At 34.0% G+C, this 60,948-nt stretch overlaps 1 protein-coding gene and 2 long non-coding RNA genes across 3 annotated transcripts; 2 read left to right on the top strand and 1 right to left on the bottom strand.

The window, feature by feature from the left end:
- Positions 1 to 18,408: 18,408 nt before the first annotated feature.
- On the bottom strand, positions 18,409 to 22,979 carry LOC135587678 (uncharacterized). The gene is made up of 3 exons (XR_010475951.1): positions 22,523 to 22,979; positions 19,586 to 19,916; positions 18,409 to 19,511 (listed from the first exon to the last, which is right to left on the bottom strand). It is a non-coding gene; the product is annotated as an uncharacterized LOC135587678 (long non-coding RNA).
- Positions 22,980 to 37,908: 14,929 nt separating this feature from the next.
- Positions 37,909 to 42,419, top strand: LOC135678431 (cell division cycle 20.2, cofactor of APC complex-like). Its single transcript, XM_065191253.1, has 2 exons — positions 37,909 to 39,718; positions 40,089 to 42,419. Exon 1 carries the CDS (start codon positions 38,256 to 38,258, stop codon positions 39,540 to 39,542), a length of 1,287 nt encoding a protein of 428 aa, XP_065047325.1. The 5' UTR covers positions 37,909 to 38,255; the 3' UTR covers positions 39,543 to 39,718; positions 40,089 to 42,419.
- A 10,466-nt stretch (positions 42,420 to 52,885) lies between these two features.
- LOC135678435 (uncharacterized) lies at positions 52,886 to 59,902 on the top strand. Its single transcript, XR_010514950.1, has 2 exons — positions 52,886 to 58,911; positions 58,982 to 59,902. It is a non-coding gene; the product is annotated as an uncharacterized LOC135678435 (long non-coding RNA).
- The last annotated feature ends 1,046 nt before the right edge of the window (positions 59,903 to 60,948 follow it).

Consider the following 60,948-nt stretch of genomic DNA (forward strand, 5'->3'; position numbering starts at 1 on the left):
CCATGTATTCTTGCTCAGACAAATCCCTAGCCAGGGTCATTCAGATTGAGAGAGAGTTCTTCGGGAGAATCCGATTAGAGCTAGACTCAAGTAGAAACAATATTGGTCTGAATGCCCGGCATATGGACTTTGGGATATTAAATGAATCAGAGACTATAGGTATATGGTAATTGAGGATAGACAGGTCCAATGGATTGGATTCCCCTGTATCATTTAGGGACTGCGGCGTAATGGCATAGTACATCCGTAGTCGATGAGTCGAGTGAATTATTATCGATATAATAATTCACTAAGTTAGAAATAGTTCTGACATATATAACTCACTACCAGCTCGATATTGGGCCTAGAGGGTCACATACATATGATAGGCTTTGCAATGAGTAAAAGTTCAGATTTGAGATATCCGTCGGAGCCCCTATCTTATTAGATATCCAATAAACCCCTGAATTATTAGATTCTATTGATGAGATCCAATAAGAGTCAATGAGAGATTATTGGATATAGATCCACTAATTTAAGAGGCTTGGGTAGTTAGATTGAGATACAATACCCAATAGGGCAGGATCCATTAGGGTTAAGTTGATAGGGGACCTCTATAATAGGAGGGAACCAATGGATCACTACTATTCTCATTGGGTTGAGTTCATAGGCTAGAACCTCTTTGGGTTGTCATCTCCTATTCTCCTTTCCCCTTCTCCTCCTCAGATAGCAGGCTTAGAGATTTGAGGAGCATCGTTGCAACCTTGTTGTATGGATCACTACTAGAGAGGAGGTTGTTTGATTTCCTTCATCATCTCCTACAGATCTGTTGGAATTCAGGGATATACGATCTCCTTCGGAACACAATTTTTAATATATGCAGTTTTAAGTTTCGCAGATTTTACGCATCAATCTTCGCATGATAACGAACACATATTTGGAAAATTTAGTGATTTTATTTTCTGTTCTTTCATTGCACATGTGATGTCACCCCCTAGATTTCCCCACACTGGTTTGGGAGGACAGAACGCCTTGCCCGTGGGATGTCCCAACATGACCCCTCCAATGCTTAAGTTAGAGGGATGGGGGAGGAGAGAGTTAATAGTATTCATAAAAGTGTAGTGTTCACCTGCTTGCCCCCATTTGGCCTAGGCTTGGTTTTTCTACCTAGGCACCTGATAGCAAGGACAAGGATTGGTGAGGGTGCCCCCTACCATGCTTGTTAGGGGACATTAATGGAGGCGGCTTACCGACGTGTTATCTCGAGGTCGACATTGACATTGGGCGATCGGGTTGGTTTTCACTGTCTATCCTTTTAGTTGCTTTGAGTCAGACAAGGAGTCAACCCTCCCTTAGTTGTTTGAAAGGGAGGTGTCAGGGAGGCGAACCATGCCATCGATCATTAATTTGGGGGCGTGGCCCTTTTTTCAACTGTGGTGTTAGCCAAGAGTGGGTCTTGCAGGATTTCTTTGGGAAGTCGGGACAGATAGGGATCATGGGTTGATCCCTTGTCGACGACTGCAAAGAGTTGATGGGGGCTCCCATACTTTTACTTAAGTTGCCTCCTCAATATGGATGATGGGATGAATTGGTGGTGCTAGTACTTTTACTTAGTATGCTTTTATAATCAATTCAAGTGTATATCACTAGTATCCTCTATATGCTATGGTATTTGAAACTATAAATTTAAATCTTAATCAAATACTAGTATTAATAATCTAATGATCTGATATGATCATATATTGAGTAGTACACAGACCTGTACCACCTAGTATCATCCAAAAGGATCATATATAAATAATATAGACCAATATTAGACCATGTTTGGAACCATGTATTTAGGTAAATGTAGGGTCCCACAAAATAATATATATAAAGATAGGGACTCATAGAAAATAATAAAAAAACAATGCTTTAGCTCAAAATTCGTGTCTTGAACTAACTTATAATATTTGGCTCTTTCAGAAAATCTAACTTGTGAGCCCACTAGCGTGTACTAAAAAGACCAACTTATGTAAGATAATGGAATGAACTAGCGAAAAAACTAATTGGGTCTGAAATCTAAATAAGGCCTTTTCACTAGGTGCTTAAACGAAGTAAATCATATCCATGGGTGGGCAATACCCTGCCTTCATAAAAAAAAAAAATAAGAAAAAAATAATCTATCATAGTACCCAACTTAAAGAATTATCTCTCGAATGGTTTGTAATTTAGGATCACTTTGTTGAATCTCGGATTTTGATGATGAAGTCAATTGTTATTTGGTTATCTAATCCATATGTTGAGATAAGTGTACAAGATAAACTACGATGGCAGTAAGACATGCAGCAGGTGTTGCGTCAGAGTCAAGACCAAGATCATGTTGGGGGTTCGAGAGTTCGATAGAAGTCCGGACGGTCGTCGGAGGTTCTGTGGGAACAAATCCGAGAAGTCCAGGAGCTTGCCAAAGAAGCTCGTTGGAACTCGCCAAGAGTATATAAATGTATATATATATGTATATATATATATATGTATGTATATATATATATGTATGTATATATATATATGTATGTATATATATATATATGTATATATATATATACATATATATACATATATGTATATATATATATATATATACATATATATATACATATATGTATATATATATATGTATATATATATGTATATATATATACATATACATATATACATATACATATATATATATATATATATATATATATATATACATACATATATATATATACATACATATATATATATACATACATATATATATATACATACATACATATATATATATATATACATATATATATCTGTCGAATGAGAATCGGATTGTGATGAGATCACGATAATGAGACTGATTCACTTTTAAACAGAGACCTTAAATAATCCCGGTCATAGGTAACTCGAGAGGGAAATCGAGATAACTAGACAGACTGGTGTTTTTTATACTCGTCCATATGATGAATGTAACTGGTCCCATAGCTGCTCGTGTGGGGACACTAGGGATACATCACAAGTGCTCATTGGAGAAGGAGTCTACTGATTGATCCGCCTATGAAATGTTGGATGGTTGATGATGTATTATAGTCAGATAGTGATTTCGTAGTCCTAGTGGTATATCTGGTCATTAAACTTGAGACATCAAGGATGTCCTATATGAGTACTTTACTCTTTGATACTAGACTTATAGGACTGGAGGTTCCAAATCTTGCATAACCGGTCATCGAGAGTGGTATATGAGGACTATTGAGTGTCGATAGAGGATCATTCAATCTTAGTGTCATGAATGGAATATCCCATGTATTCTTGCTCAGACAAATCCCTAGCCAGGGTCATTCAGATTGAGAGAGAAAGAGTTCTTCGGGAGAATCCGATTAGAACTAGACTCAAGTAGAAACAATATTGGTCTGAATGCCCGGCATATGGACTTTGGGATATTAAATGAATCAGAGACTATAGGTATATGGTAATTGAGGATAGACAGGTCCAATGGATTGGATTCCCCTGTATCATTTAGGGACTGCGGCGTAATGGCATAGTACATCCGTAGTCGATGAGTCGAGTGAATTATTATCGATATAATAATTCACTAAGTTAGAAATAGTTCTGACATATATAACTCACTATCAGCTCGATATTGGGCCTAGAGGGTCACATACATATGATAGGCTTTGCAATGAGTAAAGGTTCAGATTTGAGATATCCGTCGGAGCCCCTATCTTATTAGATATCCAATAAGCCCCTGAATTATTAGATTATATTGATGAGATCCAATAAGAGTCAATGAGAGATTATTGGATAGAGATCCACTAATTTAAGAGGCTTGGGTAGTTAGATTGAGATACAATACCTAATAGGGCAGGATCCATTAGGGTTAAGTTGATAGGGGACCTCTATAATAGGAGGGAACCAATGGATCACTACTATTCTCCTTGGGTTGAGTTCATAGGCTAGAGCCTCTTTGGGATGTCATCTCCTATTCTCCTTTCCCCTTCTCCTCCTCAGATAGCAGGCTTAGAGATTTGAGGAGCATCGTTGCAACCTTGTTGTATGGATCACTACTAGAGAGGAGGTTGTTTGACTTCCTTCATCATCTCCTACAGATCTGTTGGAATTCCGGGATATACGATCTCCTTCGGAACACAATTTTTAATATATGCAGTTTTAAGTTTCGCAGATTTTACGCATCAATCATCGCATGATAACAAACACATATTTGGAAAATTTTGTGATTTTATTTTCTGTTCTTTCATTGCACATGTGATGTCACCCCCTAGATTTCCCCACACTGGTTTGGGAGGACAGAACGCCTTGCCCGTGGGATGTCCCAACATGACCCCTCCAATGCTTAAGTTAGAGGGATGGGGGAGGAGAGAGTTAATAGTATTCATAAAAGTGTAGTGTTCACCTGCTTGCCCCCATTTGGCCTAGGCTTGGTTTTTCTACCTAGGCACCTGATAGCAAGGACAAGGATTGGTGAGGGTGCCCCCTACCATGCTTGTTAGGGGACATTAATGGAGGCGGCTTACCGACGTGTTATCTCGAGGTCGACATTGACATTGGGCGATCGGGTTGGTTTTCACTGTCTATCCTTTTAGTTGCTTTGAGTCAAACAAGGAGTCAACCCTCCCTTAGTTGTTTGAAAGGGAGGTGTCAGGGAGGCGAACCATGCCATCGATCATTAATTTGGGGGCGTGGCCCTTTTTTCAACTGTGGTGTTAGCCAAGAGTGGGTCTTGCAGGATTTCTTTGGGAAGTCGGGACAGATAGGGATCATGGGTTGATCCCTTGTCGACGACTGCAAAGAGTTGATGGGGGCTCCCATACTTTTACTTAAGTTGCCTCCTCAATCTGGATGATGGGATGAATTGGTGGTGCTAGTACTTTTACTTAGTATGCTTTTATAATCAATTCAAGTGTATATCACTAGTATCCTCTATATGCTATGGTATTTGAAACTATAAATTTAAATCTTAATCAAATACTAGTATTAATAATCTAATGATCTGATATGATCATATATTGAGTAGTACACAGACCTGTACCACCTAGTATCATCCAAAAGGATCATATATAAATAATATAGACCAATATTAGACCATGTTTGGAACCATGTATTTAGGTAAATGTAGGGTCCCACAAAATAATATATATAAAGATAGGGACTCATAGAAAATAATAAAAAAACAATGCTTTAGCTCAAAATTCGTGTCTTGAACTAACTTATAATATTTGGCTCTTTCAGAAAATCTAACTTGTGAGCCCACTAGCGTGTACTAAAAAGACCAACTTATGTAAGTTAATGGAATGAACTAGCGAAAAAACTAATTGGGTCTGAAATCTAAATAAGGCCTTTTCACTAGGTGCTTAAACGAAGTAAATCATATCCATGGGTGGGCAATACCCTGCCTTCATAAAAAAAAATAATAAGAAAAAAATAATCTATCATAGTACCCAACTTAAAGAATTATCTCTCGAATGGTTTGTAATTTAGGATCACTTTGTTGAATCTCGGATTTTGATGATGAAGTCAATTGTTATTTGGTTATCTAATCCATATGTTGAGATAAGTGTACAAGATAAACTACGATGGCAGTAAGACATGCAGCAGGTGTTGCGTCAGAGTCAAGACCAAGATCATGTTGGGGGTTCGAGAGTTCGATAGAAGTCCGGACGGTCGTCGGAGGTTCTGTGGGAACAAATCCGAGAAGTCCAGGAGCTTGCCAAAGAAGCTCGTTGGAACTCGCCAAGAGTATATATATGTATATATATATGTATATATATATATATATGTATGTATATATATATATGTATGTATATATATATATATGTATGTATATATATATATATATGTATATATATATATACATATATATATACATATATGTATATATATATATATATATACATATATATACATATATGTATATATATATATATGTATATATATATATATGTATATATATATGTATATATATATACATATACATATATACATATACATATATATATATATATACATATATATATATACATATAAATATATATATATATATATACATACATATATATATATACATACATATATATATATACATACATATATATATATACATACATACATATATATATATATACATATATATATCTATCGAATGAGAATCGGATTGTGATGAGATCACGATAATGAGACTGATTCACTTTTAAACAGAGACCTTAAATAATCCCGGTCATAGGTAACTCGAGAGGGAAATCGAGATAACTAGACAGACTGGTGTTTTTTATACTCGTCCATATGATGAATGTAACTGGTCCCATAGCTGCTCGTGTGGGGACACTAGGGATACATCACAAGTGCTCATTGGAGAAGGAGTCTACTGATTGATCCGCCTATGAAATGTTGGATGGTTGATGATGTATTATAGTCAGATAGTGATTTCGTAGTCCTAGTGGTATATCTGGTCATTAAACTTGAGACATCAAGGATGTCCTATATGAGTACTTTACTCTTTGATACTAGACTTATAGGACTGGAGGTTCCAAATCTTGCATAACCGGTCATCGAGAGTGGTATATGAGGACTATTGAGTGTCGATAGAGGATCATTCAATCTTAGTGTCATGAATGGAATATCCCATGTATTCTTGCTCAGACAAATCCCTAGCCAGGGTCATTCAGATTGAGAGAGAAAGAGTTCTTCGGGAGAATCCGATTAGAACTAGACTCAAGTAGAAACAATATTGGTCTGAATGCCCGGCATATGGACTTTGGGATATTAAATGAATCAGAGACTATAGGTATATGGTAATTGAGGATAGACAGGTCCAATGGATTGGATTCCCCTGTATCATTTAGGGACTGCGGCGTAATGGCATAGTACATCCGTAGTCGATGAGTCGAGTGAATTATTATCGATATAATAATTCACTAAGTTAGAAATAGTTCTGACATATATAACTCACTACCAGCTCGATATTGGGCCTAGAGGGTCACATACATATGATAGGCTTTGCAATGAGTAAAGGTTCAAATTTGAGATATCCGTCGGAGCCCCTATCTTATTAGATATCCAATAAGCCCCTGAATTATTAGATTATATTGATGAGATCCAATAAGAGTCAATGAGAGATTATTGGATAGAGATCCACTAATTTAAGAGGCTTGGGTAGTTAGATTGAGATACAATACCTAATAGGGCAGGATCCATTAGGGTTAAGTTGATAGGGGACCTCTATAATAGGAGGGAACCAATGGATCACTACTATTCTCCTTGGGTTGAGTTCATAGGCTAGAGCCTCTTTGGGATGTCATCTCCTATTCTCCTTTCCCCTTCTCCTCCTCAGATAGCAGGCTTAGAGATTTGAGGAGCATCGTTGCAACCTTGTTGTATGGATCACTACTAGAGAGGAGGTTGTTTGACTTCCTTCATCATCTCCTACAGATCTGTTGGAATTCCGGGATATACGGTCTCCTTCGGAACACAATTTTTAATATATGCAGTTTTAAGTTTCGCAGATTTTACGCATCAATCTTCGCATGATAACAAACACATATTTGGAAAATTTAGTGATTTTATTTTCTGTTCTTTCATTGCACATGTGATGTCACCCCCTAGATTTCCCCACACTGGTTTGGGAGGACAGAACGCCTTGCCCGTGGGATGTCCCAACATGACCCCTCCAATGCTTAAGTTAGAGGGATGGGGGAGGAGAGAGTTAATAGTATTCATAAAAGTGTAGTGTTCACCTGCTTGCCCCCATTTGGCCTAGGCTTGGTTTTTCTACCTAGGCACCTGATAGCAAGGACAAGGATTGGTGAGGGTGCCCCCTACCATGCTTGTTAGGGGACATTAATGGAGGCGGCTTACCGACGTGTTATCTCGAGGTCGACATTGACATTGGGCGATCGGGTTGGTTTTCACTGTCTATCCTTTTAGTTGCTTTGAGTCAGACAAGGAGTCAACCCTCCCTTAGTTGTTTGAAAGGGAGGTGTCAGGGAGGCGAACCATGCCATCGATCATTAATTTGGGGGCGTGGCCCTTTTTTCAACTGTGGTGTTAGCCAAGAGTGGGTCTTGCAGGATTTCTTTGGGAAGTCGGGACAGATAGGGATCATGGGTTGATCCCTTGTCGACGACTGCAAAGAGTTGATGGGGGCTCCCATACTTTTACTTAAGTTGCCTCCTCAATCTGGATGATGGGATGAATTGGTGGTGCTAGTACTTTTACTTAGTATGCTTTTATAATCAATTCAAGTGTATATCACTAGTATCCTCTATATGCTATGGTATTTGAAACTATAAATTTAAATCTTAATCAAATACTAGTATTAATAATCTAATGATCTGATATGATCATATATTGAGTAGTACACAGACCTATACCACCTAGTATCATCCAAAAGGATCATATATAAATAATATAGACCAATATTAGACCATGTTTGGAACCATGTATTTAGGTAAATGTAGGGTCCCACAAAATAATATATATAAAGATAGGGACTCATAGAAAATAATAAAAAAACAATGCTTTAGCTCAAAATTCGTGTCTTGAACTAACTTATCATATTTGGCTCTTTCAGAAAATCTAACTTGTGAGCCCACTAGCGTGTACTAGAAAGACCAACTTATGTAAGATAATGGAATGAACTAGCGAAAAAACTAATTGGGTCTGAAATCTAAATAAGGCCTTTTCACTAGGTGCTTAAACGAAGTAAATCATATCCATGGGTGGGCAATACCCTGCCTTCATAAAAAAAAAAAAATAAGAAAAAAATAATCTATCATAGTACCCAACTTAAAGAATTATCTCTCGAATGGTTTGTAATTTAGGATCACTTTGTTGAATCTCGGATTTTGATGATGAAGTCAATTGTTATTTGGTTATCTAATCCATATGTTGAGATAAGTGTACAAGATAAACTACGATGGCAGTAAGACATGCAGCAGGTGTTGCGTCGGAGTCAAGACCAAGATCACGTTGGGGGTTCGAGAGTTCGACAGAAGTCCAGACGGTCGTCGGAGGTTCTGTGGGAACAAATCCGAGAAGTCCAGGAGCTTGCCAAAGAAGCTCGTTGGAACTCGCCAAGAGGATCGTCGCAAGTCCAGGAGTTTGCCGGAGCATCGCCGAGGGTTTGTCGGATGTTCGCTGGAAGTTCACCGGAAGCTTGCCGGAAGAAGCGATTGACGCACCAGAACATGAGTTGCAGTATTAATGTCTTAAATGTCGTAGTTAGCATGAATATTAAGTTAAGATTCGCAGGTGATCCCATTAACTTAATCTGGGGCCAACTAGGCCCTAAACAGATCCAAATTGGGTCGAATGGATCAACCCATTCAAACCCAGAATTCCTGGCCGGCGGTGGCACCGCCCAAGAGCTCAGTCTCCCAGGAATTCTGGGCGGTTGTACCACCCCTATCAGGTGGTGGTACCGCTTGAGCTCGGTCTCCGAGCTATGTCAGGCGGTTGTACCGCCCTTGTCAAGTAGCTGTACCACTTGAGCTCGGTCTCCGAGCAATGTCAGGTAGTAGTATCACCTAGTTATGGCGGTAGTACCGCCATGACCTCGGAAATTTGGGAGATGACACTTTTGAGCTCCAAATTCAAACTGATTGGGGCCTATATAAACCCCACCCTTTCCGACATGAAAGGGCACCAAAAGCTTACATTTATTCTAAGAATTTAAATGCTTAAAAGTGTTGTAAAAAGCTAATCCTAACAATTGGTATCAGAGCGGGTTCACTCTCAATTAGATTAAAACCCAAGAGAGATGGCATATGCCGGAAACCAAGAGGGTCACTCTATTATACGTTCATCCATGTTCAATAGGATGGACTACACCTATTGGAAGACCCGAATGAGGATCTTCCTTATTTCCATAGATTTTGAACTTTGGAATATTGCTGAAAATAAATTTTCAAAGTCTTCACTTCTAATGATCGATTAGAATGAATTGGAGAAGAAGACTTTCGCTCTTAATGCAATGCCTTATTTTGTGCGCTTGAAAAAAACAAGTTCAATCGTGTTTTGATTTGTGAAACTACATTTGATATTTGGCATACACTCGAAGTGACTCACGAAGGCACGAGTAGAGTGAAAGAGTCAAAAATCAATCTTTTAGTACATTCTTATGAACTTTTTCGAATAAAATCGAGCGAGACCATAGGCGACATGTACACCCGTTTCACAGATGTCGTCAATGGTCTAAAAGGACTTGGTAAAAGTTTTTCAGATTTTAAGCTTGTTAATAAAATTCTAAGATCCCTTCTAAAGAGTTGGGACCCTAAAGTCACTGCTATTCAAAAGGCTAAAGATTTAAACAACTTCCCTCTTGAAGAATTAATCGGGTCATTACTGACCTACGAAATGACTTGCAAAGCTCATGAAGAGCATGAAGACATCCTTCTAAAGAACAAGAAGGATATAGCACTTAAAACTCTAGAAGACCACTTGAGAGAAAACTCAAGTGATGAGGACTTTGACAATGACTTGGCACTTCTAACAAGGAAATTTAAAAAATTTATTAAAAGAAATAAATTTAAAAATGACACTAAAAATAAATTTGAACCCAAAAAGGACAAGTTATTTGCTACGAATGCAAGAAGCCAGGGCACTATAAAAGTGAGTGTCCCCAAGCCAAGAATACCAAAGAAGAAGGCGCTCAAAGCAACATGAGATGACTCAAGCACGTCCGAAGAAGAGGAGTCTAATACCGAATAAGTTGCTCATTATACACTCATGGCCATTGGAGAGGAGGTAACGAATTTAATTGATGCAGATTTATCATTTGATGAATTGTTAAATACTTTCCATGATTTATTTGATGAATGCAAAATAATTAGTAGAAAATATAAATTATTAAAAAAGAGCATGATATTCTTATTAGTAATTTCGATAAATTAAAAATTGAACATAATGATAGTTTAGTTCTATATATGAAATGCCATGATCTAGAAAAACTTCAAAAGGAGAACTTGCTACTCAAGGGCACCTTGAAGAAATTCGAGGTTGCTAGCAAGTCTTTGAATATGATCCTTATAAATAAGGGTCACATTCCTAAACGAAGTGGAATCGGATTTGTGAGAAGTCCTCACCAAAATCCAACCACCCTCACTAAAGGCCCTATCTTGCATGTTTCTCACCAAAACAAATGTAACTTTTGTTACAAACATGGACATAAAATTATCATTGTCTATTCAAGAAAGTTAGTCCGAACAAATTGATTTAGGTTCCTAAAGGAACCATGATAAATTTCATGCAACATGATAAACAATTTAGATCAATTTTTGAGGCACCCAAGATTAAATAGGTACCTAAAAATCATCCTTTCTTATAGAAACATATATTATTACAAGCTAGGAGCAAGAGATGGTACCTTAATAGTGGATGCTCGAGGCATATGACCAGAGATCCATCTCAATTCTCTTAGCTCACTAGCATAGATGAAGGCTATGTCACCTTCGGAGACAACAACAAGGGTAAAATCATTGGCAAAGGAACCATAGGTAACAAATCTAACTTCTTTATTGAAGATATTTTGTTAGTTGATGGTTTAAAACATAACCCCTTGAGCATTAGTCAATTGTGTGATAAAGGATATATTGTCAAATTCGAATCTAATACTTGTATCATTGAAATATCACACAAAAACATATCTATGATTGTATTAAAACAAAATAACGTATACACCATTGACATCAATGATCTTTGTAATGAAATGTGTTTCTCGGTTTTGAATGACGATGCTTGGCTTTGGTATAGGAGATTAGGTCATGCTAGCATGAAACTAATCACCCAAATTTCATCCAAAGAACTTGTAAGAGGAATTCCTCATATCAAGTTCATCAAAGATAATGTGTGATGCTTGTCAATTAGGAAAACAAATAAAGGGTAGCTTCAAATCTAAGAATCAAATAAGCACCTCTAGACCTTTGCAATTGATCCATATGGACTTACTCAGACCAATCTCTAAATCAAGCCTAAGAGGTAGCAAATACGCCTTTGTTATTATTGATTATTATAGTAGATACGCATGGACTTATTTCTTGAAACACAAAAATGAATGCTTTAGATATTTCACCAAGTTCTGTAAACTTATTCAAAATGAAAAGGGTTCTATGATTTCATCAATTAGAAGTGATCACGGTGGTGAATTTCAAAATCGTGATTTCCAAGAATTTTATGAATTTAATGGATACAACCACAACTTCTTTACTCCAAGAAATCCTCAACAAAATGAAGTAGTAGAAAGAAAAAATAGAAATTTACAAGAAATGATAACAACCATGTTGAATGAACATAGCTCACCCAAATATTTTTGGGCCGAAGCCGTAAACACTACATGCTATATTTTGAATAGAGTTCTAGTAAGACGCTTACTCACCAAAACTCCCTATGAGTTGTAGAACAACAAAAAAAACCAATGTTTCATATTTTAAAGTTTTTGAGTGTAAGTGTTTTATCTTGAATGAAAAAGATGCCTTAGAAAAATTTGATGCTAAATCCGATGAAGGAATTTTTCTTAGTTATTCTTCGGTCTCTAAAGCTTTTTGTATATTCAATAAAAAACTTTAATTATAGAAGAGTCCATTCATGTTGTTTTCAATGAAATTTTCACAATCAAGAAAAACAATTTTGATGATGATGTTAATTTTGATTCTTTGAATTTAAATGAAACCTCTTCTCCAACTAGCAACTTGGATGCATCCACTTCGGAAACATCTTTACCCAAGGATTGGAAGTATGTAGATGCTCATCCTAAGGAGCTAATCTTAGGAGACACATCTAAGAGGGTTCAAACACATTCTTCTCTTAAAAATTTTTGTGCCAACGCCACTTTTCTCTCCCAAATTGAACCTAAATGTATTGACAAAGCCATGAAAGATGATTCATGGATTATCGCAATGCAAGATGAGTTAAATCAATTTGAGAGAAATGAGGTGTGGAAGCTTGTTCCTAGGCCAAATGACCATTTAGTTATTGGTACTAAATGGGTCTTTAGAAACAAACATAATGAATATGGTATCATTGTTAGAAACAAGGCTAGATTTGTGGCCAAAGGTTTCAACCAAGAAGAAGGTATCGATTATGAAGAAACCTTCGCTCCTGTGGCTCGATTAGAAGCCATAAGAATGCTCCTTGTCTATGCTAGTAGTAATAATTTTAAGTTGTTTCAAATTGATGTTAAAAGTGCTTTTCTTAATAGCTTTATTTCCGAAGAAGTTTATGTTGAACAACCTCCCAGATTTGAAAATAATAGCCTCCCTAATCATGTGTTTAAATTAACTAAAGCTCTCTATGATTTAAAACAAGCCCCAAGGGCTTGGTATGAGAGACTTAGTTCTTTTCTTATTGAAAATAATTTCTCTAAAGGCAAGGTCGATACTACATTGTTTATCAAAAATTTTGAAAATAATTTTCTCATTGTTCAGATTTATGTTGATGATATTATCTTCGATTCTACAAGCGAATCTCTTTGTGAATCTTTTGCTAAAACTATGAGCCTTGAATTTGAAATGAGTTTGATGAGAGAATTAACCTTATTTTTAGGCTTACAAATTAAACAACTAAGCAATGATATCTTTATTAGTCAAATTAAATATGCTTTAGATTTACTAAAAGGATTTAATATGGATAGCTCAAAAGCTATCAACACTCCTATGAGCACCTCCACTAAGTTAGAAATTGATGAAAGTGGAGAAAGCTTCGATCAAAAACCTTATAGGGGTATGATAAGAAGTTTACTTTACCTCATTGCTACTAGACCAAATATCATGTTCAGTGTAGGACTTTGTGCTAGGTTTCAATCGAATCCTATGATATCTCATCTCAAAGCAGTTAAAAGAATACTTAGATATCTTAAAGGTACCACAAATCTAGGATTATGGTATCCAAAAACTGAGAATTTTGAGTTAATTGCTTATGCTAATACATATTTTGCTGGGTGTAGACTAGATAGAAAAAGCATATCAAGAACAGGTCAATTTTTGGGACATGCCCTTGTTTTCTGGTCATCTAAGAAATAAAACTCGATTGCACTATCAACAACCAAAGTTGAGTATATTGCAGGTAGTGCATGCTGTGCATAAGTTGTGTGGATGAAAAATACCTTAGAAGATTATAAAGTTCATCTTAAAAATATTCTCATTAAATGTGATAACACAAGTGCAATATGTTTAACAAAGAATCTCATTCAACACTTAAGAACGAAACATATTGATATTAGACATCACTTTATATGAGATCATGTCACTACTCATGATGTAATTATAGAGTTCATTGATACTAAACATCAACTAGCTGACATTTTTATAAAGTCTTTAAGTGAAGAACAATTTGATTTCATTAGAAGAGAATTAGGAATGTTGATTTGTCTGAATGCATGAACTTATTAAATTATTTTTTGGACTTTCTTGATTCTATGATCAATCACTTAATGCTATGATATGAATTTTACATGATTACATGCCTTAATAACATGTTGGAAATTATGTGTTTTGGATGCAAAATTTTTTTATGATGATGAGCATGTTTTACCTTCATGATTGTGATTGAAAAGCTATGACAAAACCTTGTCCGAATGCATTAATGTGTTAAATTTTATTTTCAAACTTTCTTGATCCTAGCAATACATGATTTAGTATTTCTTTTCCAGACTTAATGTAGCTTTCATAAGCCTATGTCATATCAAGTTTATTTCATATCAATGATTTTTGACATATGAAATCAATTAACAAATGCATCTCTCATGGATTTACCTTGTGAAAAATATTTTTCGAGAAATGGATTTGATGAAATGATTTCTTCTTATGAATTCCTTCTCAATGAAGGAAGATTTTTTTAAAAAAATAACGCATGATTTAATCTCTTATCATTTTTAACTTCATTCAAGTTAGTTCACAATGACTTTCCACCTTCATGCAAAACGATAATGACAAATAAAAAAGGAAGAAGTAATAAAAGCTATCTATATGTCATGTTTGCTTGAAAAATATGTATAAATGGTATCTTATCACTTATTGTTGAAAAATAACATGAATCTTTTTATGACATGAATCATTACTACACTTATGCTTGAAATATGCTTAAATTGGTCTCCTTTTTGTTGATGACAAAGGGGAAGAAATATGTGGTAAATTGATGATAGAATTGTTATAATTGCTATGATTGTCATATTTGCATTATGTTAAGATATCAAAAGCTTATATCGTAATTTTATAATATTGATATCTTAAAATATGTGATAAGTTAATGCTATGATTGCTATACACTTGAAATATTTGCATTATGTTAAAATATCTAGAGCTTACATTGAAATTTTACAATGTTGATATCTTGCCATGTGATGAAATGCTATGATTGCTATAAACGTGAAATATTTGCATTAATGAAAAGATATCTAGAGCTTAAATTGCAATGTTACATGTTGATATCTTACCATATGATGAATTGCTACAATTGCTATCTTTCATATTTGAAATATAAGACTTGAAAATGGATGTCAAGCTTTGACATCATTTTCAGAGAGATACATCATGATAGGAATCATGATGTGAGTATTGATAAGATTAAATGAACTTAACTTATCAATATATCTCTTGAATTCAAAGGCTTTGAATTCAAAAATGACTTATCTCAAGTATGGCATATAGATAGGGGGAGTTAAAGTTAACTCCGTCATCAATTGATTGTCATCATAAAAAAGGGGGAGATTATTGAATCTCAGATTTTGATGATGAAGTCAATTATCATTTGGTTATCTAATTCATATGTTGAGATAAGTGTGTAGGATTAACTACGATAGTAGTAAGACATGCAGCAGGTGTTGCGTTGGAGTTCAGACCAAAATCACGTTGGGGGTTCGTGAGTTCGACGGAAGTCCAGACGATCGTCGGAGGTTCTACAAGAACAAATCTGAGAAGTCCAGGAGCTTGCCAAAGAAGCTTGTCGGAACTCGCCAAGAGGATCATCGCAAGTCTAGGAGTTTGCCGGAGCATCAACGAGGGTTCATCGGATATTCGTTGGAAGTTCGCTGGAAGCTCGCTAGAAGAAGCGATTGACGTACCGGAACATGAGTTGCAGTATTAATGTCTTAAATGTCATAGTTAGCATGAAGATTAAGTTAAGATTGAGAGATGATCTCATTAACTTAATCTAGGGCCAACCAGGCCCTTGATAGACCCAAATTGGGCCGAATGGATCAGCCCATTCGGACCCAGAATTCCTAGCCGGCGGTGGCACCGCTAGGACCAACGGTGGCACCGCCTAGGAGCTCAGTCTCCCAGGAATTCTAGATGGTTGTATCGCCCCTATTAAGCGATGGTACCGCTTGAGCTCGGTCTCCGAGCTATGTTAGGCGGTTGTACCGCCCTTGTCAATCGGTGGTACCACCTAAGCTTAGTCTCCGAGCAATGTTAGGCGATAGTACCACCCAGTTATGGTGGTAGTACCGCCAGGACCTCGAAAATCCGGGAGATAACACTTTTAAGCTCCAAATTCAAACTGATTGGGGTCTATATAAACCCCACCCTATCCCGTATGAAAGGGCACCGAAAGCTTACATTTATTCTGAGAATTTGAGAGCTTAAAAGTGTTGTAAAAGGCTAGAAGTTCTTCTCCCTCTTTCCTTCTAAGTTTTGATCATTCAAGAGAGGAGTGAAAATCTGTAAGGGTTGTCTCCTAAGCCCGTCAAAAGAAGTAAAGCTATAAAAGAGTGGTTGGTCTTCGCCTATTGAAGGAAAGCCTCTAATGGACGTCGGTGACCTCGTCGGAGGAGGAAGCCAAAAGTGGATGTAGGTTAAGATTGATCAAACCACTCTAAATCTCGGTTTGCATTTACATTCTGCTCTTTATCTTAACTGCAAACTGCCTCCGTTGCTTTACGTCGACTATACTTTCGTTTACTCTTAGGTTGAAGAACTTTTCGAAATAGTTTTCATCGAAAACGATTTCATCGTACGAACGTCGTTTTAACCGACGAAAGTTTTTCGCTGCACTAATTCACCCCCCCCCCCCCCCCCCCCCTCTTAGTGCTCTTGATCCTAACACACTTGGCTTCCCCATAAAGCTAGACGATAGCATTTCTTTCAGAACCTTCTATAGAAAAATAAAAACAAAGAATATATGTAACAAACAGACCATAAAGCCCTAAAAAAATAGATTAAAAATTAAAATAATTTATTTCACATAATAAGATGCCAAAACCAACCATTAAATAGATATGGCAAACATATCAGTTTTGCACCATCAAATTCATTTCTAATTTTACACAATATATGCACAAATTTTTCTCCAGGTCATTAAGCACACCTAAAATAAAAAAAATTAAATAACCTAATGGTTTAAATTTTTTTCATCTAACACAAAAATATAAATTATATAATTGATTGTTTAACATGATATCCTTGAATATGTAATAACAATGATGCTCTTAAGTAGTTACACTATAATATATATTTAGAAACAAACATCAGGAAATATGTAAAGAAATATATGCAAGTACTTATCTATGACATTCCCATAAGCTCCAGGTTCCTTCAAACACTTTCAGGTATCAAAGTAATATCCTCAACAGGAGAATAAAGACATGTACTTGCCAGAATGTGGAATGAAAGTCTTGTTAAATGACTCACTTCCATTGAATTGATAACTTTGCCCATTCCTCGAAGGATGGTATAAGTCACTACAAGGAAGGATTGTAGTTGAGCTCTTTCTATATACAAGACAAAGGCTAGTAACTGCACCAATACATATGTTCGCTGCAGCATTGAAGGGTCAAATGATGCTACTACCATCACTCTATCCCATGTCTTTGTAACTAAAATGGAAGCCATTGATTCAAGAAGAGCCCCTACTAACCAAGAGTAAACCAAATTTTGTTTAACCGTGTCAGATAGTTCATTCACACCATTGTAGTTGCCTAGGTCAACAATTCTCCCAAGATGATGCAATGCAATAGATGACTGTTGTGGATCAAAATGACCCAACATTATGTAGAATAAGTCCACCAATAAAGCCTCATTATCATTTTACCGCTAAGGTTATCAATGTTCCTTTCATATAATGATGATAACCATTTATCAGTCTACAAATACTATGAAATTTTTGATGCACTATAATATAAGATCAAGATTATAGAATATAGAGAAGAAACCATAGGAGAAAGTAATATTCTCAGGCAACTTGAATAGAAAATCAAGCATAGTAGATGCTACTTGCCAACAAAGAGATATCAGCTACCCTGAGCATTTTATTAACCAATGCTTGCTTGTGCTCAACAGTAATCGATTCAAGCATGCAAAAAATAACAGCCTTAGCATTTCTAGCGACATGACATCTCAAAGGAATAACATTTTTTGTAACATGAAGATGGTTCCTTATTGTTTCTTATTGTTTCTAGATAATGACCACAAACAAAGGTCAGCAAACTGCATGAAAGAGAGTTTAGTTGCATACCAACAGCTTCCAAAATTATTTCTCCAAACTTTCCAAACTGTTTTCTTATGTTTGGGAATAAAAATTCTGTGGGAGTGTAAATTGGTACCTGATGGATATGAATATGCAGATTAAAAATTCTATTACTAAATTTTCGGTAAGTGCTAACTCATCCACAAAAACTGATAAAAAACCGATGAAATTTGTGAAAGATCAGAGGCAATAAACAAGTGTTCCTTCAAGTATTGCTTTACATTTCAAGATACTGACATCCATCCTAAAAATCTAGAAAATGAGCATGTGCAACTTGAAAATCTGGATATTTTCTGCATCCACGATAAATGTGGAACTAAAGTTCTGTAGATGAAACCAGCACTTTTGATGCCAATGGGATATATCCGTTCATCATTTCCAGAAGATGTTATTATTAATCTTTCAAGACGTGCCCAACACCTTCGCAGCCCATGTAACTTTTCCATTTCAAGCTGTATTTTGCCTGCTTTCAGTTGGGTGTACAAAGTTGTAAGTTGTCCACTAAGATTTGCAGCTGACTGCAGTATAATGTCATTAACATTCTCTACAGAACAGGATAACTCAGTTGCAGAATGGAGTAGAAAGAGGGGAGACTCTGAAGGAGGATTACAAAGTGACAAAGCAATGGTTGATTCTGCCTAATCAATGTTGCCACATCAGCTGATTCAATGTCGCTTGTGATATTTCCAAAGCCTGCTGATTACCTTCAAAATAATATGTACAAGGTTTCCCAAGAGCCAAAATTCTCCCAGATTCGAGGTCCAGTTTAGCAGAAGCAGAATTTGTAGGACAGTTATATCTCTTTAACTTTCAAGATAAGCTATTGTCTCCAGATTGACATTACATCTCTTAAGGTCTTCATAAAACACCACTAATCCATTTTTATTCTTGAATTTGGATCCAATGATTTTCATCTGATTCATAAGCTCTGAATTGCATCCATATGAAATCGATTATAAAGAATGAGTTGACATAACATTCTGCAGCCAAGAGTATGGCTTCTGTTGCAGCTTCATGGCTTTCTGGGGTTATGTCATGCCGGGAACACAAATCAGCTGCCAAACGTTCAAATTGAGTAATCAGCAAAGAAACCAATATTCTGAAAGTTGTTATTTGAAATCTTATTCACCTCTGAAACACCACAACTGAAATTCAATCTGATCCAGTCCCCAGTAAAATATTTGGAAACACTTGTCAGAACAATTTTTGACAGATCTCTAGGAGCAAACTGTAGGTTAGCATCTTGGAGTACATCTTTTCTTGTGGCAGCTTTAGATGCATCAATCTTTCTCTTTGCTTCATTCGGACTACTGGATGTGCTAGAAGCCCCATGAGAACATATCACAGAGTCAGAAGAAACAGATAAAGACTCTTGATCAGCCACTTTAGGAAATGAACATTTGCAAAGGTCAATATCTGAAGAAAATGACATATGTGGCCCCAAAACAGAAAGGAGTACACTGCAATATAGAAAGACAGTGAAGACAGTATATTGTCAGCTAAATGAAAACCAAGTAATGTAACAACCAACAAGGTGCATTTGATAGGATTCCTTTTGTTGCAGGGAAAAAAAAACAAAAAATAATTTCTTTTTTTTTTTACTCTCATATCTTTTTTAACTGCAATCTTCACCGATCACTTCATTCTCTCTCTTTGCATCTCCAAAAATAAGCATTATAAAGTATAAACTATAAAGATGTTAAAGTTTTTTTTTTCCCTATGATATTATCATATGCTATTACAGTAGACCTTGGTGCAATAGATCCATGTCTCCATTCAGATTTCACAAAAGGAAGAATGGCAGGCCTTCGTAATGCAATACATATAACATTGAATGCAATACAACAGTTCTTCCATTTCTCCAAGTGTATATCATAAGCATTTTCAGAAGTTGTATTCTTTGTTCCAGTAATCACAAGATCAAGGGTTCTAGCATCTCCAAAGGAAATAGAAGCCTATGTTTAAATTCCTACACGGATGGTAAAAGCATCATCTATCTGACTGGAAAGAGTAAGCAAAATTATAGTTGATACTTCAATAGAAGGTCAAACCTTATATTTTGACAGTACATCATCCATATGCCCAGACAAGGCCAACAAGATATATTTCAAAGCAAGGATTGAAACACCGTACCGTATCGGTGTTTCGAGGTTGGCTCGGTATGGTACGGTATGGTGTACCGAGCGGGACGCCTAATTTAGGTGTAATGGAGTTTAAGATAACACAAATATGAGAAAAAAAGAGTTTGAGATAGTTTAAGAGAGTATGAGAATGAAATTGAGTGAAATAAGGGAGAAGAAGGGTTTAAAAATATGAGAAAGAGCTCCAACGGACAATTTGACCATTGGAGCACTATTACTAAGCTGTAACGGTCGAAATCGACCGTTATTGAGCTGTGTCGGGCGGTAACAGTCGAAATTTCGACCGTTACCGCCCGATATAACCCTGTATCGTCCGATACAAGGTGTTTTTAAGCGTTCCGCCCGTTACGTGTTTTTAAGCATTCCGCCCGGTAACGGGCGGTCCGCGTACTGGTAACCTATCGGACCAGTATGTACCACACGTACCGGGCGATACCATTCGAAATTGTATACTTTGCTTCAAAGCAACATAAGCACGACTAGTAGATTATGGAAACATCTGGTAAGGGCATTATGAACAGAGTCAACCAAGCATGAAGCATGAAAATAAGTGCATAATCTATCATACGGAAGTGTATCAAGATTTTTTTTCCTTTTCTTGAATTTTTATTCAAGAGGAAGTGGATAGAATTTGGAAAATAACTGGGGCATTGTGATGAAATTCATAATTTCTTGAGCACACGAAAGATGGATGTCACATAGAGGGTTCATGAACTAAAAAGTACTAAATGACACTAACTAGAACTAAAGGACTTGCATTCATAGGATTTGAAGTGTATATTGGTATTTAAGAAACATGTAAAAAATAATCTGCTACCCATTAAGAAATATATAGCTTTCGAAGCCACAACAGTAGTTATATTGGTCCATAAAAGTCCCATAAGAGTTGAGCACAACACTCTAAAGAACTTTGTATAAGGCTGTGCCATAGTTGTATTATCAGAACACTCAAACAGTAGGTTCTTTATTGGCTCTCTAGAAAAAAAGGAAAACTCCAATCCAACAGACAAAAGTTTCAGTTTCACAATAACTGCTATGATGATCAGGATCAAATTCAAAAGATCAGGGTTTTATTCAAGTGTACAAATGACTGATATTATTGGAATCTTCACAATAAGGTAATAGATGGATCACAAAATAACATCTATGATAGGTCATAGAAAGTATTTTTTTAGTTCATCAGGATGGACATGTCAGTACAATACATGCCGATCAGCACGGTTTAAATATATGGCTAGAACAAGCCTTGTGATTGATTGTGCATTCAGGGACATCCTTGGTATAAAACTAAACTCCATGCTAGTATTATACTAGCATAACATAGTTCGACAATCATCAACCACTGGCATCTGAACAATCATCAAATGGTGAAACTAATTGCCATCTGAACAATCATAATCAAATATTATACCACAGCAGAACAAATTGCCTCTGATCATAGTCTTTGTTATGCTAGGACTATAATGTTCAAATCAAATAACATTTTTCTCAAAATGAGGAGATTATTTCAAGAGAAAATTAGTGATTGATAATTTGACCATCCACAATAAATCACAATGTATTGACCACAAAAAAGGTCAGATCTGCACCAAGAAATGACCAAGTACTCATCAAACATAGATAGTTTTAATTGCTTATGTTAGATAATTCACCAAACATTATTTATATATTTTCATGATGAATAGGTTAATTATGATGAATCATGATTTATATACATCTACCTATTCTAACATTAAACAAATACCAAATTTTGTCACATTAAATAGTGAATATTATACATTGATACATGCTCATATCCATCATATCAATATCTTGCACTTGTATCTATGACTTCATAACCTACCAACCAACCAAACGAGCATTCATTATAATAAAGAATTAAGCCATCATAACAGTACTAAAAACAAGAAGAATGATGGAATTACTTGAATAACACCAAGAGGTCCTCCGGAAGTTCAATTGCAAGATCAACCTGAAAAAGGGTCGATGCAGTTACAAAAATACAAGTTGTTGACTTAATATGTAGACTTATTATGGGAAAAGACGAAACCTTTGCAGCAATTGTATATATCCATGGTGATAATGGTCCAAAGCATAAATCTATCAATACACATGCTGCTTTTGCTTGAAGATAGACAAATAAATGCTTACTTCGAAAGCCAAAAAGTAAGTTATCTATTCATAATTAAACTTGATATGAAACCAACAAACATGAGATGATAAGAATGAAGACAGATAGCCCGCACAAGCATGAAGAAGATAACGATGATATTGTTATTATCTGCAACAACAGATTAATATGAATTATTGAGACTTTTGATAAAAATAAAAATGCATGTAACGTATATCACCCAGATGCATCACTGCTAAACCTGAGAGAGCATGCTGGACAGAAGGATGTTTCCACAAAGAAAAACTATCATCAACTTGATTTAGGAGGCTAATTGGAGGAAGAAGTGCCATCAAATGAAAGGAAATCAAAATCCATCCAAATTAATTAATATATAAACTAGTAAAAGGTGTTAAAAGTTTTAACTTAAAACAGAGACCTTTCACCTGGAAGCAATGCTTGTATAAGTGGTAATAGGGACCAAAATTTTAAATTACTGTCAGCCAATTTGCAGAACAGGAGAGGCTATCTATTCATTATAAAAGAATGTAAGCACTCGACAATTTAGTTTCAGAAGCAGACTCCTGGTGACTAAAAGTTATTCCAATAGGAAAAAAACTGGATAATTAGTTTAAAAAACATTATAGGGCAGGTGATCATTTAGAATATACTTGTGAAGCACATCCAAATAAGACATGAGGACTGCCTTCTTCCGTTGCAGATATATCCAAGACATTCAAATAAGAAGCATCCCAATAATCTTCAGTTCATTTGAATTCTTACCCAAACAAGCTCAAGTAATCAGTAGGTTGCATGTGCCTGATTACTTCAGTTTTAACAATTTCATCAAATATTAAAGATAGACCCAACTATTCAAGTACAAAATTGCCAAATCAAGCTATAAATTGATTTGATAAGAAACCATATCCATTCACATAATATGCATGAAAAAATAATTTAATTAACATATAAACTTATTGTGGAATCCTCTAAACTAAGAAAGCAACACTTTTGAACACGTAGAAAGCCAAAAAGCAAAAGAATTTCTATTAAGTAATATGGAACACATCAACTACAATTATTTCAATGTTTGACACAAAATATTATAGAACAAAATGCAAAGAAGAAACAGAAGAACATCTGTAACTAACAATGTGGAGAATTGTCCTTGTAAATGGCAGTCCAAATCCTTTGAAAAGATGGACCTGTATAGCCATCGTGTCTCTCACAATTCAATTGGAGATTCATATATGTCATTGCAACTACCAATAAAAAGTTTAAAAAAAAAATCAACCACCAAGTTTTAGTTCATAAAGTCAAATATAGTGGAGTAGAACTACATGTAAAACTATATAAACCTAAAAGTAAATCAAAGGAATTGTTTACTAAAATCAGTCTCATCATGTTCCATGGATTGTCAATCTTGATCCAACCTATGGTATGCAATTTCGAATGGTACCGCTCGGTATGGGTGATACGTACCGGTCCGATGACATACCAGTACGCGGACCGCCCGCTACCGGACAGAACATGCTAGAGTGCTACACTGTAACAGTGCTACAGTGCTACAATAAGAGGAAGAAATATTTAAAACCGCTCGGTAATAGTGATACAGTGCTCCAACGGTCAAATTGACCGTTGGAACCCTTTCTCATGGTATTTAAACCATTCTTCTCCTCTATTTCACTCCATTACATTCTCATACTCTCTTAAACTATCTCAAACTCTTTTTTTCTCACATTTGTGCTCTCCTAAACTCTACAAAACAACGATTTGTGAATTGAATCGAGGCTAATTTAGGAAGATTAAGAGGAAGAACTTTCTAATCAAGAGGTATGTTTATATAAGGATAATCCGTAATGAACTGAAATACGAACCTTGCATATGATATTCTTCAAAGCCCGAAAAAGATATGTGATACTATTCTTATCTAATTTACATTGATTTTACTAAACTTATGATATTACTATATTTATTTCTAACTTAAAAACCATATCCTAACTTTTTTTTTTATTTTCAAGTATTTTCGGAGGGTTTTACACCTAAATTAGGTATATTGCTCAGTACACCCTGGCATACCACTCGGTATACGGTATTGTACCATCCTGAGCCAACCTCGAAACACTGATATAGTACGGTATTACATACCTTGATCCAACCTATTAAATTTCACCATTAAGAGCCTTATCCACATGTTGTGGTTTCCCGTCCTAACAATTATCATCCACAGAAAGCATGCTTGTTAGTTTCTTAGATGAGTAACTTGCATTATAGACAATGCTAGTTCATGATATATAAGTTACACAATCCCGATATTTGCATGTTAGTCCATAAAAGAAGTCATTTAAATCAAGGATTGAAATTTTATACCATACCGAAATTTCAAGACTTATTCGATACGGTACGAACCTATATATCGAGCGGTATATTTCGGTATACCGCTCAGTATATATATATATATATATATATATATATATATATATATATATATATATATATATATATATATATATATATATATATATATATATATATATATATATATATATATATATATATATAGGTAAACCGCTCAGTTTACCTCTATGCGAGGCGACGTTGCAGATTAAAAAAAAAATTATGACATCTAAAAAATAAAAATATTACGACGATGCCCAAGGCGACATTTCCCAAGAAGAGAAGAAAAAAAAATCTTTGCCTCTCCGCCCCACGAGCCGATGCCTCTTCTCCCGCGCGCAGATGAGAAGTCGTCGACAGACGAGGAGGAGAGAGGTTATATCTAGGTTCTCCCTTTTTTTCCAATTTCTTTCTTCGTCTTCTCCCTCTTCTTTCTTCTCCCTCGGTTACCGTCGATAATAACACCTCAATCGATGACGACAACGCCTCAATTGATGGTACTACTCGGTAGTGGGCGGTCCGTGTACCGGTCGGCTGTTGATGGACCGGTATGCATTACCCGGTACGAGCAGTATCATTCGATATTGCAGACCTTGATTTAAAGAACTAATAGGCACTTTAAATGTTAGAATTAGGAACAGAAAACTCTATTTCTCATAATAACCGGATAGGTCAATATATGTTGCATCAATTTATTGTGATGGACTAGTCTTACCATGAAACAGTTAGGATCATGCTTATGAGTACTAACATGTTTTTAACACTGGCTTTTTATGGTCTTAAGCAACCCTCCACCTTTTTCATTCGGGCTTGGGACCGACATTGGCGGTGTTAAAAACATTGGTACTCATAACAAGAAATCAAGTAAAGAAACTAATTTTCTTTGAGAAAGATAAAAATTGAAACACCGAGCAAGAATTTAAAAGTGACAATTGTAGATCCGAAAAATAAGTATACTTCTGTCTAATTAGACAACAAAGAGTCCTTTGAATCATGGCACTACTCGCTTTTTTAAACCTAACAATGAGAAACATTTTTTGCCAACACATGAAAACATAAGAAAGTTTGTTTTCTCTATGGCTGTGATTTTGGTGGGGAAAGGGGGAAATTAAGCATAACCATCTCTGAACATATCACTAACCTATGACACAATGACTTTCAATGCAAAAAATCCTAGAGAAAATGAAGTTCTCGATTGAGGCATTCACATCAACATAATAACTCTACTAGATTAAACATGTTTATTTACGTCTAACACATACTTATATAAGATAAATTTGTCCATTTAAATTTGTTTCTCCTAATCTTGCCTCCTGCCTAACGTTCAAGGTGAGAACATTTTTCATTAACCTAGTCTATTGGTACTCCATTTGTGCTAAGGAAACCAACTATATAAATATTTATCCTATTTGTTTCATGAAAGATGCAATCTTTGTTCAACTTTTGTTCAATTTTCAGATCCATATATCAACTGGGTAGCTTGTCCTAATATCTTAATAAGGGAACGCCTTGGAAGATCAAGAGATAGCTCCATTAACAAGTGTACTAAAATAAAAAAAAATCTGAAATTAAAAAAATATGGGGAGACCGGAAGACTCTTTCAGATAATAATTTATATAAAAGAAGACAATTAAATTGATTACACTATTAAGGACTTGAGTTAAAGAGATATATTATAATATAAAAAAAAATGTTTAAATTTTGTCACACTATCGAGGAATTAAGTTATATCCTTTTTCTTATTGTGATCAATTACAACTTTTATTTCAGCATATCCTAATAGTTTTGCAAGAATACGTAGAATTTTTGAAACTTGAATCATATAATGTAAACTATCCGTCCGACCCATTATTTGCTTACTTTTGTCTAGATTAGTTGACATAAACTAATTAGATTACATCTTGTTTCTATAGGATTTCACTCCAATACATACATTTTTAGTTTAGCAACTTAAGATCCAATATACAAAAACTTATAATGAATAACAAATATATGTTCAGAAAAAGGATTATAATGAATAATAAATATATGTGCAGGACAAGGATTGAAATTTCGTACCATATCGAAGTTTTGAGATTCGCTCGGTATGGTATGGTGCTATATACCGAGATGTACATTTCGATATCTATATATATGAATGTATATATATATATGTGTGTATATATATATATATATATATGTATATATGTATATATATATATATATATGTATATATATGTATATATGTATATATATGTATATATGTATATATATGTATATATGTATATATATGTATATATGTATATATATGTATATATGTATATATATGTATATATGTATATATATGTATATATGTATATATATGTATATATGGATATATATATATATATATATGTAAAAAACAAGAAAAGGGGCGATTGCCTCGTCTCCTTTTTTGGTGCGTGGGGAGGGTTTCTTCTCCCACGCAGGCAAAAAAAAAAGCGACGTCCCTTTGTTTTTACTTATATATATATATATAAGTGAAAAAAAAAAGTCCGACTACCTCGTCACCTTTTTTGGCACGTGGGGAGAAGAAACCTCGATTTAATGGTATTGATGTTCTGCCTGAGTTGGTACGGTATATCGACAACAAGGATTGACGTTCTAACAAAGTCAATTTGAAAACACCATTCCGAACATTTGCTAGCATTAATTAATATATTGCACATTCCTAAATATTTCAACTAACAAATTTTGTATTTCTGTATTATATCATTGCATATCATATAAGTTCAATAGGAAAATTTGGTACCAATATTCAATTCATTCTTGGAAAGTATATGAAAAGCAAAAACTACATACAAACATAGCATAGTATATGAGTCCAAGAGGGATGAGCATAGGGGTCAGAACTTAAGTTTTGATACCATATTACATGGAAAATAAAAGAAGAATAACAACATAAACAATTAAAGGGCATGACAATTTACCTAACAAACAATAGAAGATATTCATCAAAACTAAGCTACTAGCTTCCTATTTAGTGATAAAAAAGACTGTAATATGAGCCAAAGGTGTCATGATTCAGTTATGCATCTACTTTTATACCCAAATCCAATGATTCTACGACGGCTCAATCGATGGAGACTAAAAATAAAAGTTTCGAATTACCATATCGAAACGCAATTGATTAAGTGTAACCTTCAAAATGTATGGGTAAGTTCATGTGTTTTAACTTGATCAAGAAGCATATTTTGCTAAAATATCAGTTGAATGCTGCATAAATATGTTCCAATTAACAAGTAGCTTTATACGATACCTTTATAATTTGCTTTGCTAGTCATTTCAATTTGAGTGAGATTTTATTTGCACTTAATATTTCACATTGTGCATTTACCAACATAGAATTATAAATTAATTATTTTAGAGATGTAATACCATGATAAGCAAAGAAGAGCGTAAAAATTATATAAGGATGTTCTTTCAGTCTCTGAGTTATGAGTAAAGTCAAGTTAGCTAAAGCATAAAGCAATATAAAATACCATATTATAAAACCTTATTAACTATAGTAATAATAGCATCATAAATGCATAAGAACTTCTTGCTAACAATATCATAAAAAATTATAGTTCCAACATCAAGGGCACAAATTAGACACTTAACTTAAGAAACATTTCCAGAGCCCATCTAAGTCTCTCAATTTGGATAAGTGAGTCTAAACAAAAACTTGGGATCATTGAGCATAACTAAAATCTTGATCACAAGCACTATAAATTACTACTAGAAGTTGAAACTAGACAACATAAGAGCTAATAACCAAAAGAAAAAACGTTCTACCAAGTGACACTATCCCATAATTCCTTATCCACATATTGTAATTGTTGTCATATGAGAAATGACCAAACTAAAACCATTAGCAATTGAGTCCCAAATTTCATCAAGACAAACACCAATTAACCCCTCAAGGTCAAGGAGAGTCCATAAATCGTTGGATTGTCCGTATTAAAGGGAAACAACCCATATTATGGGAGTGTCATGTGGTCACTAATCCTTATAAATGATAAAATTTATAGCAACATTAACATAACCAAAGAAACAAGAAAGAGAACTAATTACAACAGTAGACTTGTAAATGATAAAATTTCAGAAACCACCATAGATACTTTCTAGTAAAGGTGTAACCAAAAGATTCAACCAAAAATAGAATATTTGAACCTAATTCTCAAATTCCAATAAGTGAAGAATCAATGCTCCAAGTCACTTTGTCCTTGAATGAAAAAATAAGATATGTGCCTCGATCATAACATGAATGAAAGGAAAGCCTCAACATATGACTGAAGCATAACAAATGGCAGTCTATGAGAAAGTTATTGCAGGCTCAACAAATAAATAACATATGACTTCTAAATTTCTTGCAAAATCAGTTCACTTAGTACGCCCACTAAAATGCATTGAAGTAATTCTTGGAATAATTGAACTCTTCAAAACAATTTGTAATATTTCATTAACAAATTTAGAAGGCTTAACAGAGAGAGAGAGGGGGGACCAATTCACTAATTCAAATGAAGGTAAAGTGTGTGTTTAAGCTGAGCTTCTGGTTCGAATGATACATTGCCCCAAGATGTAAACGTTCAGAATCTTGCGAGTTCTTCTTGCATTCTTTCATTTTGTTAGTTCATTTTTGACAAACAATATCTAGCATATCAGCTTTGACATATAAATTTGTCCACTTTTGAGAAAAAAAAGTACACTAGTTGTTCATTCATGTACAAATTCTCTCAAATTTTTATCCAAAGTGGGAGGCTTTAAGTCAAACACTAACAAGCACCTAGTAGATGGATCTTTTCTGGATGGCTCCACGTCAAGCACGAAATATTCAAACCATTTGAAACAGGGGGAAAACAAGAAAATCTTACCAGTATGAATAACTATTATTTTGGATAACAAGGGTGAGCTAAGCATATGTGCATTAATAAAAAAATTACTAGATGATCTCATTGGTAATTGGCAAGACATTTATTCTCTTGTTCTTATATGCATAATTTCACAACATAAAACTGATTTCTAGTTTTACATTTCAAACACCAACAACCACAAATCAAGAGAAAAAGAAGGTTGTATATGCACCATCCCCTTCTTGCAAAGGGTGCACGCACCATTGGCCATGAGCTTCTTGTTTGTCTTGATCAGGCTCTAGAGTTTCCTGAGGATCATCAATCTCCACCGCATTAGCCTTGTCCATAAGGCCAATGATAGTTTACAAGATGTACATGACGGTGGCAAGAGGAACAGAGATAGAGGTGTCGGAAGGGATGGTAACTTTGGTGATGGAAACTTCAAATGCTTACCCAATATTCATTTTGTTTCTCCATTACATCCAATAAGATCATCAATAGATTATTAAAAAAAATGATGACTTAAATAATTCAATCGGAATTATCGTGTCAAATTCAAACTTGGTACCACATGTGATATTACTGGAATCGTAATAAATAATCATAACCGCTGCTGCTACCTTAATCTTAGTAAACAAATAGGGAAGTTGGAAATAAGAAATACCAACTCAAAGGTCGGTGTTATACTTACAAAAGGCAAATTTCAGATATAGTGCTTGGATGTTGAAACTTGTGGTAAATGACCACAATAGCAAAATTGAAAAAATACTGAAATAGTAGTCATGTCATTAATTGGTGAACATTTATATGATTCATAACAAGCTTGTTTATCAAACTCATGAACATTGCTACCACTCTGCTACAGCTACAACTGATTCAGCAAGATAAATCCCATAGACTGAAACAATCACAAATCAGAACCTTCAGATTCAATGAAGATCCTGTTAATCGAAAGGACCTGAACTACTCCACTATCACCATAATGAATCATTTGTGAACTATTGGTTTAGTAAGCTAACTTCCAAATTTTAGTACCTACATTATATCCCATTTGGCACCATTTTTCAAGCCCTATCTTGGGATCAGAAGTGTATCTATGTTGCAGAAGACCTAGTATATTCATGGAAAGACATGTAAATTTGATATTTTTATTCATTTCACAAGAAAAAAACATAATAAACAGAGTTACAATGCCTCACCTTTATCAAGCTCATAGTTAATTTTGCATATGTAAAATAAAACTTCGATCTAGACAATTACTCCTAAGCAATTAATCAAGTTGTCCGGCATGTCATTGGTCCCTCGACGCTTTGTCTGATTCTTCGGCGCATCGTCCTCTCTTATGGCCTATTGCCCAATCGGTCAGTTGACTCCGCAACTCCGATATCCTTGGCGCAATACCTGCTCTTCTTAGCCCGATGCCCGAATCCATGATCCGAAGCCTTTTGTCGATACGTCGACCGATCCACTAGCCCGACGTCCAATCTTCTGACATGTTCTTCCGGCCCAACATGATTTTCCTGCTTTATTGTCTCATCCTGATCGAAGCATCCTGCGTCACTCAAAACACAGATTAAATCATAAACACATATCAAGTGGTTTCATCATCAAAATACGAGATTCAACAATGTGTGTGACCTCTAGGCCCAATATCGATCTCGCCGTAAGTCATACCTGTTAGAACTCCTTCTAACTTAGTGAATTATTATCTCTATAATAATTCACTTGACTCACTACGGACGTACTAAGCCACTACGCCGTAGTCCCCAAACGATACAAGAGAATCTAATCCATTGGACCTATTTGTCCTTAATTACCATATACCTATAGTCCCTCATCCATCTAATATCCCAGAGACCGTATATCGGGCATGGTGCTGTTAGACCTATACGGTTTCTTCTCGAGTCTCGCTCTAATCAGATTCTCCCGGAGAACTCTTTCTCTCTCAATTCGAATGACCCTGGCTAGGGATTTGTTTGAGCAAGAACACTTGAGATATTCCTCTCATAATGCCGAGAGTTGATGATCCTCTATCAATACTCAATAGCCTTCATAAGGTCGACTACCACTCCCAATGACTAGTTATACTAGATTTGGGACATCCAAACCTATAAGTTTGGTATCAAAGAGTAGAGCACTCATATAGGACATCTTTGGTGTCTCAAGTCTAAGGACCAAATATACCACTAAGACTACGGAATCACTGTCTAACAATAAGGCATCATCAACCATCCAGCATTCCAGATCAATCAAGGAACTCATTCTCTAATGAGCATCTTGCTAGAAGTTTGGGCATCTTGCTAGAAGGATCAGATATTATGCTAAAATATCATATATCATAGAAAAGTTGACATGTCGATGGATCAAGCGATATGCCGATGGAAAGGGCGACATGCTAGAGTTTTAGATAAAGTATCGAAAGATTAGACGACTTGCCAAAATAGCATACAATATGTTGAAAGCTTTGTAATTGTGCAGGATATGTTGTTGAAATGTTAAAGTCTTATTTGATGTCTTTTTGGGTCAAACTAAGTTAGGATTAGGCCAAAACCATACCAACTTGTTGATAAAGCCAATGGGCTTTGACCAAGGTTAAATTAGGCCTATTAGAAGGCTAAAACAATGGACTTGAGTTGGCTTGGATAGTGGTACTGCTAGGCCCAAGCGATGGTACCGCTTAAGTCAACCAATAAGCACAAACAATATTTGTCAATGCTACCGGTAGTGGTACCACCTATATTGATGGTGATACTACTTAATATTTAAAAATTATGATAATGGTATTGTCCAAAAGTCTAAAATTGTAATATCAAAAGTTATAACGGTAGTACTACCATGTGTCAACGATAGTACTGCCTATGCCTTAAAATTTCAAGGATTTAAATTTTTTGGCTCTATTTTTTAAGCCTCTTGGGGCCTATAAATAGCCCACTAAGGTTTGGTTAATGGAGCATCAATTTCTGAGTTGGTGAAGAGTTGTAGCTCTCTCTTTGGATATTATTTGAGTCTCTTTCTCTGAGTTTAGAGGTGATTCTGAGTTATAGGAGATGAGAGATATTATAAAAGAGTGAGTGTAGAGGTTCTCTCATAAGCCTATTAAAATGATAAAAGCTATAACAATGATAGTTGATTTTCATCCATTGGAAAGAAGATCAGTAGCGAAAGCCAGTGACCTCGACGAAAGAGAAATCGAGAGTAGATATAGGTCGGAAAGATTGAACCACTATAAATCGATTTGTATTGCTTCTCTTGATTTTGATTTGTTGTTACTTACTAATTTACTTTACTCACAACCCTTACACACATTTTTTGTTAATTTCATTTCCAATATAGATTTATCGATGGACATTTAAAATCGATTGAAATTTACTGTAATACTAATTCACCCTCCCCTCTAAGTGTCATTATGATCCTAACACCTACTAGCCTAGGATAACTTAGACCTATTCCAAGAATCAATCTTACCATTAAGACTTCAACATAATATCAAAAGGCGATTTGAGAATTCTATGAGGGATGATCATAGTACTAAGGTATTTAAAATGGAACTTTCTTACTTTGATATTAAAGGAATGGGCATCATGTCTCTTACCAACTCTCATGCTACAAGAAAAAAAAAATCATATTTACTAAGATTAATGAGTTGATTCATAAGAGTCTCATAAACCTTGATATTATCCTTAATGGTTTCACAAAATCTTTTATTCACCCTAAAGCATGTCAAAATATCATTTGCATATATAATATGAGAGAAACAGATACATTTTTAAATTTAAATAGGGTGAGCAACTTATCTTTAATAGCCTTATGAAATAGGCAAAAAAGGATTTGGGCCACAATGATATATAGATATGGGGATAATAGTCCCCGATACCCCTATTGCTCTTGAAATACCTTGAGCCCTTACAATTAATAAGATATAAATAGAAATATAATTTTTAATCCAAGACACAAATTATATAAAATAATTTAAAAGAGTATAAATGCAAAAAATGACATCCTAAGAAAGACGATCATATTCTTTTTCAAGATCAATTTTAAACATAACTAAAGGACTCTTACCCTTATTTCAAATGTAGAATGAACCACTTCTTAAGCTATTAAAATATTATCATGAATACTTCTACTCGAGAGAAAAGCTGATTACTCAATATGAAACAAATTATTCAAGAGAGATTTAATATGAGAAGCCAAAAGGTTAGACAAAACATTATATACCACATTTCTAGGAATTAAATATTTAGGGATAAAGACAAAGAAGGTTCTAGCCTAATCAACCAACAAAAAGGCATGAAAATATAATTAATTAAAGGCCTCAACAAGATAATCTTTTTTTAGTATCTTAGTGGTATTGATAAAATTTAAAAGTATACCCATCAGTCCCAAGACTTTTACTAAAGTCGAACGACCTAAGAAACTTACAGATTTTATATTTGTTAAAGTATCTAATTAACTCAGAACCTTGATTATTAAGAATACTATTCATATTAGGCTAAAGGGATTTAGAATTAAAATTAAAAATGGGCTTATTCATATCCCCACCACAAAATTGAGAATAAAAGGAGATGAATTTATGAGAGATAAGCTCAGGTTGATAAATATACTATTGGTCACTCTGAATATTATGAATGAAATTCTACTATATCTATCAATAATTAAATTATGATAAAATCTTATATCCCTATCCTCGTTCTGAATCTATTTAAACTTGATCTTAACCCAAGTCTTTAGGTAAACATACATAGTAAGAGTCTGAATGTAATTATAAAGGGATCCCAACTCTATAACATCCTTGTTTAAGATAATAGCAATGACATCTAAAAGCTCTAACTTATTAATATCAACTTTGGCATTAATATCACCCAAAGTATTATAATTCCACTTAGAAAAGACTCCTCTCAAGTAATAAAGGTTATTAATAGAGAAAGCATCTAAATATACCAAATATGATGGTAATTTTGCAATGAGTTACTAATAGAAAATATATTTTTCTAATATATTTTCTTTTGGATATTTTAAGCTATGACTATAAATAAATGGAACAATTATGTTGTTTAACCTTGTCTTTCTTAATATTTTTAAACATCTTATATATGGCCTTAATATTTTTAAATATTTTGTATATGAAAATAAAATATATAAACCTTATATTATATAAGATCATTGGACAAATACAAAATGATGGTGATTGAAGTATCCAATAATATGAGAATCCAATTTGAGAAGCCAAACTTAAAAGAGATCACGTTGAACATAAAAGCATTTATGTAGTTGTTAATATAAGAGAATCCAATAATATGCTTTTGTCCTATATAAATTTGTGTTGGATTGGGAAGAAAAAAGAAGGAAGAAGAGGAAGTAGTGAAGGAGAAAGACAAAAGAAGATGAATCAAAGGAGGGAGGAGGAAGAGGAGACAAAGTAATGAGAAAGGATATGATGAAAGAAGAGAAGATAAGAAGAAAGTATGTACCAAAAAGAGAAATGATGGCTAATGAGTGAGCACCATCCAATGACAACAACATAATGAGAAATATGGTGATTCTAAGGTTTTCATATATAATTTAGATTATATAATTACAACAAAAACAATTCACATACCGATCCACATCTAGACTAGTACGTACAATATATTTTATACCATTTTAGGTGGTATGACGATTTTTGCTACATATGTAATTTTGTTTGATGGATTTTACCTTCAATCATTTTATTTTAGAAAATCAAAATCTTGCCTAAAAAGAAAATCTTACTTGGATAAGCTCTGGTGTTCATATTATGATAAAAATAACATTATTTGTAATATAAAAGAATACCAAGGATCACAAAACTTTTTTTTAAGATATATATTAATGGGAGTAAATGTACTCGTAGAAACTTCCAATCAGCTTTGTACAACAAAAACTTTTACATGCTTATTATATCTTTTCATAAGACATTCTAATTTTAGTGCTTATTATATCACTTTATAAAGTATCCTAGTTTTAATTTAATGATCATTTGTAATAAAGAATTTTGGAAATGATATTTTTTTCTACTTTTATTTAATAATAAGACACTTATATCTATCTCCCCCAAAACCTCTTTCACAAATTATGGATCTTTTAAAGAGTATTCTAAGTGGATAATAATATAATTTTTTTTAAGTGATCCAAAGTCTAAATAGTTCTCTTAACATATCAAGTTAAAATGTGATGAAAAGGTAAAAAAACCAATAAATTTTTATCAAAGTTTTAAATACTGAAACAATCTACAAAATATTTATAAAGGTTTCATGTAAAATGTTTTTTATTTGGAGTTTACCTTAGCTAAATAAAATTATAATAATTTTATAAATTTATGAAGTAGTGGAATCTATTTTAAGAACAATGTATCTCATATATTTTGGTTCTACCTTTTATAAACTCTTTTATACTCTTTATAAATATTTTCTAATCTACTTTATGGATTTCATAACTTATAAATTTAATTTAATTTTTTTGCTCTTTTATCCGTTCTAACACATTTTAATCAAAATTATGTCAAAAATAGCAAAAATTACTTAAGGATAAATTAAATTGATATCTAATAACAACAACCTATATGATTATTTCTTGACAATACTATTATATTTTTAATAATTCATACTATATTTATTAAGATATTAATTAAAAGTATTATTTTATTATTTAATATATCATTATAGTCATATTTGGTTTATTGATATTTTTATATTTTCTTTTGATAAAGGGAGAGAAAAGTATCTCAGTCTTTTACATAATCTAGTGAAGTCATCATTTTCCAAGTAAAAAAAATAAAAATAAAAAGTTTTTTCAATGATCTTATCTTATAAATAAATATAATTTTATTAGTATTATATTTTAAAAATTAAAATTATGTAAAGATAATTTTGATATGCATAAAGGATATTTTAATGAAAGGATGTCTCTTACAACAATATCGGTTATGACATTTAGGATGCTTTTTAGGCTCTATAAATAGAATTGTAAATGACTATAGTTTATTAATTCATATTTCAATACAATTTCTCCTCTTTATTTTTTAAAAATATTATTATTATTATTATTTTGCTACTTGATATGCTAAGAGAGGCTAGTTAACTAACTCTATGATAATATTTATTTATGTTCGCAAAGATAAGATGGATTAAATATTGAGATTAGAATCTCGATCAATCCGATATGTAAGGGTGAGTTTTTCATATTAAGACATTGATTACATGTCTTTAAGTTCTTTCTAAACTTTATCTTTTTATTTTTATTATTTTAATATCTTATTTGTTTCTTCATCAAAATTTGTATATCATTGTTTTGCTCCAACAATTTAAGATGAAATTTCAATGAATTTTGGTTAGAATAATAATAATAAATTAATATAATTAAAAATGATTAATTAACATGTTTTCTTAATAATTTAAGCATTTAACTATTTATCATCTAAATTGAGAATGGTCAGCATTTACTTCTAGTTTTGTCTAATTGTTCATTGTTTGATCTTTGTTGGATTAATTAGATGCATAATTTATGTGAATGAATATTGTACTAAATTTAAAATTAAAAATAAGATATATTATAATTTGAGACTCAAAACCTAGTGTATTAATAAAAATATTATCAGTTTATAGATATTATTTAAAAATTTTCTTTTTTAGTGACAAATAAAAGAATATCAAATCTCATTATATTAATAATAATTTTAGTAGTTTAAAAACATTGCTTCGTACAAAAAAAATACCACGTCTTGTTTCTTTAACATACAAATTCTAAAAGAGTAAGGTACACGAAATTTAACGTAGATGATAGCTGTATATAACGGTGTGATGTCAAACTACCCGCTACGTAGATTGGGTAAATATAACGAAACGATTTTAGAATGTAACGCTTGGGATGGGTGGCATCTATATAACCCGAGGGCCCACTCTGTTGCAATCACAACAACTTCTCTCCCCTCGCGCGCTCTCGTCCTCTCGGCTCTCGGCTCTCGACTCTCGACTCTCGGCGATCTCGTCGTTCTGCGAAGGTCGGAACTGCTCTCCGACGAACACGAACGGGCACAGCTGCGAGGGTCCTTCCCTTCGATTTTTATTGCGGTGATCTCATTCCTTTCTTTTTTCTCTTGTTTCGTTTCGCTTGGTTCTTCATCCGTCGAAATTTTGATTAGGGTTCAGAATTTTTGTTGGTCTTGGGGTTCTTTTAATCGATTCTTGGTTGTCGACTTTCTTGTGGGAAGATCGATCTTTCTGGTTTTCTCGATCGTTTTTCGTCACCTAGCCAGTCTCGTTCTGGTTTCGATTGGAAAATATGTCTTCTTCGCGTTCGAGGCGTGTGGAGTACGACCGCTTCATCCCGTTCCGGTCGGCGATGGACATGGACTACGCACGCTTTGCCCTAACCGGGCCTTCGAGACCGCAGCGTGATGGTTCGAGGGAATCCCCATCGAGCGTGGCGTACCAAAAGCTTCTTGACGAGTGCATTTTGAAGAACAGGTCTCGTATCCTCGCTTTCAAGACTGCACCTGAAGCGTCGGCCAGCAAGCTGCCCGAGTTTGACGAGCCCATTCGGCCGCAGAAGAAGCAGCAGAGGCGAATCCCTAAAGAACCAGAGAGGGTTTTGGTAATCCACGGCTTGTTGGATGATAATGTTTTGAATCTCCTCGACTGGGGAAGCAATAATGTGTTGGCGATTGGCCTTGAGGACGCAGTGTATCTCTGGGACGCTGCAAACGAGTCGACTAAGCTTCTACAACCCGAAGAAGACAGAGGACCTATCACTTGCATCCGCTGGTCGCCAGACTGTGCAGTTCTTGCTGTCGCATTTGGCAATTCAGATTTATCCCTGATTGATCCAGCAACAGGACATGTCGTGGATGGGATGGAAGATGAGAACCAGGCCCCTGTGTTGTCACTTGCGTGGAGAAGTAATTCAATCTTGACAGTCGGAAGATTTGATGGCACTGTTGTTGATTATGACTTTAGAAAGGAAGACATGTTCATCTGTTTCTATAATGGGCATCGGCGTGGAGTTTGTAGTCTTAAATGGTCCGTGTTGTCAGGGCGGTATTTGGCGAGTGGAGGGCAGGACAAACTAGTGCACATATGGGATGCCTGCATGCCTGTCTCACGTGACCATCCACGTCAACGTCAATGGCTTCACAGGATCAGCAGCCACACTTCCATTGTGAAGGCCGTTGACTGGTGCCCAACTCGGAGCAACTTGCTGGCTTCTGGTGGAGGTTGCAATGATCATTGTGTTAAGTTTTGGAACACCATTAATGGTGCTTGCTTGAACTCGATTGATGCTGGCTCTGAAGTTTGTGCATTGCTATGGGACAAAAACAAATCTGAATTACTGACCTCCCATGGTTCGCCGAACAATCAACTCACCTTATGGAATTACCCATCCATGACGAGAGTGGCTGAGGTTTCCGATCATTCATCCCGGGTTCTTTCCTTGGCTGGGAGTCCACTGGGAGGTGTAGTAGCTTCTGCAGCAGCAGATGAGACAGTCAGGTTTTGGAATATCTTTGAGACTCCCAAAATAACAAAACCTGAACTGCCCTTTGCCCAATTTAATGTTCTCATAAGATGAAAAGGCGGATAGGTGGAAATGATTAAGATTCCAAATGGAAGACTTCTCTAGTGCTTGACATGAAGATCTGTTGTTGGTAACATTGCAATGGGAAGTTTCGTGGTGTCAAAGAGGCAGCACATTTTCATACAAGCGCATGGATTCGAGATCTTCAAATATGAGCGCAACCGCCTAAGGTAAGTTAGAAGCCTTACAGCCTTTTACAGCATTTTAGTAGGCTTATTTACAACATGACTATCATTGCAGCTACGAGTTTGATTTTTGTTTCCTATTTATTGTTTATCATTTCATAGTTATCGATATGATTATTGCCCAATTGATGAAACATGTGGTCTATAATTTTTGCCCAATTGTTATAATCTAATTATGTGGTTTAAAGTGATTTCAATTTGCTTCTCTTGTGTTTCTTTTTTGTAAGTTACTATCTTTGTCTCATTTTTGTTTGAGAATTTTTGTGCAGACTATATATTTTGTTGTGTATGCTAATCATGCATAATTAGATCAAACTGATAGATGCTTATTGTTTTTTTTCTTTTTTGAGTTCAGATTTCTTATGATATTCAATATGGCTTTGGTATCACATGAAGACATCACATTGCACACCTAGAAGAGTGTTTGACAGTTGAGAGATCTATGCATTATAAGAGGTAATTGCCTATGGCCTTATGTTTCTATTTTTTGTTTCCGACTATAAGTTTCCTATGATATAAGTTAAACTTAAGAATTTTATATTCTTTTAGGACTATAAAGAAACTTTGGACTATAAAGAAACTTTTAGGACTATAAGTTTCCGACTATAAGTTTCTGACTATAAGATTGAACTATATAGCTCTATTGCCAGAACAAAGCACTTGTAATATGGCCTTAAGTATCACATGAAGATATCACATTGCCATAACAAACTTTGAAGATTGAACCGTATAACAAACTTCAGATTTTCTTTTCCATTTTTTTTTTGAGTTGAGATTTCTTATAACATTCAATATGGCCTAGTTATCACATGAAGACATCACATTGCATATCTAGAAGTGTGTTTGACAATCGTGAGATCTATGCATTATAAGAGGTAATTGCCTATGACCCTATGCTTCTTTTTTCTTTTCTAACTATAGGTTTCCTATGATATAAGTTGAACTTCAGAATTTTATATTCTTTTAGGACCATTAAGAAACTTTGAAGATTGAACTGTGTAGCTCTATTGCCAGATCAAAGTACTTTCACATGATGAATTTAAAATCTTGCTATGGTGTCTTTGCTAAATCTTTATTCACAGATACAAAGGTATTAAAGCATCTTTGGATTTGCTTAAAGGGTGAAAATATGGAAACTTATGGTGTTGCACAACTATAATCATATTCAACAACTAAGAGATCTATGCATAATTTTGATCTAAGATGTAACTTCTTATGTCTTTATTTTTTGGGTGACTAAAGGTTCCCTAAAATATCCATTAGCCTTCAGATTTTTTATGTTCTTTTAGGACCATTCTAGAACCCGTGAAAACTTTTATTTGGTGTAGATCTTATTTCACTACGGAGTACTTCATTTCACTTGAAATAGTGTTTTTTTTAATGTTTATTTGCATATACAAAGATACTAAAGCATCTCAGGATTTTGTTTAGAGGGTGAAATAATTTAGAAAATTGTGGAGTTGCAAAACTAGAATTGTGTTTGACAATCAAAAGACTGTTGATCAACCACTCAGATATTGTTTAAAAAACTGTTCATGAAATGAATAACTTTCAATTTGAAATTTTTCGAAAATAAAGATAAGTTCAAGAGTGAAATCCAAGCCTAAAATTTTCTGTTTTTAGTAAGATGTGTCATAATTTCTGTAGAAAGCAGTTACTCAACCTACGAGAACTGCAAACCATAGTATATACCATAATAGTAAAGAGATACCAAACAAATAAATCTATGAGCTTGATAAAGGTGAGGCATTGTAATTCTGTTTATTATGTTTTTCCCTGTGAAATGAACAAAAATATCAAATTTATATGTCTTTCCATGAATAGATTATGTCTTCTGCAACATAGATACACTTCTGATCCTAAGATAGGGCTTGAAAAATGGTGTCAAATGGGATATAATGCAGTTCTAAAGTTTGGAAGTTAGCTTACTAGACCAACAGTTCATAAATGCTTCATTATAGTGATAGTGGAGTAGTTCGGGTCCTTCCGATTAACAGGATCTTCATTAAAGGTTTCGATTTGGATTTATCTTGCTGAATCAGCTGTAGTTGTAGCAGAGTGGTAGCAATGTTCATGAGCTTGATAGACAAGCTTGCTATGTTTCATATAAATGTTCACCAATTAATGACATGGCTACTATTTCAGTATTTTTTCAATTATGCTATTGTGGTCATTTACCACAAGTTTCAGCATCCAAGTACTATATCTGAAATTTGCCTTTGTAAGTATAACACCGACCTTTGAGTTGGTATTTCTTGTTTCCAACTTCCCTATTTGTTTACTGAGATTAAGGTAGCAGCAGCGGGTGTGATTATTTATTGCGATTCCAGTAATATCACATGTGGTACCAAGTTTGAATTTGACATGATAATTCTGATTGATTTATTTAAGTCATCATTTTTTTTAATAATCTATTCATGATCTTGTTGGTTGTAATGGAGAGACAAATTGAATATTGGGTCAGCATTTGAAGTTTCCATCACCAAAGTTACCATCCCTTCCAACACCTCTACCTCTGTGCCCCTTGCCATCATCATATATATCTTGTAAACTATCATTGGCCTTATGGATAAGGCTAATGCGGTGGAGATTGATGATCCTCAGAAAGCTCCAGAGCTTGATCGAGACAAACAAGAAGCTGCAGTGAAGCTCATGGCCAACGGTGCGTGCACCCTTTGCAACACGGGGAAGGTGCATATACAACCTTCTTTTTCTCTTGATTAATGGTTGTTGGTGTTTGAATTATAAAACTAGAAATCAGTTTTATGTTGTGAAATTATGCATTTTTTTATTGATGCGCATATGGTTAGCTCACCCTTATTATCCAGAATAATAATTATTCATACTGGTTAGATTTTGTTATTCTCCCCTCTATTTCAAATGGTCTGAATATTTCGTACCTGATGTGGAGTCATTCATAAAAGATCCTTCTACTAGGTGCTTGTTAGTGTTTGACTTGAAGCCTCACACTTTGAATATAAATTTGAGAGAATTTGTAACATGAATGAACAACTAGTTTACTTTTTTTTTCCAAAAGTGGACGACTTTATATAAAATCTCCAAGCTGATATGCTAGACATTGTTTGTCATAAATGAACTAACAAAATGAAAGAAAGCCGGAAGAACTCGCAAGACTGAATGTTACATCTTTGGACAATGTATCATTCGAACTAGAATCTCAACTTAAACACACACTTTTCCTTCATTTGAATTAATGAATTGGTCCTCCCCTCTTTTTCTATGCTTTCTGAACTTCTTAATGAAATATTTCAAATTGTTTTGAAGAGTTTAATTATTCCAAGAATTACTTCAATGCATTTTAGTGATATACCAAGTGAACTGGTTTTGTAAAAAATTTAGAAGTCATCTGTTATTTTTTTGTTGAGCCTGCATATGGATTTTAAGAAGGAATATGGACACCATTTTTAAGTTCCATTATATTTTTTCCTCTTTTTCTCCTTTTCCTCTATAAATTTACGGTAAGGGTCTTTCCATAATTGTCAATATTATAACAAATGTCTACTATTAGTCATAACCGTCAATATTTTCAGCTTCATACAATGAGATTTTGCCTAACGTCACTGATTATAGATTAAGTTGTTTGCAAATTGTTTCATGCTTAAAGATATTTCACCTCTAACAATTTTCTCATAGATTGCCATTTGTGATGCTTCAGTCATATGTTGAGGCTTACCTTTCATTCATGTTATGATCAAGGCACATTGCTTTTTTTTTTCATTCAGGGACAAAGAGACTTAGAGCATTGATGTTTCATTTACTGGAATTTGAGAATCAGGTTCAAGTATCCTTTCTTTGTTGAATATTTTGGTTACTCCTTTACTAGAAAGTATCTATGGTGGTTTCTCAAATTTTATCATTGAAAAGTCTACTGCTCTAATTAATTCTCTTTCTTGTCTAACTTCTGGCCTGCCTCTTAACATTCTGTAATCTTTTTATCAAATTAGTTATAATTACTAACAAAGAATTGTGACTTCTATTAGTCTTTCTGTTATGTAAGAAAAGAGATCTTATCAAATTCTGGATTGCATTCTAGATATTGCTCTTCTATTACAGATCATTCATCAATAATATTTTTAGACATGTTTTGATTCCTTTAGACTTTGTTTTTTCTCCTTTTGTTATATTATTCATCAATAATAACATTCCATAATCTTTCGAACAAATTAGTTGTCATTACTCATTACTAACAAAGAATTGTGACTTCTATTAGTCTCTCTGTTCCGTAAGAAAGCAAAAAAAAGACCTATCAAATTCTGGAATTGCATTTTAGATACTGCTCTTTATTATATATCATTCATTGATAATATTTTTAGACACATTTTGATTCCTTTAGACTTTGTTTTTTCTCCTTTATTTGTGTGCTTTCCACTTTGCACTATTCTGACTATATATTCTGTAGCTGATATTTAACTAATCGTTTTATCATTTTAAAACTGACAATTTATCATATTAATAATATAGGTTTTCCTACCTTGTTGGATTTGCATGTAAAGGTACTGAACATAATACCTTCGCTGTTGATGAGTCACTTAAAGACTTCGCACAATTAGTTGTTGGACTTTCAGTTGTTGGCTCCACTTTTCAAAATTGTTTTTTTTCCCACATTTGAACATGAGGCAGCAAATAGTTTCCTCATTGTTCTAAGTATGCATTTCTAGATGTCTAGAATTTAGGAGTATATTATTGCTTTGGTTGTCATGAACAATGTTCGCAATATCGTACCGTACCGGTGTTTCGACCTGGGCTCGGTACGGTATGGTACGGTGTACCGAGCGATACCCCCAGGTGCACCGAGCGGTACACCTGATTTCAGTCCGTTAAACTCTCCGAAAATACCTGAAAATAAAAAAAAAGTTAGGATAGGGTTTTCAAGATATAAATAAATATAGTAATAGTATAAGTTTAGCAAAATCAATGTAAATTAGGTAAGAATAGTATCACATATCTTTTTCGGGCTTTGAGGTAGTTTTGTTCGAGGTTCGTATTTCAGCCCGTTATAGATTGAAATATCTACAGAAAAATCATTTGAATTGTTAGACTATTTTATTACAATATAAACTCTAAAATTTAAATTAATTAAATAATTACATATATAGATATACCTGATTGTTGATTTTACCACCAAAACGAACGACGGGCCTCCACCCAATCTAACATTGGCTCTGAATCTTCGTTGTAGAATTGGAGGTCAATTGGATCAATATGATTCAAATATGTAATTTTAATCCAATATGATTTAAATTATGATAAAATCATTATTTATCTACACTAATTATACGATTAACATAGTTAATTTTTCACTAATTACTTCTCTTTCAACACTATAAACATGACAAATACCCTAATAGGTATTAAAGACATTTAATTGATATAAAATCGAATAAATTTCGATTAAATCATCATTAAAATGACTAATCACAGCATTAAATAACTTTAATAAAACTTAATAAAACTTATTTTACTATCATAAATATTATTCAATATTTAATATGCATGAAACATACTAATCATAATGTTAAAGATCTTAATTACTCTCTAATTAAAGAAAGCGAATACATACCTCTTGATTAGAAAGCTCTTTCTCTTAATCTTCCCAAATTAGCCTCGATTGAATTCACAAATCGTTGTTTTGTAGAGTTTAGGAGAGAAAAAAAAGTTTGAGAGAGAGTTTAAGAGAGTATAATGAAATAGGGGAGAAGAATAGCTTAAATAGAATGAGAAAGGGCTCCAACGGTCAAATTGACCGTTGGAGCACTGTAGCACTGCTACAGTGCGGTAACGATCGAAATCGACCGTTACCGATTTGTGCCGGGCGATAACGGTTGAAATTTCGACCGTTACCGCTCGATATTATATCGTATCGTTCGATACGAGGTTTTTTTGAATGTACCGCCCGATAGCGGGCGGTCTGCGTACCGGTATGTACTGTTCGTACCGGGCGGTACAATTCGGTATTGCAGACCTTGGTCATGAATATAGAAATTCAGAAAATAAATCTATCTGAGATATTTTTTTTCTGCTGTTATGTAGTCCATTCTCTAATCTTATATAGGAAATATTTTATTGATGTCAGTTATCTAGTTTTACGTGACATGCCATATTTAGTAATTTGTGCATCTCTGTGTATTTGCCTCGTTCAAGATTCAGATTGTTCATTGTACCAACAACAATAAGAAGTGAAGATATCATGGGTAGCTACTATCATTTTCTAAAATGCTGTATGATTGGTTATAACCATTGGGTGTCATACAATTTCAACAATGGTGATTTAGATTTATTTACTCTCAAGTGTTGGTGCTATCAGTTTTTTTGGTTATGTTAATGGTGCTCTGAGCTAGGAACTAGGTCAGAAATTTTTTTAAAAAAATTGAAGAGAATCTCAAGAAGTAAGAAATCATGAAGACAAATGTCCATCTTTAAATATTTTTGTGATTTTAAATGGAATATTAAATGCAAAGCTTCCTTTCTTGTGATCTTAGAGTTCTCTCTTGGTGATTGTTATTTGTCATAGCTTGATAAGGATTAGTAACCAGATGACACTCACTTAATATGGGTTGTTTCTCTTTTATTTTCAAAATTTGCTATCAAGTAGATGTTAATACAGACAAATTCCAACGATTTATGACCTCTCCTCGACCTTTAGGTGTTAATGTTAGTGTGTTTGTCTTGATGAAATTTGGGACTCAATTGCTGATGGTTTCAGTTTGGTCATTTCTCAGATGATGGCGATTGCAATATGTGGATATGGAATTATGGGATAGTGTCACTTGGTAGAATGTCTTTTCTTTGATTATTAGCTCTTATGTTGTCTAGATTCAACTTCCAATAGCATTTTGTAGTGCTTGTGATCAAGATTTTAGTTATGCTCACTGATCCGAAGTTTTTGTTTATGTTCACTTATCCAAATTGAGAGAATTACATGGGCTCTTGAAATGTTGCTGAAGTCAAGTCTGCAATTTTGTGCCCTTGACATTGGAACTATAAATTTTTATGATGTGTTGTTAGCAAGAAGTTCTTATGCATTTATGATGCAATCATTACTATAGTTAATAAGGTTTTATAATGTGGCATTTTATATTGTTTGCTATGCTTTAGCTAAATTGACTTTACTCAACTTGATACTCAAAGAACATCCTTGTGTAATTTTTATGGTCCTTTTTGCTTATCATGTTATTACTTCTAAAATAATTAATTTGTAATTCTATGATGGTAAATGTACAATGTGAAATATTAAGTGTAAATAAAATCTCACTCAAATTGAAATGACTAGCAAAGCAAATTATAAAGGTATCATACAAAGCTAGTTGTTAATTAGAACATATTTGTGCAGCATTCAACTGATATCTCAATAAAAGATGCTTCTTAATCAGGTTAAAACACATGTACTTATCCATACATTTTGAAGGTACACTCAATCAGTTACGTTTTGATATGGTAATTTGAAATTTTTATTTTTAGTCTCCATAGGTTAGGCTTTGTAGAATCACTAGATTTGGGTATAAAAGTAGATGCATAACTGAATCATGACACCTTTGGCTCATATCATATTCTTTTTTATCACTAAATAGGAAGCTAGCTACTTAGTTTTGATGAACATCTTCTATTGTTTATAAAGCAAATTGTCATGCCCTGCAATTCTTTATGTTGTTTTTCTTCTTTCATTTTTTCATGTAATATGGTATCAAAACTTAATCGTTGACCCGTATGCTTGTCCCTCTTGGATTTGTATGCTATGTTTGTATGTAGTTGTTTTTGCTTTTCATGTACTTTCCAACTTCCATGAATGAATTGAATATTGGTACCAATTCTAACGCAATATAATGTGATATAACACAAAAATACAAAAATTGTTAGTTGAAATCTTTAGGAATGTACAATATATTAATTAATGCTAGCAAATGATCGGATTGATGTTGTCAAATTGACTCTGTTAGAACGTCAATCCTTGTTGTCAATATATCATACCAACTCAGGCAGAACATCAATAACATCAATCCTTATTGTCAATATACCTTGGTTACTTTAATTATGGCTATCTAAAATCGAAACATGAAAAAATTTTTGAGGAAAATAATTTGGAGTACATAAATTATTTTTTATGACTTTTAAACATAATACAGTTGTTTGTGGTAAAATTCCAAATTATTTTGTTATGTTTAATGAAATTTGTCACCAAATTGGGAGTATAACTAAATTTCCTTTGTCATGAGAAAAAATAATAGATAATTTTAGAAAGAAATATTGATAACAATTAAGAAGAAGTTGACAAAGACATATACCGCAAACAAAACATATAAAATATTTAAAATAATTAGGAAAATATGATTTAATTGAAAGCAGTCTGAAAAATGTTTAAATAATATTTAACACAATAAAAACATGGAAAATTAAAAATCTACTTATGTTGATAAAGATGTTAGAGAAATGTTTACAAATTTATGAAAATTAAAAATTTCACAAAAGTTGTCTTAGTCTAAGAATATATTTTCCTCAAATCTTAAAAATCCATAATAGTTTATCACAGAATCAAAATCTTCAAAGGCATTCTTATAGACTACACCTATTCGATCCAAAACATAGTTATCTAATAAGGGACATGACGAGTGCCTACTGGGCCTCTACTTGAACTTCATTAACTCAAACAAACATAGTTCACTCGATCAAGGATCTCTGCTAATTTCCTTGCCCTCAAACACCTATTGCATCAATGATAACATATTTTATAATTTAAAAGAAACAGTCAACAAAGAAAAAATACTCTTAACATGCCTCCTTAGTTTTGATGTAATGCATTACTTAGCTTTTAAGGAATGAACATTTTGATTTTTTAAAAAATAGATGTAATTGAAATAAAGTTTACAAAAGGTAGAATATGGTGATTAGGAATACTTGTTAATTGGCTAAAATATGTTAATTGTTGCCATTTTGTGTGTCTTCATTAAGAATTAATTATAAAAAATACAGTTATCATTTAATAAATATAAGGCATTGTTAGAGATTACATTTTAGAGGAAGGGAGATGCATACTTGAAAAGGTCATTTTATAAATATAAAGCAGTATTAGAGCTCAAATTTTAGCGGAAGAGAAGCATAGTTGAAATTTGAAAAGATCTACCAAGTTTTTTTTTTAGTCTAAAATATCACATTCTAAATAAATACCTTGATGATATCTATAATCTATTGTTTGGACTCTGGATTATAGTATCTCTTTCTCTTTCATTCAAATTTGTTAATGATAAAAAATGACTAACAACTTGTTTGTATACCAGGCGGAACATGTTGGTATACTATCTTATATACCAGTACCATACTACTCTGATATATTATTGAAACCGATAACGGACTGAGATTGAAAATATTATTTTTTGGTGTGTATTTTGTTTATTTCAATTTGTTTACAAGAGTAGTTCTAATTCATTTTTATGGGTATTAACTTTATTTATGGTAACATGTGGAATTTTACTGCAAGACAACTACGTAGTTTGTCAACATGGCAACCAATTTTAGTGACTAAGACTTTTAGTTAAAAGCAAGGGCTTTTCAATTTTAGTTATTTTGGGTTACATGAATGAACAAACAGTGTACTTTTTTTTCCCAAAAGTGGACAAATTTAAACATGCAAGATGATATGCTAAACATTGTTTGTAAAAAATGAACTAACAAAATGAAAGAATGCAGGAAGAACTCGCAAGACTCTAAATGTTTACATCTTTGGGCAATGTATCATTCAAATCAGAAGCTCAGCTTAAACACATACTTTACCTTCATTTGAATTAGTGAATTGGTCCCCCCTCTCTCTTTTTGTTAAGCCTTCTGAATTTTTTAATGAAATATTACAAACTTGTTTGAAGAGTTCAATTATTCCAAGAATTACTTCAATGCATTTCTGATTTTAGTAAGATGCGTCATAATTTCTGTAGAAAGCAGTTATTTCAACCTAAGAGAATTGTAAACCACAGTATATTTCATAATAGTAAAGAGATACCAAACAAATAAATCTATGAGCTTGATAAAGGTGAGGCATTGTAATTCTGTTTATTATGTTTTTCCCTGTGAAATGAATAAAAATATCAAATTTACATATCTTTCCATGAATAGACTAGGTCTTCTGCAACATAGATACACTTCTGATCCTAAGATAGGGCTAGAAAAATGGTGCCAAATGGGATATAATGCAACATAGATACACTTCATTATGGTGATAGTGGAGTAGTTCGGGTCCTTCCGATTAACAGGATCTTCATTGAATCTGAAGGTTCTGATTTGTGATTGTTTCAGTCTATGGGATTTATCTTGCTGAATCAGTTGTAGCTGTAGAAGAGTAGTAGCAATGTTCATGAGCTTGATAGACAAGCTTGTTATGTTTCATATAAATGTTCACCAATTAATGACATGGCTACTATTTCAATATTTTTTCAATTCTGCTGTTGTGGTCATTTACCACAAGTTTCAGCATCCAAGCACTATATCTGAAATTTTCCTTTTGTAAGTATAACACCGACCTTTGAGTTGGTATTTCTTGTTTCCAACTTCCTTATTTGTTTACTGAGATTAAGGTAGCAGCAGCGGTTGTGATTATTTATTGCGATTCCAGTAATATCACATGTGGTACCAAGTTTGAATTTGACATGATAATTCCGATTGAATTATTTAAGTCATCATTTTTTTAATAATAGATTGATGATCTTGTTGGATGTAATGGAGAAACAAAATGAATATTGGGTAAGCATTTGAAGTCTCCATCACCAAAGTTACCATCCCTTCCAACACCTCTACCTCTGTGCCTCTTGCCATCGTCATGTACATCTTGTAAACTATCATTGGCCTTATGGACAAGGCTAATGCGGTGGACATTGATGATCCTCAGGAAACTCCATAGCCTGATCAAGACAAACAAGAAGCTCGTGGCCAACGGTGCGTGTACCCTTTGCAAGAAGGGGATGGTGTATATACAACCTTCTTTTTCTCTTGATTAGTGGTTGTTGGTGTTTGAATTGTAAAACTAGAAATCTATTTTATGTTATGAAATTACGCATCGAAGAACAAGAGAATGAATGTCTTATCAATTACCAATGAGATCATCTAGTATTTTTTTTATTAATGCACATATGCTTAGCTCACCCTTGTTATCCAGAATAATAGTTATTCATATTGGTCAGATTTTTTTTGTTACCCTCGTGTTTCAAATGGTTTGAATATTTCGTGCTTGACGTGGAGCCATCCAGAAAAGATCCATCTACTAGGTGCTTGTTAGTGTTTGACTTGAAGCCTCCCACTTTGGATAAAAATTTGAGAGAATTTGTATATGAATGAACAACCAGTGTACTTTTTTTTTCCCAAAAGTGGACAAATTTATATATCCAAGCTGATATGCTAGATATTGTTTGTCAAAAATGAACTAACAAAATGAAAGAATGCAGGAAGAACTCGTAAGATTCTGAACGTTTACATCTTGGGGCAATGTATCATTCGAACCAGAAGCTTAGCTTAAACACACACTTTACCTTCATTTGAATTAGTGAATTGGTCCCCCATCTCTCTCTCTCTGTTAAGCCTTCTGAATTTGTTAATGAAATATTGCAAATCGTTTTGAAGAGTTCAATTATTTCAAGAATTACTTCAATGCATTTTATTGGTATACTAAGTGAACTGATTTTGCAAAAAATTTAGAAGTCATATGTTAATTTATAAGTAAAACAAAGGGACGTCGCTTGTTTTTTTGCTCGCGTGGGAGAAGAAACCCTCCCCACGCACCAAAAAGGGTGACGAGGCAATCGCCCCTTTTTATGTTATATATATATATATCGAATGTACCTCTCGGTATACAGTAAGTACCATATCATACCGAGCGAATCTCAAAACTCCGATATTGTATGAAATTTCAATCCTTGTCCTGAACATACATTTATTATTCATTATAATCCTTGTCCTGAACATATATTTGTTATTCATTATAAGTTTTTGGTTTTTGTATATTGGATCTTAAGTTGCTAAACTAAAAATGTATGTATTGGAATGAAATCCTACAGAAACAAGATGTCTAATTAGTTTATGTCAACTAATCTAGACAAAAGTAAGCAAATAATGGGTTGGACGGATAGTTTACATTATATGATTCAAGTTTCAAAAATTCTATATATTCTTGCAAAACTCTTAGGATATGCCGAAATAAAAGTTGCAATTGATCACAACAAGAAAAATGATATAACTTAATTCCTCGATGGTGTGACAAAATTTGAACATTTTTTTTGTATTACAATGTCTCTTTAACTCAAGTCCATGATAGTGTAATCAATTTAATTGTGTTCTTTTATATAAATTATTATCTGAAAGAGTCTTCCCATATTTTCTTAATTTCTGATTTTTTTTATTTTAGTACACTTGTTAATGGAGCTATCTCTTGATCTTCCAAGGCATTCTCTCATTAAGATATTAGGACAAGCTACCTAGTTGATATATGGATCTGAAAATTGAATAAAAGTCACATAAAGATTGCATCTTTCATGAAACAAATAGGATAAATATTTATATAGTTGGGTTTCCTTAGCACAAATGGAGTACCAATAGACTAGGTTAATTAAAAATGTTCTCACCTTGAACGTTAGGCAGGAGGCAAGGTTAGGAGGAACAAATTTAAATGGACAAATTTATCTTATATAAGTATGTGTTAGGCATAAATAAATTTTTGCTTAGTTGTAAACAAGATGAAACATGTTCAATCTAGTAGAGTTATTATGTTGATGTGAATGCCTCAATCGAGAACTTCATTTTCTCCAGGATTTTCTGCATTGGAAGTCATTGTATCATAGGTTAGTGATATGTTCAGAGATGGCTATGCTTAATTTCCCCCTTCACCAAAATCACAGCCATAGAGAAAACAAACTTTCTTATGTTTTTATGTATTGGCAAAAAATGTTTCTCATTGTTAGGTTTAAAAAAGCGAGTAGTGCCATGATTCAAAGAACTCTTTGTTGTCTAATTAGACAGAAGTATACTTATTTTTTGGATCTACAATTGTCACTTTTAAATTCTTGCTCGGTGTTTCAATTTTTATCTTTCTCAAAGAAAATTAGTTTCTTTACTTGATTTCTTGTTATGAGTACTAATGTTTCTAACACCGCCAATGTCGGTCCCAAGCCCGAATGAAAAAGGTGGAGGGTTGCTTAAGGCCATAAAAAGCCAGTGTTGAAAACATGTTAGTACTCATAAGCATGATCCTAACTGTTTCATGGTAAGACTAGTCCGTCACAATAAATTAATGCAACATATATTGACCTCTCCAGTTATTATGAGAAATAGAGTTTTCTGTTCCTAATTCTAACATTTAAAGTGCCCATTAGTTCTTTAAATCAAGGTCTGCAATACCGAATGATACTGCTCGTACCGGGCGGTACATACCGGTCCGTCAATAGACCAGTACACGGACAGCCCACTACCGAGCGGTACCATCAATTAAGGCATTATCGTTATCGATTGAGGTGTTATTATCGACGGTGATCGAGGGAGAAGAAAGAAGAGGGAGAAGACGAAGAAAGAAATAGGAAAAAAAGGTAAAACCTGGATGTCACCTCTCTCCTCCTCGTCTGTCGACGACTTCTCATCTGTGCACGGGAGAAGAGGCATCGGCTTGTGGGGCGGAGAGAAGCGAAGATTTTTTTTTTTCTTCTCTTCTTGGGCAATGTCGCCTCGGGCATCATCGCAATATTTTTGTTTTTTAGATGTCATAAGTTTTTTTTTATCTGCACGTCACCCCGCATAGAGGTAAACTGTGCAGTTTACCTATATATATATATATATACATATATATATATATACATACATATATATACACACACACACAGCGGTATACCAAAATATACCACTCGGTATATAGTATCATACCGTATCGAATAAGTCTTGAAATTTTGGTATAGTACAAAATTTCAATCCTTGATTTAAGTGACTTCTTTTATGGACTAACATGCAAATATCGGGACTGTGTAACTTATATATCATGAACTAGCATTGTCCATAATGTAAGTTACTTATATAAGAAACCAACAAGTATGCTTTCTGTGGATGATAATTGTTAGGACGGGAAACCACAGCATGTGGATAAGGCTCTTAATGGTGAAATTTTATAGGTTAGATCAAGGTATGCAATACCGTACCGTATTAGTATTTCGAGGTTGGCTCGGTATGGTACAGTACCGTATACCGAGCGGTACGTCAGGGTGTACCGAGCGGTACACCTAATTTAGGTGTAAGACCCTCCGAAAATACCTAAAAATAAAAAAAAAGTTAGGATAGGATTTTTACGTTAGAAATAAATATAGTAATAGCATAAGTTTAGTAAAATCAATATAAATTAGGTAAGAATAGTATCATATATCTTTTTCAGGCTTTGAAGAATATCTTATGCAAGGTTCGTATTTCAGTTTAGTACGGATTATCCTTATGTAAACATACCTCTTGATTAGAAAGTTCTTCCTCTTAATCTTCCTAAATTAGCCTCGATTCAATTCACAAATCGTTGTTTTGTAGAGTTTAGGAGAGAACAAATGTGAGAAAAAAAGAGTTTGAGATAGTTTAAGAGTATGAGAATGTAATGGAGTGAAATAAAGGAGAAGAAGGGTTTTTAAATACCATAAGAAAGGGTTCCAACGGTCAATTTGACCATTGGAGCACTGTATCACTGTTACCGAGCAGTTTTAAATATTTCTTCCTCTTACTGTAGCATTGTAGCACTCTAGCATGTTCTGTCCGGTAGCGGGTGGTCCGCAAACTGGTATGTCGTCGGACCGGTACGTATCGCCCGTACCGGGTGGTATCATTCTAAATTGGTTGGATCAAGATTGACAATCCTTTGAACATGATGAGGTAAACTACTCCACTCTATTTGACTTTGTGAACTAAAACTTGATGGTTAATTTTTTTTTTAACTTTTTATTGGCAGCTGTAATGACATATATGAATCTCCAATTGAATTGTGAGAGACACGATGGCTATGCAGGTCCATCTTCTCAAAGGATTTGGACTGCCATTTAAATGAACAAGTCTCCACATTGTTAGTTACAGATGTTCTTCTGTTTCTTCTTTGCATTTTGTTCTATAATATTTTGTGTCAAACATTGAAATAATTATAGATGATGTGTTCCATATTACTTAATAGAAATTCTTTTGCTTTTTGGCTTTCCACGTGTTTAAAAGTGTTCTTTCTTAGTTTAGAGGATTCCACAATAAGTTTATGAAGAAACTAATGTTAATTAAATTATTTTTTCATGCATATTATGTGAATGGATATGGTTTCTTATCAAATCAATTTACAACCTGATTTGGCAATTTTGTACTTGAATAGTTGGGTCTGTCTTCAATATTTGATGAAATTGTTAAAACTGAAGTAACCAGGCACATGCAACCTACTGATTACTTGAGCTTGTTTGGGGAAGAATTCAAATGAACTGAAGATTATTGGGATGCTTCTTATTTGAATGTCTTGGATATATCTGTAGCGGAAGAAGGCAGTCCTCATGTCTTATTTGGATGTGCTTCACAAGTATGTTCTAAATGATCACCTACCCTATAATGTTTTTTAAACTAAGTATCATGTTTTTTTCCTATTGGAATAACTTTTAGCCACCAGGAGTTTGCTTCTGTAACTAAATTGTCGAGTGTTTACGTTCTTTTATAATGAATAGATAGCCTCTCCTGTTCTGCAAATTGGCTAATAGTAATTTAAAATTTTGGTCCCTATTACCACTTATACAAGCACTGCTTCCAGGTGAAAGGTCTCTGTTTTAAGTTAAAACTTTTAACACCTTTTACTAGTTTATATATTAATTAATTTGGATGGATTCTGATTTCCTTTCATTTGATGGCACGTCTTCCTCCAATTAGCCTCCTAAATCAAGTTGATGATAGTTTTTCTTTGTGGAAACATCCTTCTGTCCAGCATGCTCTCTCTCAGGTTCAGCAGTGATGCATCTGGGTGATATACGTTACATGCATTTGTATTCTTATCAAAAGTCTCAACAATTCATATTAATCTGTTGTTGCAGATAATAATAATGTCATCGTCATCTTCTTAATGCTTGTGCGGGCTATCTGTCTTCATTCTTATCATCTCGTGTTTGTTGGTTTCATACCAAGTTTAATTATGAATAGACAACTTACTTTTTGGCTTTCTAAGTAAGCATTTATTTTTCAATCTTCAGGCAAAAGCAGCATGTGTATTGATTGATTTATGCTTTGGACCATTATCACCATGGATATATACAATTACTGCAAAGGTTTCATCTTTTTCCATAATAAGTCTACATATTAAGTCAACAACTTGTATTTTTGTAACTGCATTGACCCTTTTTCATGTTGATCTTGCAATTGAACTTCCGGAGGATCTCTTGGTGTTATTCAAGTAATTTCATCATTCTTCTTGTTTTTATTACTGTTATGAAGGCTTAATTCTTTATTATAATGAATGCTCGTTTGGTTGGTTGGTTGGTTATGAAGTCATGGATACAAGTGTAAGATATTGATATGATGGATATGGGTATGTATCAATGTATAATGTTCACTATTTAATGTGACAAAATTTGGTATTTATTTAATGTTAGAATAGGTAGATGTATATAAATCATGATTCATCATAATTAACCTATTCATCATGAAAATATATAAACAATGTTTGGTGAATTATCTAACATAAGCAATTAAAACTATCTATGTTTGATGAGTACTTGGTCATTTCTTGGTGCAGATCTGACCTTTTTTGTGGTCAATACATTGTGATTTATTGTGGATGGTCAAATTATCAATCACTAATTTTCTCTTGAAATAATCTCCTCATTTTGAGAAAAATGTTATTTGATTTGAACATCATAGTCCTAGCATAACAAAGACTATGAAGTTCAGAGGCAATTTGTTCTGCTGTGGTATAATATTTGATGATGATTGTTCAGATGACAATTAGTTTCACCATTTGATGATTGTTCAGATGGCAGTGGTTGATGATTGTCGAACTATGTTATGCTAGTATAATACTAGCATGGAGTTTTGTTTTATACCAAGGATGTCCCTGAACACACAATCAAGCACAAGGCTTGTTCCAGCCATATGTTTAAACCGTGCTGATCGGCATGTATTGTACTGACATGTCCATCCTGATGAACTAAAAAAATACTTTCTATGACCTATCATAGATGTTATTTTGTGATCCATCTATTACCTTATTATGAAGATTCCAACAATATCAGTCATTTGTACACTTGAATAAAACCCTGATCTCTTGAATTTGATCCTGATCATCATAGCAGTTATTGTGAAACTGAAACTTTTGTCTGTTGGATTGGAGTTTTCCTTTTTTTCTAGAGAGCCAATAAAGAACCTACTGTTTCAGTGTTCTGATGATACAACTATGACGCAGCCTTGTACAGAGTTCTTTGGAGTGTTGTGCTAAACTCTTATGGGACTTTTATGGACCAATATAACTACTGTTGTGGCTTGGAAAGCTATATATTTCTTAATGGGTAGCAGATTATTTTTTACATGTTTCTAAGATACCAATATACACTTAAAATATACACTTCAAATCCTGTGAATGCAAGTCCTTTCGTTCTAGTTACTGTCATTTAGTACTTTTTAGTTCATGAACCCTGTATGTGACATCCATCTTTCATCTGTGTGCTCAAGAAACTGTGAATTTCATCACAATGCCCTCGTTATTATCCAAATTCTATCCACTTCCTCCTGAATAAAAAATCAAGAAAAGGAAAAAATTTCGTATGATAGATTATGCACTTATTTTCATGCTTCATGTTTGGTTGACTCTGTTCATAATGCCCCTACCGGGTGTTTCCATAATCTACTAGTCGTGCTTATGCTGCTTTGAAGCAAGGTATACAATTTTGAATGGTACCACCCGGTACAGGCGGTACGTACCGATCCGATAGGTTACCGGTATGCGGACCACCCATTACCAGGAGGAACGCTTAAACTATCTCAAACCCTTCTCATGTTTTTAAACCATTCTTCTCCCCTATTTCACTCCATTTCATTCTCATACTCTGTTAAACTATCTCAAACTCTTTTTTTCTCATATTTGTGTTATCTTAAACTCCATTACACCTAAATTAGGCGTACCGTACCATATCAAGCCAACCTCGAAATGTCGGTACGGTACGATGTTTCAATCCTTGCTTTGAAATATATCTTGCTGGCCTTGTCTGAGCATATGGATGATGTACTGTCAAAATATAAGGTTTGACCTTCTATTAAAGTATCAAGCATAATTTTGCTTACTCTTTCCAATCAGATAGATGATGCTTTTACCATCCGTGTAGGAATTTAAACATAGGCTTCTATTTCTTTTAGAGATGCTAGAACCCTTCCGTGATCCTGTGATTACTGGAACAAAGAATACAACTTCTGAAGATGCTAATGATATACACTTGGAGAAATAGAAGAACTGTTGTATTGCATTCAATGTTATATGTACTGCATTACGAAGGCCTGCCATTCTTCCTTTTGTGGAATCTGAATGGAGACGTGAATCTATTGCACCAAGGTCTATTGTAACAGCATATGCTAATATCATAGAGAAATTAAAAAAACTTTAACATCTTTATAGTTTATACTTTATAATGCTTATTTTTGGAGATGCAAAGAGAGAGATGAAGTGATCGGTGAAGACTACAGTTTAAAAAGATGTGAGAGTCAAAAAAGAAGAAATTATTTTTTGTTTTTTTTTTTCCCTGCAACAAAAAGAATCTTATCAAATGCACCTTGTCGGTTGTTACATTACTTGGTTTTTAGCTGACAATATACTGTCTTCATTGTCTTTCTATATTGCAGTGTACTCCTTTTTGTTTTGGGGCCACATATGCCATTTCTTCAGATATTGACCTTTGCAAATGTTCATTTCCTAAGGTGGCTGATCAAGAGTCTTTAGCTGTTTCTTCTAACTTTGTGATATGTTCTCATGGGGCTTCTAGCACATCCAGTAATCCGGATGAAGCAAAGAGAAAGATTGATGCATCTAAAGCTGCCACAAGAAAGATGTACTCCAAGATGCTAATCTGTAGTTTGCTCCTAGAGATCTGTCAAAAATTGTTCTGACAAGTGTTTCAAATTATTTTACTGGGGACTGGATCAGATTGAATTTCAGTTGTGGTGTTTCAGAGGTGAATAAGATTTCAAATAACAACTTTCAGAATATTGGTTTCTTTGCTGATTACTTGTATTCACAAGCAGATTATCTACAACTTGTAAACTATCAAGATTCGGTATATAGGGCTTCCCAATTTGAACATTTGGCAGCTGATTTGTGTTCCCAGCATGACAACCCCAGAAAGCCATGAAGCTGCAATAGAATCCATACTCTTGGCTGCAGAATGTTATGCCAACTCATTCTTTATAATCGATTTCATATGGATGCAATTCAGAGCTTATGAATCAGATGAAAATCATTGGATCCAAATTCATGAATAAAAATGGATTAGTGGTGTTTTATGAAGACCTTAAGAGATGTAATGTCAATCTGGAGACAATAGCTTATCTTGAAAGTAAAAGAGATATAACTGTTCTACAAATTCTGCTTCCGCTAAACTGGACCTCGAATCTGAGAGAATTTTGGCTCTTTGGAAACCTTGTACATATTATTTTGAAGATAATCAGTAGGCTTTAGAAATATCACAAGTCGACATTGAATCTGATGTGGCAACTTTGATTAGGCAGAATCAACCATTGCTTTGCCACTTTGTAATCCTCCTACAGAGTCTCCCCTCTTTCTACTGCATTCTGCAACTGAGTTATCCTGTTCTGCAGAGAATGTTAATGACATTATACTGCAGTCAGCTGCAAATCTTAGTGGACAACTTACAATTTTGTACACCCAACTGAAAGCAGGCAACATACAACTTGAAATGGTAAAGTTACATGGGCTGCCAAGGTGCTGGGCACTTCTTGAAAGATTAATCTGGAAATGATGAACGGACATATCCCATTGGTATCAAAAGTGCTGGTTTCATCTACAGAACTTTAGTTCCACATTTATCATGGATGCAGAAAATATCTAGATTTTCAAGTTGCACATGTTCATTTTCTAGATTTTTAGGATGGATGTCAGTATCTTGAAATACAAAGCAATACTTGAAGGAACACTTGTTTATTGCCTCTGGTCTTTCACAAATTTCATCGTTTTTTCAGTTTTTGAGGATGAGTTAGCACTTACCGATAATTTAGTAATAGAATTTTTAATCTGCATATTCATATCCATCAGGTACCAAAACACACTCCCACAGAATTTGAGTCTTCTGATCAGTCAGATGTTAAACTATCATTTCAGGTACTTTTTCCTCACATGCATATGTTATTCCCAAACATAAGAAAACAGTTTGGTGAGTTTGGAGAAATAATTTTGGAAGCTATTGGTATGCAACTAAACTCTCTTCCATGCAGTTTGCGGACCTTTGTTGGTGGTCATTATCTAGAAACAATAAGGAACCATCTTCATGTTACAAAAAATACTATTCCTTTGGGATGTCATGTTGCTAGAAATGCCAAGGCTATTATTTTTTACGTGTTTGAATCGATTACTGTTGAGCACATGCAAGCATTGGATAATAAAATGCCCGGGATAGCTCACATCTTAATATCTCTTTGTTGGCAAGTAGCATCTGCTATGCTTGATTTTCTATTTAAGTTGCCTGAGAACATTACTCTCTCCTACGGTTTCTTCTCTATGTTTTATAATCTTGATCTTCTATTGTAATGCATCAAAAATTTCATAGTATTTGTAGACTGATAAATGGTTATCATCATTATGTGAAATGAGCATTGATAACCTTAACGGTAAACTAATAATGAAACGAGGCTTTATTGGTGGGCTTATTCTACATAATGTTGGTCATTCAGAACCAGAATAGTCATCTATTGCATTGCATCATCTTGGAAGAATTATTGACTACAATGGTGTGAATGAACTATTTGACATGGTTAAACAAAATTTGGTTTTCTCTTGGTCAGTAAGGGCTCTTCCTAAATCAGTAGCTTCCATTTTAGTTACAAAGACATGGGATAGAGTGATGGTAGTAGCATCATCTGACCCTTCAATGCTATAGTAAACATATGCATTGGTGTTGTTACTAGCCTTTGTCCTGTATATAGAAAGAGCTCAACTACAATCCTTCCTTGTAGCCACTTATACCATCCTTCGAGAA

The sequence above is a fragment of the Musa acuminata genome, chromosome BXJ1-1 (genome assembly GCF_036884655.1).
Source record: "Musa acuminata AAA Group cultivar baxijiao chromosome BXJ1-1, Cavendish_Baxijiao_AAA, whole genome shotgun sequence".
NCBI lineage: Eukaryota > Viridiplantae > Streptophyta > Magnoliopsida > Zingiberales > Musaceae > Musa > Musa acuminata.

What these genes read in the sequence shown, in the direction of transcription:
- LOC135678431 (XM_065191253.1), top strand. Translation starts at nt 38,256, where the DNA reads ATGTCTTCTTCGCGTTCGAGGCGTGTGGAGTACGACCGCTTCATCCCG.